This window comes from Etheostoma cragini, chromosome 8 (genome assembly GCF_013103735.1).
Source record: "Etheostoma cragini isolate CJK2018 chromosome 8, CSU_Ecrag_1.0, whole genome shotgun sequence".
NCBI classification, from domain to species: domain Eukaryota; kingdom Metazoa; phylum Chordata; class Actinopteri; order Perciformes; family Percidae; genus Etheostoma; species Etheostoma cragini.
The window spans coordinates 16,784,627-16,856,715 of NC_048414.1; the positions used below are offsets into that span (position 1 = coordinate 16,784,627).

The 72,089-nt window shown below is 38.8% G+C and overlaps 3 protein-coding genes and 1 long non-coding RNA gene across 17 annotated transcripts in view; 1 reads left to right on the plus strand and 3 right to left on the minus strand.

Moving 5' to 3' along the window:
• Nucleotides 1–30,286: 30,286 nt before the first annotated feature.
• Nucleotides 30,287–58,008, plus strand: si:ch211-272n13.3 (ankyrin repeat domain-containing protein 26). Of its 14 annotated transcripts, XR_004657574.1 has the most exons (47): nt 30,288–30,467; nt 31,595–31,883; nt 32,303–32,417; nt 32,552–32,725; nt 33,035–33,141; nt 33,249–33,386; nt 33,599–33,759; nt 33,889–33,915; nt 34,170–34,206; nt 34,296–34,365; nt 34,444–34,495; nt 34,589–34,785; nt 37,269–37,446; nt 38,251–38,312; nt 38,397–38,496; nt 38,759–38,863; nt 39,310–39,380; nt 39,455–39,524; nt 39,634–39,678; nt 39,942–39,953; nt 40,184–40,450; nt 40,562–40,663; nt 40,744–40,814; nt 41,454–42,341; nt 43,556–43,710; nt 43,944–44,159; nt 44,765–44,795; nt 44,897–45,035; nt 45,485–45,698; nt 45,814–45,997; nt 46,303–46,449; nt 47,024–47,486; nt 47,824–48,329; nt 48,469–48,621; nt 48,858–49,033; nt 49,345–49,438; nt 49,636–49,677; nt 50,111–50,188; nt 50,802–50,936; nt 51,066–51,178; nt 51,870–52,017; nt 52,173–52,463; nt 53,547–53,782; nt 54,870–55,113; nt 55,575–55,632; nt 57,628–57,673; nt 57,779–58,008. XR_004657574.1 is itself a non-coding variant. In XM_034878740.1 (46 exons), exons 2-46 carry the CDS (start codon nt 31,684–31,686, stop codon nt 57,907–57,909), a joined length of 7,191 nt encoding a protein of 2,396 aa, XP_034734631.1. In that variant the 5' UTR covers nt 30,288–30,467; nt 31,595–31,683; the 3' UTR covers nt 57,910–58,008. The 14 variants fall into 14 exon arrangements, 13 of the variants coding, with proteins under 13 accessions (XP_034734642.1, XP_034734631.1, XP_034734634.1 ...); XM_034878740.1 differs by lacking the exon at nt 55,575–55,632; XM_034878743.1 differs by lacking the exon at nt 55,575–55,632 and having other exon boundaries at nt 49,636–49,662.
• On the minus strand, nt 39,355–58,602 carry LOC117948848. The gene is made up of 3 exons (XR_004657575.1): nt 58,479–58,602; nt 44,307–44,313; nt 39,355–39,366 (listed from the first exon to the last, which is right to left on the minus strand). It is a non-coding gene; the product is annotated as an uncharacterized LOC117948848 (long non-coding RNA).
• Nucleotides 58,603–62,978: 4,376 nt separating this feature from the next.
• On the minus strand, nt 62,979–63,800 carry LOC117949072 (myoD family inhibitor-like). Its single transcript, XM_034879086.1, has 2 exons — nt 63,797–63,800; nt 62,979–63,337 (listed from the first exon to the last, which is right to left on the minus strand). The coding sequence occupies exons 1-2, from the start codon at nt 63,798–63,800 to the stop codon at nt 63,066–63,068; spliced, it is 276 nt and encodes a 91-aa protein (XP_034734977.1). The 3' UTR covers nt 62,979–63,065.
• Nucleotides 63,801–68,009: 4,209 nt separating this feature from the next.
• Nucleotides 68,010–72,089, minus strand: part of LOC117948847 (forkhead box protein P2-like) — an 8,905-nt gene continuing 4,825 nt past the window's right edge. The window contains exons 7-15 of the mRNA XM_034878753.1: nt 71,898–72,046; nt 71,640–71,646; nt 71,009–71,147; nt 70,843–70,913; nt 70,022–70,123; nt 69,797–69,918; nt 69,320–69,389; nt 69,123–69,235; nt 68,010–69,027 (exon numbers count right to left, since the gene is read on the minus strand). Of these exons, the coding sequence (XP_034734644.1) occupies nt 68,898–69,027; nt 69,123–69,235; nt 69,320–69,389; nt 69,797–69,918; nt 70,022–70,123; nt 70,843–70,913; nt 71,009–71,147; nt 71,640–71,646; nt 71,898–72,046 (903 nt within the window). The 3' untranslated portion in view covers nt 68,010–68,897. The remainder of the gene's footprint in view (nt 69,028–69,122; nt 69,236–69,319; nt 69,390–69,796; nt 69,919–70,021; nt 70,124–70,842; nt 70,914–71,008; nt 71,148–71,639; nt 71,647–71,897; nt 72,047–72,089) is intronic.

Here is a 72,089-nt window from a genome sequence, read left to right on the forward strand (position 1 = left end):
ACACTGACCCTCTCTTAGTCTGGGAGGAACATAAATAGAAGGAGGCAGTGAGACAGTGGCCTCTGACTGAATGTCTGCAGTTCAGGTGAATTCACTGACTCCATTATCTAAATATAAGACAGAGGGGTGAAAGAGGTTTCCATTGCAGTCCAGTCCTGAGATCAGTTGCATTGTTTTTTTTAACCAGCACAGCGGTTTTCAGATTACATTATGTTTAAATAAGGGTTCTCCAATGCTTTCTCAGTTATTTAAAAAAAAAATGATGTCAGATTGGTAAACAATGTGCCTTTGGAAAATTGGAATTGGAACGGCTGCTGATTATGGTCAATGTAGATATTGCTGTAAACATCAGCCACCCACTCAGATCAGTTGGAATTCTGTCTATAATGGAGTGGAATGGAAATTTGTAAGTTACCCCCTAGGTACTTTCCTGTTATCTTGACCCCACCATATAAACTTTTGCCAAAATCACTGTTTTCAACTCCCGCCTAATTAGCAGTATTTTTTGTAAGTATTATTCATCCCCAACTACCAACTAGCCATTCAACATCATGATGAATTTTTGGAGCCTGCCGAACAATGAAGAGGACGCCATCAAATTTCTGCAAGAATGAGGACTTCCTCCGGCGGAGCAAAGATGCCAGAACAACCTCCAGATGCAGCTCTACACCTCCAACGAGAACTGCTGGAGATGCAACTTACGGACGTGCCGCCAGAAGATCAGGATTCGCTCTGGCAATTGGTTTGCGTTCTCCTCTCCATTTGTGACTGTGGTGCGCTTCATCTACCTCTGGGCCTGGGAGATGACTTCTGGAAAGCTATGTCAGCGGGAACTCGGGATGAACAATAACACTACCGTGAACTGGAACAACTACATGCGGCAAGCAAGTGTAGAGGCTCTTCTGGCGCGGAACCAAGGCAAGATCGGAGGGCCAGGCAGGATCGTGGAAATTGACAAATCTTATGTTGCTTTGTTGGTTGCTTATTGGATGAATGGGGAATAAACTGTTGCATAAAATTCAATTTTACTGTTTTTTGAGGTGGGGTCCGGATAACAGGAAAGTACCCTCCAAACATTTTACGTGTAGTGTATACATCCATACCTTGCCATCCACAAGGTCACTCTCTGCCATCTGTGCTTACTAATTGACTGAAATGCACTGAAGTCACTTTTTTCCAATTTTATGGCGGGTGCCAACCAGCGACAAGAAGGACTAAGACTGAGGCCGCAGATCTGCTGTGTAGCGTTTAAGGAAACCCATTAATGGAAAAAAGGAAACCTTGTGAAAGTTCTGATGTTTGCAGGTTCTTCCGTCATCTCATTTAGGAAAATGTTCTCTACAACTACAAAGAAAACGTGTTTCAGTCATTGTTTGAATTAGTAAGACAGAGAAAAAATCATATATACACATTGTTAAAGGTGTATTATGTGTCCCCTGATCACATGGAAGAGTGTAGGGCTATGTGCCGGGGTTGAGTCCCAGACAATGCCGGCACATCGGAGTGCTAATGTGTTTGAGTGTTTATCTGATGAGCAGGTGGCACCTTGTATGGCAGCCTCGGCCACGGTGTATGAATGTGTGTGAATGGTGAATGTTTTGACAACAGTATGAGGAAGTTGGAAAAATAAGCACTGCTCTGTTGGGAGTTTTGTGAAGGGCATGTTCATTATTGTCTTGTGCCAATGGCTTTATAACATGGGTGTGGTTGGTACTGTGACTGTACCTTTATTAAAAATTATTAACCAAATGTGTCACCCTCCCCTTCCATCACCAACCCTGTCTGCATGGTTGGTGATGGTCCGACCTGTCTTGGATTGCATATTCTTAAAATACATTTTAAGTTTTATAATCTACTTAGGTGCCTGATGTAGTATTGGCTTCACAATGGTGATAGTTTGCTTTCTGGCTGCCTGCCTACATCATTCTGCTTGCATTGTATGTATAGATCATCAATATATGATTTATTATCACTTATTTTACTATTTTATCACTAATGTAACTTGGGTTAATACACGTAACTCGAGTCATTATTAGCGTGTGGACGGCCGTGAAACTTGTAATGTCAAAAACATACCTGCTACAAAACCCAAGCAGTGATCTTTGGTGACTATGTGAAAAGTGGTGAATTTTGACATAAATAATTTCTTATAACATAATTTCTTACAACAAAGAAAGACTACATATTATAGAAATATAGAAAATATAGAAATAACTATAAATCATATCAGATATTGCCACAGATGCAACATCTGTTAATTATCTAGAAAAATCCATTTAAATATAATTCATTTCATGATCAGGTTGGAACATGTAGGCTACTTCAACATTTGTGTGTTTGTGTGTGTGTGTGTGTGTGTGTGTGTGTGTGTGTGTGTGTGTGTGTGTGTGTGTGTGTGTGTGTGTGTGTGTGTGTGTGAAGGAATGACACTTTAGGAGCACTGAGATAACCCCTGGCCGTGTTGTGTAGTAGTTAATCAATTCTGTTGATGTGTTATTTAAAATTGATGATCATGGGCCATTTTTCTGTGGTGGATGAGTTAAACTGGGCTTGTTAAATGGCTGTACGTTGACCAAAAATAGCTGCAGATTTAGCTTCATGATTCACACACTCCAATCCCAGTTGTGACTACAGAAGTGACTCAATAAAGATCAGTGAGCAAGGTCTGTGTCAATGACCTAGGGCCTTTTTAATATCTTTAAAAACCGAGGGGAATTTCATTCATCAAAACCACCTTTCTTTCCCAGCTGATATTAAAGTACAATTCAGAGGGTAGAAAATCAACCAGGGCCATCTCTCATCTGACTTTTGTTCACAAATTAGGTTCTCCAAATCATTAAATGAAGACACAAACAGAAAATATTAAAGTTCTTGGCCTCAGGGGTGTTTCGACTGCTTTCATGCAGACTGGTAACCAGTTTTAATCTTTTTTTGTGACATAACTGAATAAGTCTCTTGAGGCAAAGAGAAAAGCAGCTCTAACAATGTAACGCAGCTGTAATCTAGACCAACATCAGCTGCTCACTGGATGCGCAGGAAGGGCACTCAGCAGAATGACAGGATGATGAACGCAACAACAACCTATCAACCCATCAGGAAGAACCCTTCAATAAAAAAACTGCATTTTATATATCTGGACCTTTTAAGCAACATTTACAACTGCAGATTTGCTTGCTTTTAACTTACAGTATTATAAAGCAATAGCAAATATTTGATTAACTGTTACCAAAGCCATTGGTTACTAGCTATAAATCATGATAAAGAATGTCTCATGGGACAGTGGTATTATTCTTTTTTATTTTCCATATACGCAAAATTGTGAACCTTTGTGGAGCTTAGAAACGGAGTCATTCACTAACAAGACAGTTCACATATTACATCTGCAGAGCTGATTAAGCATGATCTTTCTCCATGAACCTTCTAGGTTTACATTTTGAGCAAACTAAACCTAAAACCTGTAGTAAACATTGCCAAAGAGTCACACTCAAGCAATATTTCTACTAGCATGAGCATGTAAATCCCAGGCCCCACAGTGCATAAACAATTTTTCATGCTGATTTTTTTTACTTTGGCTATTTATTAGTTGTGACAGATATAGGACAGGTAGATGGGTAACGAGAAGATGGAAGAGGCAGTGGAACATTATGAGTCTGGGTTTATGTCTGCGTCTTCTGGTTTAGGAATTTCATATTACAGCGTCTGTAATTTATAGCCAGGATAAAAATATGTAGTTTGTCCCAGTTTCTGTTGTAGCCACATCTACCTGCTGAACATGAATTTGCATGGATGCTCTGGTGTTTTTGTATTTGTTTTTGTACCAACTGAGACTAAATTAATCATCTTTTCATACTTTGCAGGGATTAGTTACCTGGCCAGCTTGTTGTCATAATTAGTAGAGTATACTATCATGATGGCTTTTGTGTCTGTTTGTAGAAGTATAGCCCATGGGGATTTTAAAATGCTTGTGTGCATGCAAGCATGACTGAGCACTGAAATATCTGTTCCCCCATTTTTTGTGTTTGCATCTAAGTGTGGCAATGGCAATCTGTTGGTCTGTCTGTCCACCTCTTTGGTCCAGGCTTAAAAAATCTCAACAACTAATATGTAGATTGCCATAAAATTTGTATTAGCATTGTGAACCCTTTATATTTGCATAACCCAAAGCATTGATACGCCTTAGCACAACCTTACAAAGCCACATGGCCATAGACTCTCAGTCTTGTTTAAGACATACTGTTTAAGGGGGAAATAACCACAATATACTGTACACACGAGAAGAAGATTTTGTGATATGCCACAAAAGCTTTAGAAATTATTTACATCATATATTGCTGTTTTTTTGTAGACGTGTAAGCATAACAAGTGCATTTTGATGGCAACAGAAACAAATTGAGTGTTTGCCTTAACCATCACAATTGGGATAAATATTTAATTTAGTTTGCAATAATCACAAACAGTTTGAGTGTTTACACGTGAAATGTCTTGTTATCAGCATGTCAGTCGTCTATTAAGCACTTTAAATTGCACTGTACGAAAGATGCTACACAAATAAAGATTGATTGCTTGTTTTAAGCTTTTGTAATAAAGGTTTTCAAGTCAAAAGTGTTCAAATGATAAGTCAGGGGTGCTTGAGAGAGAGAGGGGTTGAAATCTTCAAATGTATGCAGGATTCTAATGTCAGGCCCTCACATAGAGTTAATGAAAATGATGAAATTAGTTAAGGTGATGGTACTTTCTTTCAATATGCAGCTAAACAGAATACAACGAGGTCTTACCCAACTGGGTCATCAGAAATAAGTTTTGTGTGTACGCAAGCTGATACGACTGCATTATCATATCCAATCCCTTGACAAACACGCCATATAATCACAGCTAATGTTTGGCCTTAGACTGAGTGTAGTCATTCACTTTGCCCTGATAATGGAGTTTATGTAATACTATTTATTGATTTAATGTATAAAAAATACATGTTAAAAAATGGGCCCATGAGGAGTTAGGGGTCACTTAGAAATTTCAATAGTAAAAGACTACCAGCTGAGACCAGTTGCATTGTTTTTTTAACCAGGGTAGCAGTGTTCAGATTACATAATGTGCTAACATAATTGCAAAAGGGTTCTCCAATGTTTTTCTAGTATATACATATGGCAAATATAGATAAATAGATAGATAGATAGAAGATGGATAGATAGAAGATAGAATGCCTTTATTTTCATTATACACAAGTACACAGTACTTGTGCAACAAGATTAAAGCAATCCCTTTACAGCGTTGACACAAAAAAATATAAGAATATAAGATAACAATATAAAATATCAAAAATATAAAGTCAAAGATATAACGTGTAGGTAGTGCAGAGAAAAAAAAAGAGATGGGCAAAAAGAGCAGTAAAAGACAGCAAAGGAACCTCATAGATTAAGATTTTCTGAAGAAGCAGTGGCAAGTCCTTAAAGATCGGGGAGGGGCTTTTTGCTAGACAGCTGGATATTTATGTTTTTACTGCATGTCTGGATCTTGCACAATGTAAGAAATATGTTTGGCGTTTTCAGCAGCCCTACAATTTCCAGGAAGTCTTAACAAAAAACAAAAAGATAAAAGAAGCATAGGGAAGCAAAGAGATCTTTATGACTGATTGTAAGTATTTAAATAAATTTCCATTGCAACATTAGTGCAAGGACCAACTTTCCATTCTGTACAAGTGTTGATGCATCAATCATTTAGACTTGAAACAAAGTTCACCTCTGTTTTTGTTGGATCATATGTGTGATCGCCAATCTGCCAAATAGGGATACAAGTGTGCTGCCATTTATTTTCTAAAATCAGTACACTTACTAAATCTAATTACCTAGTTTAATATTGACAAGTAAACTAAGGGTTTCTGTGATGTAATAGTGGAAGCCAGACATAGAAGCTAATGAAATCAGCAAATCAGAAGCTAATGAACGCTTCTGATTTGTGTTAACTCAGTGTTCATATTTGTTCGTTGGTTTATATCCTGTGCAAATGCATTATGGCAATCTATGTTGACACTGGGAATACAAGACAGGGAGGGCATTATTTGCCCAGTTTAAAAATAGGTCAGCTTGCAGCAGACAAGGTCCACAGCACAGACAGGTGGTCTTTAAAGAATTTAATGAAGTTATGTGTTATAGCACCAAAAGCAGTTTCTGCTCCATGGCAATACATAATTTGTTTTTACAATATTGATTAAAGGAAGGACAATGACACAAATGTTACTAAAATACCATAAAGAAAATTATGGATGAGCGGTATGGATATTTACTTAATATTTTCCATTACCTACATACTTTACCATAACTCTAAACTTGAGCAAAAGTCTATAACATGACCTTTACGTAAACTACTTGTGTGACAATTTCTCATAATGAATACTATGTAAATCCAATTCCACTATTTTCACAAAGGCACAGTGTGAGGGACCAAGCGGGCAGGCATGAGGAGTTGTTAAGTAGGTTTTCAAAAAATTGGATTTTTTATTTACAAAACAAAAAAACAACCAATTTACAGAAAACAGAAATTTCTGGGCCCATGAAAGAGTTGAACTAAACAGAACTTAACTCAGGTAACATAACCTTAACCTAAACTGGACCAAACAGACCTAGACAAACTAAACAGACCTCACAAGACTGAGACATGGGGGAAACTTGAATAGTGGCTGATCAGGCTATTTTGAAATGAAGGGGGTAGACAAACACATTATGTAGACAAGCCACAATAACTAAAACCCATGTCAAACCAACGCTACCTAATATGAACTAAGGATAAATCAATCAAATAATCACGAAAAAGTTAAACTTGCAAAGAAAAGAACTGCACTCAAAAATTGAGTACTCTGCCGCCCACATAATGTGGGGAAAACATGGCACAATTATCCATTCCCGATTTAAACCGCTTAGAGTCAATTGGAGGTCCTTTTGTCTGTCAGCCAACGTTCTTCTTGTTTCCATGTGTGGCTGCTAGTGCGGCCATCACACAGAGTCCATCATTGAGAAATATTATATTTACATACAAAGTAAATAAGTAAAACAGGTAACATTAGTGTTTTGAATTTAAAATGATTAAATTAACACCAATGAAAAATTCTCAAAGACATTTCGTTATTCTGTGATTTGTAACATTGGATATAATGCTGGGTTTACTTAAAAATTAATTAACTTCTACAGTATAACACTGTTGGATAGACAAAAGACAGTTGAAAAAAAAACATTGGATGCAGCATAATATCGCCTATTATATTCAGCACATTCTTTGAACTGGTGCCTACATTACCCAAAATCCAACTCAACCACTGAGAGCATGGTCAGAGATTCAGATGTGTTGTGCTAGAAGTGGTGTCACAATGTCTGCCTCGGTCAATTTCTTTTCACTCGGTTGGCTCCTCTGTCCCTGTCTCCAGCTACATCTCACCTACCCCAAGCCCGTACATTTCCTCTGAACTCTCTGGACTTTCCATTACCAATACTTTCAATAAATGCCCTCATACTTTCCCACCAGTCACAACTACCTGACTTATTCACCTGTTCACCTGTTTCCAGCTCTGCAATTTAGAGCTAACACATTCCCCGCCCAGATTTTCTTCATTGTCAAACCTGTGGTCTTCATCCCCAACCAAGTGACATCACGTGAGGCAATTTATTATATTCATCAGCTCCCTCTGGAGAAACGAAGCGCTTTTCCAAATAGTTTTTCACTTGTGAGAACTCCCCAAGATCTGCAAACAGACTTTGATGTGTAAAATAGTTTAAGTAGTAGCTGCTGTGTTCTTGTTTTTCGTCTTGTGGTTATTTCTTTAAGACATTTTTTTACTTGCTACCATTTCTGGTTTGGGAATCAGCACAGCAGTGCTTACTGGAAACTGGCTCTGTGATAATGAGAAGCTGTTGACAAATCTAATCTCAGGCAAACCACTAGACACCACTGTGTCAAATGTTACATCTCCAGAGGTTTCCTCCATTTACTTAATAGTTCCAAGATTTAGTTTTAGTTTTTCCTCGTGGTCTTCTGAGAAAGCTTGGGCTGACTCAGGAAGCCATGCTGTTTATGGGCCTGTACAGTCCTATGAGACATAAGTGAGCTTAAGGCCTCCAGATAGACTTGACATGACCTAAATGATGCCTGATCTCAATCACTAAAAGCATTATAAAACCATCTATTGAAGGATTGAAAGGCTGAGGCACTTATTTTTTGCACCTGTAGGATATTTATTGAAACATTTATTAAATATGTAGTTTTACCAAAATTCACTACAGTGTACTCAAGAAATTGTTAGTATTTTCAAATTCAAAGCTAGAGGATGTTCAACCTGTAGCCTTTTGACATTTGCATATGTTCTACTGCAATCACATTAGACTTATGCGGTATATACAATCAATACTGTGTATTCAAGTGATTCTGTCAACATTTATTTAAATGTCACAATTTAATTATCAGTTTGAGACCTCTCAACCTTGATATCTTACAGACATGCATCACATCAGAGTGTGCAGCAGACATCTGCACAGCTTTATTTATTTTCTCTGTTGCCGCAAACATCACGCTTCAAACGTCTTGAAGTTTAATTAAATGGAATCCAACTAACTATACCTCCAACATTCAGAAATACGTCCAGCAGTGATTCTTACAATTGATTGATACACAGTGCCATAGAAAATTGTACATCCTGATTGGCATGTAATAAAATGGAATGTCTTAGTCTTAATCCTCTATATTGGTTTCTCTTAAAAGTCTCATTTCAAGTCCAAATAATAAAAATATATATAAATAAAATAAATTGTACCCCTTAGTGACTCATGTTGGTTTATTAAACAAGAGTGCTGATATAACCTCCTTAATATAAATTAACGAAAAACATACATAAAAGTGCTCTGAACAGCTGTGACTATAAGAATAACACAACTGTCTAGATTTCCAGTATCATATATAGTTGTTGACCACATCCATCTGGTCTTGTTTTTAAATGTATTGGCATCTCATGCAAAGTGCATGTCTGTAGTGTTTGTATTGAAGCATTAATCTATAACCACCTTTGCTTACACTTTGCTTGTCACATGTTGAAATGCACCAGCCTCTAAAATTTCAGATATGTAAACTTAGCCAGGGTGAACTCAATGTTGAATGGTAACATGACATAACTTTGGAATTTGGATGTGGTCCAGATCCCCAAATCTGCCCATGAAAGTTGCTGAGTAAACTCCATCCTATTGGTTCTGTCAAGTTCATGAAATAACATGAATGCACCACACACATTCATCTCTCTGGGCTCTCAGCTAAGTGGATAGAAAAATATTTATGTAAATCAGTTCCTCAAAAAAGACTGAAGGGCAACAGCCAAGCGTGACATGCGCTACTGTTTAAGAGATTTTCACAGCCAACACATACATACACTGGTTTTCTGTCTATAAAGTGTACAAAACAATGTTTTCTATAAATTCTTAGAAATCAATTATTGTGAGACCGTAGAATATGTACAGCATTAGTGTTTAGGCTCTGACCTCATCATGATGATAGATGCCCCTCCTAGGGGAAGGTAGACTCAAAGCCTACAGGTGGATGTGGTACTTGCTACATCAGAGAGGGAGATTGTATTAGGTGAGCGGTGTGGCAGCAGGCATGCAGCAAAAGAATGAGTAAAACACTGACTGGGAAAATTAACACTGTCATGATTAAAAGGGTGTGATGGATATGTTTAGTGTGAGCGGCACAGGCCATGTGAAAATGTGGTTTTGCTCAGTAAGACAAATCTGCTGAGTGTCAGGTAAGGAGATGTGATTTTTTTGTGCAAGGTGGCAAAATCTAAATAATGTACCATAATACAAAATACAATATATATTAAAGAAAGGCCCTCAATTTATGACACAATTTATTAACTAGTTTATTACCCCTTTTCTGGCCTCTTTGCACTGGCTGCCTGTAAAGTTCAGGATCCAGTTCAAGATTCTTGTAATTACATACACAGCATTCAATAGTCAGCCACCGGCCTATACTGGGGACCTGCTGCCCCCTTATGTTGTCAGCAGATCTTTAAGGTACTAAGATCAGGGCTTATTGACTGTTTCCCGTACTAAAGGTGACAGAATTTTTTTTTTTTCAGACCTTGACACCGTAAGGTTGACAGCTCTGTTGAAATCTTTAAAAGCAGCTAAAGACGCATCTTTGTAGGCAGGAGTTTGAGTGAGTGAATTGTCTTGGCGTATTGTAGGCCTTTGTTTACGGCCTACCTGTTGTGTCGTTATAAGCAAGGCACTTACACTGGCTTTAATGATAGCATGAGGCTGCTGCTGAGAAGAAACTCCAGTGCAAGCCGTATGTTTGTCACTTTTGGGGTACCTACCTGCTCTGCTGTTTTAGGTAATCTGATGCATAGACAAATGTGTAGAATATCTGAGTCATAAAATGTTACTCTGTCAGATTTTCTTCCAGACTGTGGAAACATTGGCAAACATGTCTGTATGTTAGACACTGAACAATGTGGAAGTCTTTGTATTTCTATGTTTTACTCTGTGTATTATTTTGGTGGTATGGTTCCTCCTAGGTCTGAAATAAAGTTTATACTGGTGAGTGAGTGACTTGTGAGGAAGTGACTGGTGACTGACTAGTGAGTGACTGTTGTTCGCCGACACAAAAGGGTAAGTTAAGTTTCCTGGTAACGTTAGCTAACATTTGCATGTGTTCAGCGTCGCAGTCAGTATTTACTATGCGCTATATAAAGTAGATGAACTTTAGCAACCATGATTACACACCAACATGTTTGCTGTGTACTGTTTGTGTTTCAGAGCATTCACGCTCTGCAAAACCGCCGCCGCAGACCGTCTGGTGTGTGACGTCCGACCGGTGAAATCTCTGGCTCTGACCTGCTGGTCTTCGTATAATCTTTATGAGAGTCACCAACAGGCTTATGACAACGACTGGGATGCATCTGGGCCAGCAGAGCCGGGGGGACACTGTCACGGGGTGCAGAGGAAGAAGACAGGGAAGTTTGGGAGGGTTTGATGCACTACTTGAAAAGCTAAATAAAAACTTTTGTTATATATTTTGTCTTATTTTTTGAAGTAACAGTGTGCAATATTGGAAACGACATGAAGCCGCTAGTAGCCCGAACCGTTGAAAAGTGAGAATAGTGCAGAAAGTGGATAATCTGTCGGTGTCCGGCTTGATTTGTTTTAAATGTCCCGTTTGTTCTGAAAACACACTCCACACTCTTGTTTGCTAAAAACGCAGTCATAAGTGACGACCAACCAGTAGTCTGCAGGTTTCCACGTCACCTTTTGGGCTCGCCTCGGCTCGCTTGGAACCTCGACTGAGGTAGTACTAAAAAAAGTACCTGGTAGCAGGTCCCAGGGACTTTTTTTCGTAATGGAAAACCAAAAAAAGCGAGTAGACCCGAGGCGAGTCGAGTAGATACCACGCAGTGGAAAACCGCCATAAGTGACTTAGTTAGTGAGTGAATTAGTTAGAGAGTGACTTGGTGAGTGCTTTAGTTAGTTGGTTAGATAGTGAGTGACTTACTTAGAGACTTAGTTAGCAACTTAGTTAGTGAGTGACTTAGTGAGTTACTTAGTTAGTGAGTTACTTAGTTAGATACTTGCTTACTTACTTACTTACTTAGTTACGTACTTACTCAATACACTGTAGTACAACTACAGAGCATTGCAACACAAGAAGCCACGCAAACAATACTGCCCCCTGACCCATGGCAGAGCAATTTCATACATATTAGGTGGTGATCACACAAATTACTGCAATTTCATCCATCAAAACATTATGCAAAAACACACCATCCAGCCTTTGGAACAGACAGGGAAAGAGTACCAAATCGACTTAACTTTACAACTTTGTTAAATATGTGTTTGTTTATTTAGCTTAAAATGTAGCATAGTTTGACAAATGATCTTTGTGTCTTACGGCGTCTCCTCTTTGTGTGCATGAAGTACTGTTTGCCGCGATTGTCGGATTTAAATGACACTATGACCTCCGGGGCAACAGGAAGTGACCAGTAGCTTAACTAAATAATTTATTAGCTGTTAACATATCTTGTGACTTAGTCGAATTTTAGACTACATTAGATAAATAATATTCTGTAAATTTCTAGCTTGATAGATACAGTATATTAATTTTGGCTGTATTAAGCTTCTTTGTCTACTCACCTGAACCACCCCTTGTATTGTATTTTAATGCTGGTACGTTTTAATTCCAGTGGCATGCTTCAGGCCTGTGTAGACCAACAGTTTCATTTGCTCAGGACAGCTAGAGGAAGGAGGACGTAAATATGCTCTCAAAGTAATGATGAATAGTCCATTTGTAAACAGCTGTACATAATTTAATAATTTGACTAATACTTTTTGACTACCACGTCAATTTATTTTCCTTACTTGAAAGTATTTTTTTTCTTTCCTTTTGTTAAGTTTTATATTATTTTTCTCACCCCATTGGCCTTAACTCGGGTAAATAAAATTGATCCATCAGTTTTCATTAAACTTCCAATGTGAGTGCTTTGGAGGCACTCACGTTGAATTTTAAAATTGTGGCTAAGGTGTAGTTAAGTTGGCTTTACTTGTCCTGTGCTGGATCATTTGTCCCCATACATGGGAAACTGTAAGATAGCAGTGTACTTAGCCTGGTTTTCATGCAGAAATGTTGAAGAGTACAGTTTTGGCATTAGTGATAATTAAAGTCTAACCACATTCTTAAAGACATTTTTTCTTTTAATCATCAGTGAAAAGGCAGCAGGTTGATCTAGACCAGTGGTTCCCAAATTGATTATGACTTCTTGAAGATCTCTTAGAAAATGAACAGCAGAGTGATTTTCACCTAGAGACATGGTTTCTTTTTGTTTCAATTCAATTGACCTTTTGCAAAGCCCTCCTGCCCCTCACATAACTAGGGGTGGCAGTGGCTCAGTCCGTAGGGTGTTGTCTCCCTAATTTAAGTCCCCGTACAGAGTAGTGTGGATTGGTAGTTGGAGAGATGCCAGTTCCCCTCATCGGCACTGCCAAGGAACAGGCTAAGTACCAGGGCCAGAGTGGGGCCACTTTTCAACCTGGGAGTTTCATTCCCGAGACCGGACCCATTTTTCCGTGGTGGGGAAATTGGATAAAAGAACAGTTCAGCATTTACTATCCTGTAGATTTATTAATACCATGGTTCAACAAATAATGGAAAGGTTAAATAATAATTCACTTAAGCTGAGAAGTTAACAGAAGTACTCCACAATTCCACAATAATAGGTTGATAACTTGTTAACAAAAGCAGAAAGAATGAAAGAAATAACCACTCTTGCACATAGAGGCATAATGAACTGCTACAGCTCCATTCACAGTACAGTTACAGTCACATTGCGAGCACCTACACCCTCCACAGCATCAGTAGCTGCCTATGTAATGGTTTCATCATGTACTGCTCTTTCTTACATTAAATAACTTTAATTCATATTGTCTACTCTGGTATTCTTTCTACCTGTCCCTGCAGTCATGACCTCCTCGTTACAAAGTTCAGTTTCATCATTTTCAGCGGGGGAATGGCTTATCTGCTGCTCAAAAGCACAAAAAAAATGATTAAGAGTTCATTTTGTTGCATACACAGATCAAAGTTGAGTTTTGTTGTTGATATTTGTATGATACTTGCAAAGTCTATGAATCGCCATGTATTGGGTGATACAAAAAAGGCTAATATTTTAATTCAATTTAATATTTTGCTTGCAAATAGTTTTACAACGCTACAATGATGTTAGCCGAATAATTACATTGCTAATGCTTATCATCAGGCCCAGGCTATAGCTGTCTTTACCAGTTGCCATTTGTGTTTGTCTTCTTGAAAATAAATCGGTGAGCCTGGCACATTTGGCAGCGTCCTCCTCCAATGCTTTTTTTTTCAACCTGGCTTTGTCACCCCCACCTAGCCTCTTCCTCCCATCCATCCTCCTTGACGCGTGTTGCGTAAGGCCTGGCCCAGCTATCGGCAGCCTTTCTGAGAAAACATTTTGAAAAAGACGGGCTATGGACTCACCCAAATCCGTCTGTTTGGGAGGGGAGAGCTCCCTGGTACAACCCATGCAGCGGCTGTGGTGTCAGGCTGCGGTGTCAGAATGTGGAATGTGTGTAGCCCACTTTTAGAGAAGATAGCGTGACAAATGTAGAATAGAAAAAAAGGAGAAAAAAACAACCTTTCAGTACACACTAAAACCCTCAAGACAGTTTCATCAAACAACACAATGACTTATTGGTTTATCGTAAGTGCCACCATGTGATGCACCCGAAATAAAATCTTTTGAAAAGTCATCAAGTGATCCATAACTTTTATTGACCTCTGCATTGCAATAAAATCAACACGTGTCTGTCACAACCAGTTTTCAATACAAATACCAATGCCACATGAAATACTGGACAGCAAATGGACTGTATTTATATGTATAGTCTTTCGAGTGTAACTACTCAAATCACTTTTATATAGTACAGGAACCATACACATCTGTACTGAATGAACATTTACAACTTGGGGGCAACTCGTGTTTGAGTGTCTAGCCAAAAGACACTTCGACATGGGACTGCAGGGCCAGGGATTGGACCACCAACCTATCGATTGGCTAGCAACCGCTCTACCACTGATCCACAGCTGCCCAGCAGAGACCTGTCAGGAAATCAGACATGATGCATGAAAAAATGCTTATTTGGCTTGAGAACACATGCATGAGCGTGCCCATTCCAAGCAAAGTGAGATAGACACACACAAGTTTCAGCCTCTGGCAAAACAATCATTCATTGTTATTCATCAGTGACAAACAACAACCCTGTTAAAACCCTTGCCAGTCTACTATAGTCTGCTCTAATGAGGAAATAATGATTTGTTGCTGCTTCCAGCTTAGCCTAAACAGCCGAAAACACATGTTTTTTTTAGAACCGCGTTTGAATTTCATGCACGCTTTGACAAAAAATGATCAAAAATTGGCACCTGATATTTTTTGCAAACCTCTGTAAAAAAAGATATTGTTCAGGCTCTGTTTGACAGATTTACTATATCATGGAACTTTTGACCTGCAACGTTGAAGTATATTAGCTGCCAAACTGCTGATGAAGTAAAGTCTTCATCAAAACCAGATTTTTTCTTCCGTTTTTTTCATCAGTCTTCACGCAAGTTCTGTTACTAATCAGAAACAAAAAGTACAAAGAAAACGACAGATTTACCAAAGTTTGTTTTCAAGTATTTTCTAAATAGACTAAACTAAATGTCTAATCCTTTCACAACTTCAAGCAATTAGAGAACTTTAAATGTTTAATTAGGGGGACTTCAACAGGAATGCTGTTGAACAGTAGTACCAATGATCAGAGTAACACAACTGACCGTTCACTAAAGCTCTCACTCAAACAGAGATTATCAAATCATAGCCTTTGCAACCGTTACTATGCACATCAAGTCCGTTCAACTTTTGATTTCTACACATGTTAAGTTGGTATGTATGGGGCTCTTGTAAGATTTAATGAGTGTGCGCGGCAATCTTTTGCAGGCCTTCTTGTAAAGTAAGGAAGTTAAGTGTAAACATAAAGCAACACACAGTTCCATGAATCAAACAGTCGTGATTTTTAGTAGTTATATATTTAGTTTATATAGTCGTATATTCATAAGTATTACGTTTTATTACTTATTACATTCTTTTCAGGTCCTAAACTTATCTGTTCTACAGTTGCAGTATTGATAAAAACGGAGGAAGAAAATCTTTTTTTACCTTTTTCAAAAACTGTACAAAATGATCACAAAGTTATTATTTCCTAATATCACTATTTTTCCACTATCATTTTTGTTTTTGCCAGTACAATATTAAAAGAGCCCGAGCACAAAAGTGAGAGTCCTGATTTTGCCTTTCTACAACATATATACTGTATATGTACAGTATTATTCTACCACGGTCTGGAAGAGGTTTATGTCAATATATATACGGTCTATGGTTGCAGTAGATTTGGAAATCGGAACTGTTTTGTACACGGTTTTGCAATGACAGTATGCAGGACTGTCAACATGTGATGCTGCATGTGCACACATCCCTCTGTCGAATTTGGGTGTGGATAGACAAATGATCAGCAGTGCATTCCACGTATTTTGCTGTCAGATAAAGGGCCAAGATAAATGAAAATATGCCTCATATGATGACAACAACCTGGCATTCCATCCTCTTTACACATAATCCCCCTTAATCTCAGCCTACTCCGGTCAAGCATCACTCCAAATGAGCTGTCTAAAGGAGACAGCAGCTGTCTTCGGTGTGACAATGTGGCAACAAGCAAGCACAGAAAGCAGTTTGGGTTTCAAGGTAATTTCTTATTAGGAGGATTTTATGCCCCTCACCTTCCTGTGTCTACCACACAGTGTCGATTTGCCCTCAATTTATATTATAATTGAACACAGGTTTTGCCAAATTCACTAGTGGAACAAGCAACGTAGACATTTAATACGCTTATAGCGGGATTTGAAACAGACTTTTCTTAGGCTTCACTTCCCCTCCACTGAGTGGCTTAGGCTAACAGGCGTTATAAATGTATGATATTGTCAGTTTGTTGAATGAATCCTGGACCCTGTCTTGCCATTGCTCAACTCGGGTTGAAAAACATGCCCCAGCCATGCAGAGAGGCCAAGAAAAAAGGTCACCACAGGGTTGGCATTGATCATAACTTAGTTCAGCATGAGGTAATAACACATAATGCAAGTTACCTGACCTGCTGCTTTAAACTTTGATTCTGGCCTACACTCAGACCAAGCAGAGTCCCTAAGAAGAATCATAAAGAATATATTCGAATGACGTTTCTGTGCAGATTCTTTTCGCTTTTTTTCTCTGGAAGTTGTAAACCGATACCAGAAAAGGGGAGGCTTTCACATTCACAGCTGCAATAAACAACGTGTTCGCCAAGTTCCTGGTGTCAAACTTTGATCTTGAGTATTTAGCAATGTTTTGCAAGAACTAAAATCATCATGTATTATTTTTGGGTTCCTGCCAAGTTTTGATCTCTTTATCACACTGATCTGCAGAGTAAATAATTAGTTGATGGCAGAGATGAAAAGTAACAAAGTAATTAAAGAAAGGGATCTGTATATACTACTCATGGAATACTGCATATACTACTCAAGAGTGTACACAGTAGTTTAATCAGGGTTAGCTCCACCAAGATCAGCTATGAAAATGCTCCTTACACATTTAACATTAAAGAAGGATTCTGGTCAATTTAAACACATAGCTCTGTTTTTTGCAAATTAGATTATTCAGATGGCATCTATTGACTGCAGTAGATGCCGTCTCCACACTGGAACTAAACAGAGCTGAATGTGCATAACCTTTATGCATTTATTTCACATCTACTGCAGTCAGATTCGCTGTGTTCACTTGGAAGAAATCCCTTCACATGTGTAAGCACACAAACTGTAGCAGGAGGATAACACGGTGTAGGCAACACTGATTGTTTCTTTTTTTTCTCGCTAGTGACAGCACTCACAATTTAAAAACAGAGCCATGCATTAAACTTAACCGGAATTCTCCTTTAATGAACCAATAATGATTCTAGAAAATCCCTTCTGGCTAATGAGCTAAGCACAGTGCAGTCAAAAAGTATTAGGACTGTTTTTCAATGTTTTGGCTCTCTACTCAAGCACAATGGATTTTAAATTAAACAAAACGTCAACTTTAAGGGTAATCTTAGGGTGTTTTATCCATATAGGTGAAAGTGAAAAGATTCATAAACAATTATACAAATTGCCCTCAAATTGTTGGACAATGATCCTAAATATTGACAGGGAAAGAATGGAATTTCTATGAAACAATTCCTATGTCCTCTGTCAAACTGACCGTGTGTTTAACTTGCCACACTGAGTGAAAAGAGCCATTCAAACAAGCATGAGGACATCTGCAGAACAGGCCTGGTAAAGCATCATCTTATTTGGGCTGCAGTGGCTGCCTGCACATTGACTTTATGGTTGAGTCTCATTGTTCTCAGCAATTTCCCCATTAAAAAACATAGGTTTATTTCCATTCAACCCAGATCAAAAAACTAAACTATTAACATAGGAGGTAGTACCTGTTCAGATTGTCTGTCTAGGTTTTCCTGGGCTGGTTACTGGCTCTTGTTCACCAGCAAATCACATGTGCCATTTAAAAAACCTGTTGTTGGGATATTGTTCAGAACAAAAGTTGTAGTAATTAGTTTTTGTCAACTATTTTTGCCACACTAGCTACTAAATCTGTGTTGGTACACACATTCATGTTCCCCTTTGAAAGAATTGTAATAACTTTGTGTACCAAATGCTGACACACTAAACTGAGATGGTGAACATGGTAAGCATTACCTCCTGAACATCGGATATTTTTTGATAATTGTGGATGCAACCATGTTGGCTAAAATCATGTTTGTCCATCTCCTATCTATTAAAATTAAAAAAATGTCATCCAATGGTAAAGGACATTGGAAATTTAAAGCAATCAATACAAAAATCATGACCAGCTTTTTTATTTTATGTAATATTGGTTAATGTGGCAAACTGAAGCACACAATTTAACACATGCACTTTAAGGTCCACAGTGTCATCATCTCAGTGTTTCCTGTAAATAGCTGAAGGGATTACATCAACATGCTGGACATTAACACCAGCTGTTAAGGCAGCTGAGGAGATGAAAGGGATGTTGGTGTGGGGGCAAGAATAAGTCCCAATGGGGTCTGAAAACGGCAAGCCAATGCGAGCTATTGACATTCTGCTCAGGGGTCAAATTGATTACATTTGTCTGTGATTACTGAAGCCCAACTTTGTGTACATTTTGCATGTGGTCCTAGGAAACTGGGTCAAACAATGCAATACGTATCTGAAATCTGCTCTGCTCTGTTGTCACCATTTCATAGATTATTGCATATCTGACACATTTTTGTTGTCTCCTTAATAGTTTCAGGCTCTGACGAAATTAGGATTACTCACTTGTTCCATTGAACAATTCCATGTATTCTTTCCAGCTCGATGAGTGGGCCAACTACACTTTCCTAAAACACAAATTCAAGCAGCCTCACTCTAATGTGTCAATTCACAGCGGTGTTCTGCTGGAGCTCCTACTCTGTGAACAACAGACCAATGTGTTTTGAAAGTGGTAGATATTTGTAATTCATCCTAATATGTAAATAGCATTATAGACCGATTTCCAAGTTTCCCAAAACAACATGTAAGCCAATTGAAAAGACGATATACACATATGGCCAAAAGTACGTGCGCATCTCTTTCCACCTATAGTACATGGAGTCTTATGCAATTTAGGCCCAAATATTGTCCAATTACCTCTATTAAATCTGGATAATTAATGTACATTTTACAAGAAAATTAGTGTCAGGCGCCATGCCAAACACATTTGTCTTGTATAACACTGCAGACTTAAATGAATGATGCTGATGATTTGGGTGAAACCTTCTCCAAGTCAAACATGCTATTACCTCAGTGTGCCTGAGAATATTTATTCAAGTACAAAGCAACATACCAAACTATCTTTGTTACTTAATAATGTATGGATATTCTCTTTTAAACGATGAATATCAAAGCAAATTCAAACTTCACTAAAGTCATTGTTCTCTTAAACAAAAGAAAGAAAAAGAAAATAAATTAAGAATGGCCTGTTTGAGAATATTTAGAGATGTATATCCATGATAACATGCTTGGATTCTCAGCAGTCTAATAAGGTTAAACCATTCAGCATTTACTCTAGCCACACAAATACAATTAAGTGTTGTCAGAATGATCACTTTTACAATAGAAATCCCATTCTCATTCTTTTACCAATTAACCCTACAGCAACCTACTTCAGGAGAAACCAGATGACTGAAATGATCTCTTTGATCCACATTGTCACTTCTTTCCTTTGCTCATATTCACCTCTCTCCTATTTCCCAGAACAGTATTTTTTTGCCACAACAGCTGCCGTGGACATGGGGTATAATTCTTATGTTTATTTTTCCAGAGGCATTATATTCCAGAGATTATACTGTGTTCTTCTTGCTGATATCATGGAAATCAAAAAGAAAATAGAAAGATTGCTCTAATACTATGGATTTTTCAGGTCAGGAAGGACCAGTGAATTTCCTCTGAGGAAACCGCTCATGTTAATGAAGTTTGACAAGGAGGCTGAACATCTGAAAAAGGGAATTCACTTTATTAATGGAAGCATTTGAGTGTGTTATTCACGGCTACACTGCGTGTGTGGTTGACAATAGGGTTAGGGTTAGCCCCTGTCAATCAAAACTTGAACAAATGTATGTCTTACTTGTTCATTCAATTTATAATATGACAAGTTCCAGTACGGTCTCACAATCACATTTTTTTCATATATATCTGTGCAGTTTCATGTATTTGTACGTGTAGGTACTGAGTCCCTTTCCTCACATAGAGAGAGCTGGGAAATTCTCACTTCAAGAAAAAGAAGAGGAAAAGTGAAGTTCTTTTTTTCCAGGTTTGTGGACCCAGTATTACATTCTGATGATTTTCTCCTGGCACTGTGTTAACCACAAAAACAGCCTTCGTACTGTACATGATGGTAAGGTCAGTAAAATGGTGAAATTGAATTGTGGTAAGAGATGTAGTAGGTGAAGCAGACCACAAGTAATCATACGTGTGCCTCAGACTTTCCTGATTGCCAAAAAAATCGTTTGTATGACCTCAAGCAAACATTGCACATAGTTATTTTCGAATGAGGTAAATGAGACTGGCTCTTTTTTACTGCATGATTCAGCTTGACTCAACTCACTTTTGGAACCAGTTTCTTTTCTCTAATTCGCTTTTCACTGCAGATAGTACCCCTTAAGTGTAGGCAGGATTCTCAACTGATTGCCATTGTGGGATGCCATTTTTTTTTTTTTTCATTATCTGGGTCGGGTAAATGATTTGGGCAGAACATTCTTTGTCACGCAAGCGACGATTCCAGTGATGCCACTCCGACCAATCAGTAGTCTGCAGTGTTTTAACTCCACCTTCTACTCAGCTCACTTGGATCCTCGACAAAGGTTTCACCAAAAAAGTGCCAGGTACTATCTGCAACCTTTGCCTAATGGAAAACCAAACAAAAACGAGTCAAGATGAGTAGGGCGGTACTTTGCAATGGAAATGCAACTTGAAATTACACAAAAAGCACAGAAATATAGCTTCTATACCTTAAAAATAACAGCACAGTGAACCAGGTATGTCAATCCCATCTCAAAGGACATAAACAAATATGCAGTGAATTTGCACATAACGATTTTTTCACTGGAAACATTTAGTTCCACAGCAGGAAGTAGTGTGGCACTCATACAGCAAAAGAAAAGTAAGAATGAAGGCCTTGATTTTTATCCCATTGCATCCTTTAAGTTTACTTTTCCTAGATATTTAACCAAGACCACAATCATTTTCCTAAACTCCAAGGAATAATACAGCAAACGTTCTCTGAGTATCAAATACTCACTGTCTTTTGCCTCAAAGTTTGCTCTGAAAAGTTTGCACCTTGCTCTTTCCTGAAGGACAACAGCTGTAATCTGCTTGAAGTAACTACTGCAATAGGTTGCTAAATATGTTAATTATGTGTTATTGTTTGGAACATACGGACAAATGGATCAATGAGCCTAAACAAATTACTCTGAAACCGTACAGACCCACTTCCTACAATTCCTTGTTACCACCCTGCCACTAGAATCTTCAAAACCTGGGAAGACAGTCCAGGCAGCTTCAGATTTTGTGTGTGTTTGTTGTTGACACTTTTTAGGTAACCCCATGTGCGCCCATATCACATAGCGTCACATTCACTCATTTTACAAACATACAGCACTGCTCGTGTTGGGCTTTGTTTTGCCAAAGATCTTCCAAATTATATGGGAATAAAATGCAAAACGAGTTTTTGAGTGTAAGGTTTATGCTTAAACAGAGTGGGATAATCATGATCAAACGTCAGTTTGTACTCAATGTGGATACTGCAAGTATAAAACCATTGCGCAACTCAACTCAGCCTCAGGTCTCATCTCGGAAATTCTGTACTTACCTCCACCATTTGTAAACAAACCTGATACCAATCTGATGAAATGATCAATTGAACTTTAAATGATGATAACTCACACATGTTGATGAAACAAAGGCAACATTTTTAATATGGTTGTTTTACCATTTTAAATGTTTCCCTGTTTTAAGTGCAGACTGAATCCAAGTGTGATAGTGTGTTCGTCCTTTCTCTCTACTGTGCTTCATAAAATTGCATAATACAATTTGTTAGCAGAGTTGTTGTCTTCTTCCACATGTTATGCTTTTAGCTAATTAATGTCAGACACACACAAACTGGCCTCCAATGAAAAAATGTGTGGATGAATAGCTTCTATACTGATCCAGGATCCTCATAATGATGATTCCCTGAACACTGCACGACAGGTGGAAACAGTTGGACTTTATCAAATTTTATGTTGTGAGGATTGGAAGTATGTTTTGGTTGCTAGGGATTAACTATGTTTGATTCTTTTTCTTCCATTAATCAGTAAGTCATGTGAGGGTTTGTTTTGAAAATGGTTGGAACATGGACGTACAAAATGTGTTATTTGCTTGCCGATTTGGAAATTATGTGGTTTCATTTTGCAACACAGAAACATACACACACACTCACACACACACACTCACAAACACATGTACACGCACATAGTTTCCATCTATACCCTTATTGGTATGAACTGGTTGGCAACATTTTTGAAACACCTCTCACTACAGTACAGCACGACTAATTACAGCCTAATAAAAAAAAATGATTTAATCAACATCTCTTTAAAACAATTTTAACAAGAACTAAACATTTTAATATTATACGTACATTTAGGTTTTACTTCAGTTCTGTAGTATAGATGACATAAGCTGTAGGGACTGGCAACTGATGATGCAATACTGTGTAATTAGACTACATCTCGACAACTCTAACTATAGAGAGACCCTGCTGCTCTGTTGTCTTTGGTAAAGTTTTCTCATGGTTGGTGTTGAGTCTTTAAATATTAATCGTTCCATTGAGTAATTTCCCTCCATACACTGCCTCCCAGCTGATGTGACTTGGGCTAATGCTGTGCTTTCCTGACAGCAAGCCAGAGTTCCCAGCCAAGCAGACGATGAGAAACAAAATCCCTTCCAGATGTTCCCACCAACAACCCTCATTTATCAATGAAAAAACAGGGTTGATTTCCTTTCATTCTTCAGCAGCAGGACTCTTTCCTGGTGTCCCCGATTGGGGGTGAAAATATACTGCTATGTTTTTGGCCTCATGCACTGAGCCCCCACGAATTACTTATGTATTGAAATAACACAAACACTTCAATGTATGGCTCTTGAATTTATTTGACCATTTAAACAATGTTTAAATGTTAAAGAAGGGAACAAAAAAAGCACTTCCAATGCATGAAAGGACATTGTTTCAAACAATAAAGAAGCCTACTTCGTTTTGTAGAAAAATTAACCATAGACTGTGTGGCTGGTGCTCATGTAGTTTCAAGCGTCTGCTCCCAAATCCGTAGCTATCTTTGCTCGTGTTGCTATTTCCTGCCTTTTACTACCTCACTGATGCTGGCCACCTTGTTTCTGCCAGGCAAATGTGCATACTGTTCTCTTAAAATGAATAAGATCATGTTGCTGCTTTTAATGTGGTTAAAACTGGGAATCAAAGATAAATAAAAAACAAGCAGTTTTCCATTCCAAACATGATATTTTCCCCCAATGCTTATTGGCAAAGATGACTAAACTGCTAAGTGCAAGCTGCAGTTGCCTGCTACAATGTAGTGAGTAATGGTTAAGGTGTGTTTGTGTGTGTGTGTGTGTGTGTGTGTGTGTGTGTGTGTGTGTGTGTGTGTGTGTTCATACGTGCGTGTGCGCATGTGTATGTATGATTGTTACTGCATTTTCCGGCCAGTCCCAGGTCCACTGCTTGTCAGTGAGTCTTGATGTATTTATTAGTTACACATTCGTTTTTCCCCCACTTAACTACAATATCAACTAAGGCGGCTGGGCCCTCCATTAACTCATGATGTGCCCTTCCTCGTAGAAAGCTCTGTCTCAGTATCTAAGACTGTGTTGTTCCCACCACAAGGTACATCTACCCTGTAGCTGTTTTGGAGCTTTCTATGATGTCTTCATCTGCAGATGGAGCATGCCTAATTGTCATGGAGTTATCTGTGTGTTAAAAGTTCAAGTTCCTTCTTGACCTCCATTTCTTATTTTAGTCTATTTGGCACTCACTTCGTGCATATTCTAAAATAAAGTTGTGTTTAATCACACTATCTGACACACAATAATATTGATAACAGGTAGTATTATTGCAGCATAGGAGTACTGGTTGGCCTTTGGTTTACAAATATAATGAAGCTGGTATTCACGGTCCTCTGTGTGCACTGTACTTTACTTAATAAAATTTTGAATGCAACCGGGCACATGCATAGTGCACTTGGACAACAGTTTGGGGTTGCATGTGCTGGGCCAATAGGTGCATAACAGCAAATGTTTGCTCTGGTGCGACCTAGCTGCTTAACCTGGCTATGTCTGCAATGCAATTCAAACAAAATTTCTCATGAACGAGTGCACACATGTTGATTTAAGGGTAGTCCAAGAAAACAGACTCCTGTTTGGGTCAGGATGATCCAGAAAGGAATTGCATGGAAGAAGTTAAAAGTGCCTGAATGCATCTCCTAATTCCTGCAGCCCAACACTACTGCTGCTGTTTCATCATCACTCTTTTGGATAGTTTTCTCAAACTCAGTGAGCAAAACATATTGTATATACCATCAGTCATTTCTGCATGACACCTTTTAGCTCAGCCAGCACAACCTTTAGTCAGCATTTCACTTAATCAGTGTTACTCAACAGCACATCTATCATGTGTTTACTGATTAGTTTACTATTAGTCAAAGCGTTTCATCTCATCGCATGTTATTATCATCCATGAGTAGACAAAGCTGTTTGAGTCAGAATTTGCTACAACTGGTTATTTAGGCAAGTCATAAAAACAAGCACAGTGGTCATATTTTCACTGATTATCAAAGAGTGAATATTTACAAGTTTACATGTCATGGACTGTGACATAGAAAAAATGGTCTTACTGACAAAATACAGAATGACGAATGCTATTCTTTTTTCGCTTTTGGAGCAGCTATAACTTTAATTCCTTACTTTTGTATTAAAGCAACAGTGACCATAACACATTTTACCCTAAATGTCTTGTCATGAGTATGTGTGAGTGAATTTAGAGGGAAGACTACCTGGTGAATCAGATGATTTTTCCAAATTGGTATTGGTTATTGCTGCTATAAAATTGGGCTATTTTGGTTTGTAAAGCTCAAACAGCATTTAAGTCTCATAGTTTTCTAACGTCTTCTTTTGTACATCTCAGATCATCATCACAGACTCAACTTCTGTTTACTGCTTTTATTTAGCTTTGGAAGATAGCTTTTACTGTTGTGATATATTGATTCAACCATATCAAATAACTTGAGGAACACAACAGTTTCTAAATTCCTCAGTAAACTCCTAATATCACATTTACAGTTTGTGAATACTCTCCGGGAAAGTTGTTCTGGCCACATTTCAGCTTCATTATTAGTATGTAAAATATGTAGATTCATTCCACATTGTTATCATATCTTGTTTTGGTTCCAGGACAAATTGTCTGTTTGCAGTGATAATTGATTTGTTCAGAAAATGAACCATGTCGTGTTTGGACTTATCTTGGGAATGCAGCAAGCGTTTGCAGGTTGAATGAAAGAAATACACCTCAGCATGAAGAGATAACTCTGCTGACACCTGCGTCAGTAATCAAAGCACGTTCGACCTAATTTACTAAATTAAACGCAGCTCATATTTATTCTTCTAAATGACATCTTAAAGGGAAACATGAGCTTTAAATCATTTGTTAACAATTATTTGCAGCAGAATGTTTGTGGAGTATGACAAGTGAACAAGCATGGAGGTGGTTGTTATGATCCCAGAAATGTTTGCTCTAGTTATATAGAGCAATTCCCCGAACTTACAGCCATATACACCCATTCTTTTAGACCTCCATTGTATTATGCATTGGATTTTTCTAATCCTCAAATTTTCCACTGACCCAGATAAACCTTTAAGATCATAAATACCATATGGGCATCAACTACCCAATGTTAAGGTTGTGATTTTGCAAACTTAATTTGACTTAATTTAACAAATGGAACAAGACAGACTCAGGAGAGTTCAGAGAGCCAACAATATCCCAAACTTTGCCCTGATGCTGGGGCCGCTGGGAATAAGTGATGGCACTGGAGAAAAAGTCATAGCTTTCTTAAGTAAGCCAGTTTGTGTCAGTTACAGGTCAGGTGGTATGTTTATTTTAAGATAGAAGTTTAATGTCGGTGCCATAAGAGAGCTCATATAGCCAAAAATCTTTAGGCTTTTTCCTGTTGGGATTCTCAATATGCCCAACAAAGTTAATGTCAATGTGAGAATTAACTTCTAAAATGTGTTAGTAACAGTAGACAAACAAGAAATTACATGTAAGTAATGACATAACCTCTAATTGGTTGTGAACATTAAATAAATAAACACTGTTAAATAATAGTAAACTAGAATATTATTTTTTTTCAAATTCCAAATGAAGCACTGAAAGGAAATACAGTTGTAGCTGAATTTGAAGCACTAAAAGAAGTAAGTCATGTGCTTCAAGCATCAAGTGAAATTCAAGCTTCCGATGAAATGTCAAGACAGAGTTTAAACACTGAATGGAATTGAAATATCAATATCAGTTCCCAGTGAAGCAATAGAAAAAAAACAAAGTGTAAGTTTTTGAGCTGCAAAGCTCAGTTCAAGCATCAGTTGAAGTGCATGCATTAATCGGATGAAGTTAAAGATTTAACCTGATTTAGTCATGATTAGATGATGATTAAAAAAAGGGTATTATCACCTCTTCTTGGACCTCTTTTGATCCAACATCCCTACATCTGATGGGCTGTATGCCTGGCTGATTGCATTGATCCAACCAGGTTCCTTTGCTAAAGACAAAATTAGCACCAAAAAGAGCATTTTAGTGTTTCCCTGGAAAAGAATTGCTGTACCTTTTTTCTTTTTTTGCAGCACTGCTTTAATATTGCGTAAATGTTGTATACATGAGAATTTATATTATTTCCTTCCAAGTATACTTGAGGCCAGATGGGAGCTGGGTGATGGGATGGGAATAGGAGACAATTTGTGGAAGGGAACAGTTCTACAAGCACTTCCTGAATGCTTGCCCCATCCGGAGCTAAAAATAAGTGACCTTAACTCTAAAGCCACTTTTAATTAATCCATACCACAAATGCCTTTATCATAAATTACAGCAGCTCATGGCTAAAAAACATCAATTGGTGCAGATAAGAAACATCAGTGACTTCCTGCTTTAAACCCAACTGCCTCAGAGCAAAATGCAACTCCATGGGAACGTAGTGCCCTCGTTCAGTTCCCCAAATTCCAGTTTAATGTCACTTACTCACACTCTGTATAGCTTTAAATAAACATTTAGCATGTAGTCTAGTCACTGGCTGCTAAATTGCAATAAAGATCATGTGTTTAAAGGGAAACTTGAGAATCAGTGTCCCTATGAGCTAATATAGTATATTGAATATGGCTTATGCATACTCAGTCCTTAGTTTTGAAATGCATTTATAGATAATCAGCCACTAAGGCAGGCAAAAGCAATCTCCAAGACTTCATATCCTGTATTTTTGTCTTTTATGTCATGAACTTTTTTCTTGACTGTTGAAATTTTAAAATATAACTGTACTGTCTTTTAGAAAAAGCAATCTAAAAATATTTTTGGGCTAAAACTGTAGTTTAGGACCAAATGTCTATAAATTTTGCCAAACGTTAGCATGCTCACATGCTAACATTGAGCATATACCTGCTATTATGTTAGTATCATGCTTGTGAGCAGGTTAGCATGCTGACATTGGCATTTAGCTCAAAGCAATGCTGTGCTAAAGCCTCACAGACATGTGAACGTGTATAATACAAGATATTCTTTGGGGTTATGGGGGATGAGAGCCATTCTCCACAAACTCATATTGTGGAGTGACATATTGAACTTCCAGGCTGAAGCTTAAAGATCATGTGTAAATTGACAACCAGAATTTTCTCGTTTTTAAACTTTTTATTAAAAACCTCTTAACCTTGAGCAAAAGATTTTCGGTTCAGACAGTTTGGATTTGAGGATTGTACCTTCAAATCACACCTTATGTAGACCAGACACAAAATGGCATCTGGGGGAGAAGGCTGGCTGATGGGCTTGAAACTAATTTGAGAACATAGTGAATACAGATTAATTATTATTATGGAAGAGTGAAAATATGGTTGAGGCATCTGCAGTTAAAAGTTCCGTTACAGAGGGGAGACAACACACCCAGATTTGTTATAAATTGAATGTGTGTTTTTGTAAAAATACCTGCAAAGAACATGAAAAATTCTTGAGAAATTACTATAGTGTCAGCTCTTGCTCATTATATAAAGATTAGATAATATTGTTTTGTCGCTTGGAATTTTCCCTCAGTACTTCCTACAAGATTATCATTAAAAAAAGATAGGATTACTATGTAACTGACTTTACATGAATTAAATTTTAAATGAACAGATGATTGATGGAGTAAGGTAACGTCTAAGAATGCAAGCTTTCAAGTGGAGGTGGTTGTCTTATTTATAGCCTATGAGTCAATACTTGATGGTGCTCTCCAACAAAACCACTATGATTTATTGACCATAGGATTTGGGGGGATTTACTGTAGCATGGAACCTGTGTCTGTTACGTTACAAATAAATTGTTGTGACGTAAGAGGCCTCAATGACTTCCAATATTTGCCTGTCGGTTGCATGAATTAGAGGATAATGATAGGGCCAGCACATCTGGTAAACAGAACTGAAGACTTTAAAGTATGGGATTTAATAATTAGCAGCAATTACCAAGATCATTTTGATTTGATAAATATTTAACAAAAGCAGTGTTAGAGAACTTGATAATGTGTTAAGTAAATTTTAATTTACATGTGACTCATACTCATTGATCCCTGGCCCAAAAATATCTAATATTTCAGCGCTGATGACATCACAAGCATGGATTGTTCACTTCGGATATTTCCTCTCATAACAGGGCAGTTGATCAAAAGGGGGCTACAGTGCACAATTCAAGCGTCCCTCAACAGTTAGTGCACTATAAGGTATACAAGTACGACATTCATTACATTGGATTTTCTAAATGTATTAGGTGTGTGTTTATTATAAAGCTTTATTTTAAAATAGGAATTTACTATATTGTTATTACAGTGCTTCTTAAGTGGAAAAGAAATTAATTTATAAATGTATTTTTACATAGGTAATTTTATTACAACAGTCTCTTCTTTTACAATATATCTTATTACATATAAATACTACTGTAGTATTGGAGCGTGAAAGCGTGTAGATGGTGGTACTGGTAACTTTTTCCAGAGCTTTTAAACAGATCTCACGTCAAGTTACCTTGTTAAACAACTAGGCTATTCATTTAACTAATGTATTATTTTTACTCTGAAAGTGACAAATACTTTTACATAATTTTTGTCAATGACAAATTTCTTATCATCACAAACTGTGGGTGGAACTTGTCTAATCAAAATCTTTGAATCTCATCAAGGTGTAACCAACAACATTAAGTCCTCCCTTGTGACAATGCAATATTCTTTTACCATACCAATAAATGCATTTCTGCAACATATTTGTCTGCAGCACAAAGCAATTTTGAGCAGCTGTGCTATGGTGCAAATTAAATACTTTTGTGCCTATTTACAGAGGGGGGTATTATTGTCCTGCTATAGTCAGACACTTGTTTCACATGTTTTGAAGGTGGACATCATGTATGGCAGTCACATTGCTATCTTGCTGTGTATCCATTCTCTCAGGGCTGTAACTGTGTCACTGCTGGACTCAGACGTTTAAATATCTTACTAATGACATAATTCTCAGTTAGTAGGCTACCTACATCATTTGGTATCCAAAGTACGTGCATGGGAATGCATAAGGAATTATCAGTATGTCACATATCTCATTCTGTAAATAGCACATAATAACACATAATTAAAGTAATACGAATCAAATGTGTGGTGAATGGGAGATTCAAGAATATTCTACTGTATTCCCATGACTGAAAACACCTCCTGGACAGTTTTGATTTATAACACCCTATTAGCGCTTTCAAACAATTGATTTCAAGCCAACGTCACCATCAAGTGGTATATTTTTGTCATTACACAACAAGCCTTCTTTGCCTCCATGGCTTGTAAACCAACCTTGTAGCGTTCCATATACCGAAGCCGCCTATTGGTCAGTAAAACTAAAAAACTAATTTCGGATTGGTTCGTTGAGAACCCAACAGCCAGCATTTTTTTCATGCTAGATAGCTGTAGCTAAGCCCTCTGTGGTCTGACTCTGACAATCAACAGGTTAGTGTTTGAGTTAATGTACTGCAAGTTGGTAAGCATTAATTACACAAATACGTGCGTGAAATAGCCGTGAACACAGCTCACACAGCTTCTTTGTATTTGTCTTTAAGTTATTGTCCCAACTGTCTGCTAGCTACCCATCTGGGCTTTGATTTTAGCGTTTGCTAATTAGCATTGAGTTAGCAGGGTTAAGTATGTTTCACCTAGGTTAGCAGTAGCTAACAACTCCACGCGTGTTGGAAACACAGCACAAGTGTCCTTGAACCAAACCGAGTCTTGCAAATTGAGTTAAGTTAGTTGTAGCAACAATCCCCGCCGTGCTCGTCTCTGCTAGAAATCCAGTTTAAATGTGGCGGTTTGCATTTATGAAGTCACGACGTTGGAGGCGCAGCACTGAGCCAACTGAGGCTAGGTTGCTAGGCAACAAATCTAGAAAATAAGTATAACATTGTATACACTAAAATCAATCTTAACTCAATTTAAGTATATGCAGCGGTGTGTATTACACTATAGCACTAAATCAGTGAGGTTACAGAATTCTTAATATAAGCAAATGGGTTATCATCTGGTAGCTACCTTAACGTTACGTTAGCATAACATTACCATGTACAGTCAGTTACCATAGTAACAATCCACAAGATATAGCTAATGCTAGCGAAATCTAAATAGCTAGCTAGCGTTAAACAACACGGATAACGTACGGGCATGTTCGGTTCAGTGCATTGTCAAAATCTTACTAATGAAACGCTAACACGCTTTGGTGCTAAATAACTTAGAGGACGTCCTGCTTTAAGGTATGGCCAAGAAAATGAGGTCAACGTTACAAGTATCTTTTGCTTATCTTTTGCGTTTACAATTGCTGCCGTAATAGCATGACATCCATGTTTTACCGTCAACTAACGCTTCATTGAAGTAATTCGATACTTTGCTAACGTTATGCGAAGTCTCCCTAAGCTCCCCATACTGTATGCAGATGATTGCAATGCCTTATGCGCTTAAGATAGGCTACCTTGCTTTATAAAATTGCGAGTAACATAATATGCGGTACAGCATTTATGAAGTAATCACGCTGTGTTGTCACCGCGGTTTTATAGGCTTCTAATCCGCTTGGTATGTCTTATTTTTAGAAATGGGAGAGCCGCCTGTGGTTATCCTCCAGCACCTGGTGAGTGGCAGGTAGTGACGGTGCAAAAGCAATGTTGTGCTCTCCTGTACAATGAAGAAGATATTCAGCTTTACTAAGAAAAAGAAACACCCATCTGGTACTCCTGACAATGGGAGTGTGCTTTCTGTTGGCTATGAACTGAAAGAAAAGGACCTCGGGAAGGTTCACAAGGCTGCCTCAGTGGGAGATTTGGCAAAGCTGAAACAGCTTGCTAAAAAGAATGATATCAATCAACTTGACAAGGAGAACAGGTAAGTAGAATAACAGCATTTGTTGTCATGTCCTTCCAATCCTTCTAAACAGCAAAATGTCAGCTGTTTTAAGCACTAAGTAAAAATGTAGATGACACCGCAATTGTTTCTTTTCTACTAATGTTTCAAGCTAAAATCTAGTTACCATTCACAAGTAGTGTCCCAGAATCAACTGAGTGATGTAATATAGTACAATTTACAGAATAGCTTCATAATAAATTCTTATCATAAAGTATGTCAGGCTCTTCAACTAAGTAATGAAACATTTATAACATAAGTTGCTTAGCTGGAAGAACTAGCAAAGAAAGGCCAAGCTAGATTTAAATGGCTGTACACATCCTTGTAAAGTTCAGTGGAAGTTTTTTTTAGTAATAACAAGAATGCTTGCCTATGAGAATCTATCTCCTTTCATATTACAGAACAGCACTTCATATTGCCTGTGCCAGTGGACATGTTGAGGTGGTGCAATTCCTTGTTGAGAGCAAAGCCAAGCTTAACCTATGTGACAATCAAAATAGATCTGCCTTAATGAAGGTAATCCTGGAAGAATGATTCTTCTTTATTTAATTTTAAACATATTGTGATAATCATAGTTGCCTACTTCCCTAATATGTTATTTTAAGCCATGTCCAGGCCTTTGCATTCATGTGAATTCTCCACTCTATCAGGCAGTGCAATGCCAGCATGAGCACTGTGTGAGCATACTGGTGGAGAATCATGCCGACCCTAACCTGGTGGATATCAATGGCAATACAGCCCTACATTTAGCAGCAAATATCCCTTCCATTTCCACTACTGTCCTGTTGCTGGAGCATGGGGCTGACATCAATGCTCAAAATAAGGTGATTTTGTCTTTTTTTCTACCCCAGTACAAACATCAAGGCAATCTTTCGTTAATACTGACCTAGTGTCATGATGTTACCAGACATATTTAAACTGAGTAGATCCAGTAAAGACGCTAGGGTTTGGACAATATTTGGCTTTACCCTGTTTATCATAAGATAATGTATTGCAATAAATAAATATACTCAAATAAAATATCAAAATGTTTTGTAATCTTTAATATTTGAGATTTGGCGTACAATGAGAAACTGCTTTTCTGATGACACCTGTCCAATGAATGAGATTGCTGACTCTTATCAAATTTTTAGGAGGGATTCACACCCCTGACTGTGTCAGTCCGTGAGGACCATATTGACATGGCTGAATTTCTCCTAAAGGAGGGTGCTAGTGTGAATTTTATGGACCAAGGCCAAAGGTCAGTGCTAAACAATCACACATTTGTAATACATGTCCAATAATCTGAATGTTGCTGAATTTATTGTTTACAGTTGGTCATGTTGCTATCATTGATTTTACTTACAGGTCCCCGTTAATGATAGCTGCTGGAAACGGACAAATCAGTATGTTGCGGCTGCTCTTGCGGTTTGACGCGGATATCACACTAAAGGATACCAAAGGATGGTCAGCTGATGACTACGCAGTGATGAATGGGCATCATCCGTAAGCTGTGCTTTTCTTTCTTTGCACATATGTTCCTACAATGGCATCTTCTGCAATCTATGCATTTGTGTCTTGTGAGTGGAAGACAGAACTGAAACAAACAACCAAAGCCCACAAATGGTTCATTTTATGGTTCAAATTTTAAAATGTTCCCTTTGCAGGGTTTAGGCTTACTGCATTATGACACTTTCATTGTCTTGACTCTCTTGTAGTTGTTCTCTCCTGATAATTGAGCACAGTACCCAGAGGAAAGATGGCTCCCCCCTATCACATCAAGGTCAGAGGAAAAAGAAGACAAAACAGCTGTTGGGCAGTCCTTTCCAAGATGTTGAAGCTGGCTTCTCTTTGGGAGGACCAGCCACTGACAAAGATGGTAAGGAGAACATTTCTCACAAAGTAGTGAGAACGAATTAAAGTGGTGTGAGGATATTGTTGTGTCTGTTGATTATTGACTTTGATTATTTGATTCATTCCTCATGCATTACCTCTTGACTGGATCTAGAGCATGGAGCAAATGAAGCAGGGGGAGGTATTGCTTTGCTCAGATTAGCTTCCTTAGCAAAATCAGTCAAAAGCTGTCAGTTTTGTTTAAAGATCACTAACAGTTACTTAGGATGGATACTTAACCTGTGTTGTGCTTTGTACACCATACGCTTTCTGCTTTTTAAGATTTAGGTCCTCTCAATATGCTGCTGTTTGACAGTTTTGATTAAAATAGAACATGTACCTTTCTAAAAATTAATTAAATTCAAAATGAAAATAAGCAATACTGCTTTGTTGCAGATTTTGAAGACAATTCTCAGTCGGAGTCACTAAGTCGGTAAGCACAATTTTCTTCTTGTGATCTGTAGCTTACAATAACAGTTGATTTTGCGGCTCAGTCTCAAAGCATTCTTTTTCCCTCCTTAGGGTTTCAAAAAGTGCTGCAGATGAATGGGCTTCATCAGAAGATGAAAATGAATCAGTTTTAATTGAAAAGGTTGGTGCTGTATTTCTTCTTGTATGGTTTGTTTTTCCCAAATTTGTTCTAGCCTTGATTTGATATGCTGTCTTTCAGAAACCACCGAAGGTAAACCTACGGAAAATGATTGCATCTAAAATGAGAGAAGGTACTGAGAATCTTTTAGCCTTATTCACTTGTCAGTGTCCCTTCATAGTTTGTAGTTTTTAGAAGTAATCTTTTATCCCTGCCTGCCGTGTAGCTTCTGCACTGTCTGACAGATCCTTGAGTGGTACAGAATCTGAGCCAGAGAGTGAGAATAGAGTCCAGACAATTGCATCCCTCCCAAAGGCTTCACCATCCAGCAAAGTTCCACAGCGCCCAGTAGATCCCTCTCCCACTTCCTTCCTTCCTAAAGCACCCCAGATGACTTCTAGCCCTCTTCCAAGCTCCGGAAAGGTAAAATATTTGTGTTGAAGCTTTCCCACTTGCATTTCAATGACATCTTTCTCTCCTTCTATTTTCCCCCCCCAAACACTTAACAAGCAGATGAGCAGGAGAAAATCCAACAATCAAAGCAGCCTTCAAGTAGTAAAGCAAGATCAGACTCTCAAGAGGGAAGCCCAGAAGCTGAGGACTCTGAGGAGGAAGCTGGAGAGGAAGAAGAAGAAGAGGAGGAAGAAGAGGAGGAAGAAGAAGAAGATGATGATGAAGAAGAAGAAGAAGAAGAAGAGGAGGAGGAGGAGGACGACGATGACGATGATGATGAGCAAAGTGAAGAGGAGGATGGGGAAGAGGATGAAAGTGAAGCAGAGGATGGGGAAGAAGAGGAAAATGAAGAGGAGGACGATGACAAATGTCTGGCTCCTGTCAAGGCCAACCCTACTGAATTTGAAGATGTACAAAAACCCTCTGTTACTGGTGCCCTTAAGATTATTGACCGTGCCGATGCTCAAAACACACCTGGTACTGACATCTCTTACAACAATGAAACTAGTCCTGGAATTGTTCCTGAGAATGCAGGTGCCTCAGAGGAAGATGCCAATACTGAGACGAAAAAAGATGAGACCATTTGCCCAGCTGGAACAGCAAGTTATGCAATTCCAGCAACATTAGATGTAGAGGATGATTGTGTTGTGTCAGCCATTAGAGTAGAATCAAAGTTTTCTGATGAAGATGACAGCCTTGGGAAGGAATGCATACTGTCATTAGACCTGGGTTCAACAGGAGTTCCCCCACCATCCAGACATCACACAGAAACTTGTTCACCTACTGCAGTTAAGGAGGAAGAGTTTGAAAGAGAGATTGAAAAGGATGACGATGACTCCTGGATTAATAAACAAAACTGCGGTGTTGCAGTGAGTGATGGCAGTGGTGATGATAAAGAGAATAATAGAACCAGAGGATTTGGTTGTAACACCGTACTGGCTAATCAAAGTAATGTGGTGCCTGAGGATGGATTGGAAAATACAGACCGTTCTTCTAATGCTGAAGATTATGCTGGGTTAAACAAAGATGCTTTCAAACGCAGATCCTCATGGGGCTCTTCATTAGAGGACAGTGACACTGACCTACCCAGAGAATATGGGGTAAACAAGGAGACGCTTGATCTGAAAAGTAACGTTCAAGCATCCGAGTTACAACCAGAAGCAGCAACACCGCATTCAAAATGCTCATTACCTCATCCAAATGAAGACCACCTGGATACCTCATGGGATTCGTCATCACCAGCAGTACCATCTCCAAAATGTGTCTCCCCTCAGCCAGTGATAAATGCGTCTACATCCTTATTTGGATTATGTTCAACAGGCACCCCTGAGTCCAAAAACAGAACATCAAAAGCAACAGTAGATGAATCAGAGTGGGATTCTTCCTCTGTAAATAATGACCATAATGATAATGGCTCCTTCGCTAAAGGTGATTTGCAGTCACCAATTTCTAAAACAGATATTGTAACAGCAAACCAGACTGGAGAGCAGCAGTTTTCTGATGGCTGGGAAGACGAAGATAAAGAAAATATTGAAAAAGAATCAAATGCCCCCTCCCCTGCAGCAGTGTCACCGGTACCCGGTCTTTCTACCCCAACCAAGTCGAGGCCCACAAGTGCAATAGACAAGAAGTTGAAGGGCAATGAAGACAACGAGAAGGCCCCCCAATCTATCATTGATGGAAAGGATGAGTTTTCAGAGGATAACAGACTGGAGGAGGAAACGTTGGTGGGGGAGAAAGACAATCACAGCAAAGACGATGAGACTAGTGAGGGGGAGAAAGACAATCCCAGCAAAGACGATGAGACTAGTGAGGGGGAGAAAGACGATCCCAGCAAAGACGATGAGACTAGTGAGGGGGAGAAAGACGATCCCAGCAAAGACGATGAGACTAGTGAGGACTCCGACAGCCAGGACCAAAAGCTGCAGTATGATGTTGCCAGTGCCACAGTCAAAGTGTCTGACGGCGACCATGAACACATGGCTCAATTAACTGCCTATGTTCCAGTGGAAAATAGTGGAAAAAGTGGCATTGTTCCACAGACCAGAATGTCATCAGATGACCCCAATGAAGAAGTTTTTTCAAGCCCTCCCACTGCTGGTCAGCATCATGATTCGGACAGGAACACAATGTCTGATGAAGCGTTACCTCAGACTGACATTGACGATGTAGATCTAGACTCCCCTGATGAGGCAGAGAGCATAGGCATGAGAAGTCAAGAGTTCAGAAACATTGAAGAGCCTGTTGTTAAGGTAAAACAGAAATATTACAGGTAGTTTTTAGTTGTAGTGTAGCTGAGATGTGGTGTGGCCTCTTCAAGCACTCTGCCAATACTTTCATTACACTTGTTTTTTATTCCCAGTTACCTTCTTCTTTCGTCAGAGATACCGCTTGTAGACACATGCAATAGTAGATGTAGGTTTTGAAGTAAAAAACAGTTTTTGTTTCCACAGAAAGAAGATTCCACTCAGGATGAGGATGATGATAATGACCAAGAGGAGGAGAGGGATGAGGAGACAAAAGAAGAAGACAGCGTCTCGGATGAAAATGATCAACCTGAAGATAGTGGAGAGTCCCTAGACGCCACCTTACCTGTTCCTGAGACAGATGTCTCTAAAGATAAGAAAAGAGGTAAGAAGCTCGTAATTTATAATAGATGTTCTGAACATGCTATGAACAACTGCATTAACAATGCTACAAGCTCAACGTGTAGCGTCCATAGGGAGTCTGTTCTTTAGTTTACAACACGATCACCCGTTCACCCCCTTAGTTACCGTGGCTACCTTGAACAACTTCCTGACAACAACAGATGGCAAGCCACTTTACTCCTTTATGTTGTTTGATTCAAATCATTACTATCCAAAACGTTTGCAATTGTTTCCTCTGTATGAAAACAATCTCACCAAATGTGGAAATTATATTATCATTAATATTTATCAGTAATTTTAATTTAATGAACTTTAGTAACTATGTTTTTATAAACGGGGTCAGTGTCAATCAATCAATCAACAAACATTTATTTATATAGCACTTTACAACAACCAACAGGTATCCAAAGTGCTTCACATCTGAAACTTAGAATAATACAACATATACAATAAAAAGAATGAAACGTAGGAAACAGTAAAATCAGAAAAGTTTTGGTTTAGCATTGCCACGCACGACGCAGCAGGCCCAGGTTCAACGCCGACCCTTTGCTGCATGTTATTGCCCATCTCTCTCCGACATTTCATATGTTCAGTTGTCCTGTCAACTAGAAACCTAGAAAATGACCCCAAAAAAGAATGTTTTGCACCATGAAATTAAATCCAATAGTGGGAGAACCAAATAGTTTACAGTATCTCCTGCACCTATCCAAGACATCCTGTATTGATCTGCAACTACCATTGCTTTTTCTGTCATATCATTGTAATGAATCGACATCCATTGAAATAGATTTCCTGTCTGAGCTGGGTCTTGAGAAGGGAGAGGAGGAGCAGGATTCTTGGGACTCTGAGGTACAGTAAAGACGCATTTTGAAATATGATGGAGGATCAGATGTTTGTCACACATATTCTCAAAGACTGATTTTTCTCTTTCAGTCCCACTCTGAAAACCTCAATATGACACATAAAGAGAAACAAAGCTTGCACACTCAGGATCAAGAAGAGATGGCCACTGTTGAAGAAGAGATTAAAGAAAGTAAGTCTGTTTTATTTATTCATTTTCTTTTTTCCCCCCCAAAGCAATCAAATCATTCCAGGCACCATTTCATGCTGCAGAAACAGCGTGACTCTATTTAATTATAGAAAACTGTGCTTTAATGCTTGCATTATATTATATTAAATACGTTTGTAAGTAATGCCTCCTGTTTTCATTCTAAATATAGTGTAAAATTTGCAATGCAGTATAATTTCCATCAATCCAAAATCCTTTCCAACAATATGTTACATTTCTTTTGTAGACTTGTTTTATATTCCCTCTTTTTTAAGAGGGGATGGAGGCAATAGGATGGCAGTCCTAGAGCCTTGGACAAGTGTAGGCAGGCCAAGAGGCAACCAGGGAGAGGGTATGAATGTCTTGACTCATAGGTCTGAAGAACAGCATGTTAACACCACCAGAGGCCTGACCGTCACCTCATGATCACCATAAGAGAATGCATGTAGCATACTGTCCTTCACCCTGCCTGTTACCCATGAATCCCGTTTTCCCACATCTGGGGCCACAGGTTCTTTTGAGCTTGCTTGGTTTCTTGTTTTGGCTCAAATGATATTAATACGTGATTGCAGCACTCATCAGCATTCTTGGCTCACACTGAACTTGTGTCCCAATAAACCAGAAAAGGAGTGTAAATGCCTAACCATGTATCTTCATTCTAAGTAACCATGAGCTCATTTGCACGGGAATGCTTTTTACATTGTTCTGGCAAACTCATCCAGCTTCATCAGAACTTTGTTGGGCACATTAGTAAGAAATTCATTGTGTCTCATACATGACATGACATGTCTCATGCAGTTGAAAACGACGACAATGGTGATGATAAAGGAGGCGAACATGCTGATGAAGATGATACTATACAGAAAAAGGTAGGTACAGCAACTAAATGCCAAAGAAGGTTTAAGACATTGGGATCTGTAGCAATGTTTTTCATTTCTTCCAGACTGAGAAGGCAAAATGGAAACCACTTCGTGTTTTGAGCAAACTTGAAGGAGATAACGAACAAAAGACCGGTAGGTAGAACAACGTGGAGCATCGTGGATCCTGTTGGTTTGAAATTTTAAGAATTTATTTAAAGATAACTTTTTGTATTTAACATGGTGCTTTGTTTCTCTTTCACAGACTTAATGGAAGAGCTGGGTCTGGGTGATGTTGATGATCTTGAAGGTAAGATAAAACAATGAATTATTCAATTTGTTGATTATCTAATAACTCCATCTGCTCCTATACATAATTTACATGCATCATTTACATGGTCACTGGTGATATCTACAGAGTAGCACCCAATATCCATGTTATGAAAGGTTGGCATTCAAATATTAAGAGACTGCTACTGTCTTTTTTCAACCTTTTTGTTTATAATGGTATATCTGCATGCAACACTTGCTTTACTACCCTTTTGTATTTTTCTGTCATCACACTTTTTGAAGCCCAAAAAGCAGGTCAGTAAACATAAATAAGCTGATTAGACAGGATAAACAGTATACACTGGTAGCTGTAGTTTTCTTTTTCTCAGTTTGATGGAGTGCAATAGCATTACAGCCCATCCACCTAATCTTTTCCATTGACTGGTGTTGTCAGGTGTTGTGGTTATCCCAATGTAAACTGACCTCCTACCCTCAGCAGCATCAATGTCATACTTGGTTCATTTACCTACAACATACTGACACAGATGCATCAGACTGGGACTCAGCCAGCACTACCAGTAAGAGAACCTTGCCCAGCCGCAGAATGCCCTCCCCTGGAATTGAGGAGTTCCCAGAATGCTCCTCTCCATCTGTCAAAGAGCAGGATGAAGTCATTGCTCCAGCAGCCCCCCTGACACCTCAGAGGAGCATTAACTCCAACAAGACATTGCCCAGCACACCCCATCAACCTGCGCCGCAACCACAGCCTCGAGCAAGGAAGATGGTGCTTCAGAAATCAGAGAGTGAAGAAGGTAAGGCACATTGAGCCATTTTGCAATTTTGCAAACACACACATTATATAATATACAAAGGATACGATTGCAGAATTTTTCTCTTTCTTTCTATAACTTTCTCTGATTCAGAATCAGATTGGGAACCAGACAATGTGGCGTCCACTTGCAACACAGCCAAGATTGACAATCAGCTGCAAAACATAGCTGAGCTTCAGGCAGTGGTTACACCAGGCAAGGCTCACTGGTCTTTGTACCTATAGATGTCTGAACATTTGCCCTGACCTCTGTATTAAGACTCTCTGTTTCCTTAGGTTCCCCTGAGCTCTCACCAATGGCAAGAGACAGTAAAAGTAATCTAGAGCCTGTAAAGCAGCAACAAAAGGTGAGAAATTACCCAGACTATACCATCTTTACCACAATCCTTTGTTTGTTTTTTTGTTCTTGGCGTTTTCGTCCAAGTCACAACGTCACCATTCATGCTTTCCCAGTCACAGGGAAATTAAAATACATTGTCATACCTATTCGTATATATAGTATACGGTATTTACATATTTCAAAGTGGAGTTATATTAAAACGTGGGTCAAGTGAAACAAATGTGAAAATGCAGTATTTCAGTACCTCTAGGCAAGATCTAAGACTCCCCAATTTGGTTAGTTGTAAGTAACGCGGGTGATCCATCTGTCATCCCAAACATTAGGGGAAAAAATGGGTCTAACATTTAAATGGGCATTTGCCAATTTCTGTTAGCATGACAGCCACATCTGTTGTTCTGGCCTTTGGCAACTTGTTTAGACCAAATCTTTACTGTGCCAGAAATCAAAGGTTCTGTTTCAAGGTGTTACAAATATATGCTAACCTATCCAAAATAACATTATTTGAATAATTTCTTAACATTATAAAAATGCACTGTTGAAATGCCTTCATATTTAATTCAATATTGTCTTTTTCATTTAATGTCCAAACTTGGTTTTTGTATTTTTGTCTATTCTGTGTTTTTCTTTTCCACCCATGCCATCAAAGGAGATAGATGAGGCAGTAGATACATGCCAGTTAGATCTGAACCCATGTCCATCTGACCATGTGGACTCTGACGGTGGAGAAAAGGATAATGACTTTGTATATGAGCGCAGTCCTGCAGAAAGAAGTAAAGGGGGTTATGTACCGTGGGAGAATCGCTACGAGAAGCTCTGGGTTGAGGTGGAGAAAAGGGAGGTCAAATCCACTTTCAAGAATGTTGCTGGTGAATTAAAAGAGAAGTTTGGAGAACTGCTCAAATCAAGACATTCTACAGAAGAAGAACAGGCCACGGCTGACTTTACTGCTACAGAAGAAGAGTCAAGTGATGAAGATGAAGAAGGGGAAGTCATTGTGCGCCCCATGGCCAGAGCGAGGAATACCGTCCTTCTCACTATACCTGAGCAGAGGGAGTCTGGACTAGAAGACTCTGTGACGGAGTCAACTGACAACTCCTTATGCGAGAACTTGATACAGGTCTGTGAGCCCCTGGCTAGTGAGAGCATCATGTGTCCAGAGCCATATCTACTACCTGATGATATTTTGGAGGAGTCTCTTTCACCTCAACTCGCCACAGCACAAAAAGACAGCAGCTTATCACCTGTTACCACAACATTTACTGATAATCACACCGTACCCACGTTGGATGGAGACCTGAGCACATTCTTAAAAGATGTGGCCAAACTAGGGCCATTCCACAAACCACATCTGGACCCCATCTGGAAGGACAACAATGCTAATGGTGATGAAGCTGAGAAAAACAACAGGAGCTCAGAAGAGGATCCTGAAGAACTTATCACGTCTCATCCCCCCTCACTAAGCAGACGTTCAGCATCTATCCAAGGTGTTTCTGATGAGGAGCTGGAAGAAGACATGGAAAGATTTAAACTTGAGGTAGGGATGCTGAAGGTTGTCTTCCTGGATTTGGAGAAAGAAAAGACCCAACTCCAGAAAGAGGTAGAGGATGGCCTCAAATCCTTTTAGTTCGTTCTTGATCGCCTCTCTTTCTCTTTGTTTAATCCATGTACTGTGCTTAATTTTATTTCTTTTAATTAGCTGTTTTTAAGGGCCCACACTAGCCATACATCATTACCTCATCTTAATTCCTTCTATTATATGTTTATTTTCAATGTCTTGATATTTATATTCTTTAGGTTTGGTTTTAAGTAGAATAGTACATCTTGCATGTTTCTCCTTACATTTATAGTTTTTTGTGTTCACATGTAGAATTGAACTACCTTTTGTTGAAGGCCATTTGCACTTGCATTCAAATAACATTTGGTACTGTCTTGCAGTTACAAAAAATGTTTGTCATTCTTAATTGTACTCGAAAACCAAACAAAGTTCAGTCTTATGTGTTCTTTAGCAATGACTTGTCCTTCATCATGCATGGTCCCTGCATGTATCTTTATGTTGAATAGGTTCTGTTGTATGAACTCTCTTTCTAGGTGATGTGGTGTGAAGATTGTACATATAATCTCCTTCTTTGCCCTAAAAAGTGCTGTTGTGGTGAATTGGCAATTGATAGATTTGTTTTTCCTTTTTTCAATGCATGCTGTGTTTAAAAGTCTAAGAAGACTGATCTCCAGGGGATGAATATGAATATTTTTGGCCAGCCTTTTGTTGAGTGTTTTGATATCTGTGGAAAGAAAGCATAGAAGAAAGTGTACAGTGTTATGCTACATTGTTTGGTGTTTGAATTCACAGAAAGGAAATCAAATAATATCTGTGATAGTCAGTGGGATGGCAATGTAAATAACAAAATAAATGGCTAGAGATAATTCTCAGAGTAATACTGGAGTGTTGAGCGTATTTGGAATAAGTCAAGAACCTTTTGAATTCGATGAGACTGCAAAAAAACGATTTATCTCCATTCAGATATGCCACAGCAAGCAATGTAATATATGGAATTGTGATTCCTTGAACATACCATGTCAAATAGAGTAACCACACTAAGGTGTTAAGTCTCCGAAGGGAGGGGTGACACTAAATTATGAATGACAAAGTGTACAAGTCCCTGCTCCAAAACACATCTTGAAAGGCTGGCCCCAACTTGTTTCAGTTTAGAATATTCTCTAGCTATCAAATATTTACCCTTCTCTTTTCAGGTTGGCAGGGAGACAACAAGGACTGCTATGCGAGTGCACAAATTAAGTACTTCCTGGGATACTGGTGGAACACCATTGGAAGAAGTGAGTCCTGGGAAACCTGAGACCAGAGCAAGAGCAATTTACCAGGAACAGCAACCTGTGGCCACCAAGAGGTATGCATTATTTTGCACATTTGGACGTGTTTAGGTCCTGACAGTTATCACTAGCAGATGCAAACTGTTGCTCCACAATTTAGAAGTCATGTATTATGAACAAGTATTACCAGCCAATTCTAAACTTTATTTTATTGATTCCATACAATGAGGTTTTCTTGAGTTATACCTCCAAGGGCCCACAAGTATAGATGTCACAACTTATTGACTATCAGGTTTATTGCTCTCCATAGCACCAACGGGGCACCAGTGCAATTGCATCTCCCACTCCAGCAGAGCTGCAATAGCAACAGACAGGAGGGCCAAGCTGTAGAGGAGACCTTACAGCTGGAGCTGGTCAGAGGGGCCCGGCGCAGCGGAGCCCCTCAGACCAACACTCATGTCAATGGAGATCCTCTCTCTGTGTTTGATGATAGCACTTTAAGTGAAGTGTCGGACGATGAAGGAAGGTATAAATGCAGTATGCCACTCTTCTGTATAAATTTCGATAACTCGTAAGGTGTGTTCAGACTGAATGGAAAGTGAATTATACAGGCAGGGAGACTGAGTACAGTCAGTGAGTTAATGGAAAGTAGTTAGTAGATGTGAACAGTCACATATTTGCTTAAGGGAGATCAAATTAATGTCTCTGTAAAATAAAAAATGGATCAAATCAAAGACAAAAAATCATGTTTTTCCAAAACCTGTAGTACTTCACTTGATGAACATACGAAGGTAAAAAAAAACAGGAGAAATATATTGGAATTGTCTGTAAGTTTAGATCATGTTTGTGCATTAGTAAATAAACCAAGATAGAAATAGACTTTGCATTCAGTCTGATCAAACCTTTACGATATTGGGGGTGGGTGTAAGATGCAATTCCTCTTGATTTTAATTATTTTCCTCCCTACATAGTTGCATGACTAACCACTGATTTTTCAAACTTTGAATAGTATACTGCATTATACCATTACACTTCCAACAACTATTCAATGTAGCTCTCCTATCTTGAGAACAAACACATCAGTTTTCCAAATAACCCCTGTTCTTCTTCCCTGCACTTGTTGGGGCTTAGGTTTCCAACCAGTGGGAAACAGAAAACTGAGGTAAAACACAAATTATGTTAGTAGCTGGATGGAAGTTTAAGTAGATGATAAACAATCAGTAACTGAATAATATTAACACCCCAGTTTGTTACCATATTCAGAACACTGAAGTTGAGATGGCAGAAGACTTTGATGAACTCACTCAGTCATCCGACACAGCCACAGATGACATTGACTCTCCCACTTCAGGCTATCGTCACGCATCCCTCCTCATTCAGAAGCTGGACTCAGCCACTTTGGGTATGGATTTATGAATTTTTGTAATCATTATTTCAGATTTGTAGGACTTTGCAACTTAATCAGTTTTTTTCATCTAATTTTCAAAATAACATGAACATAATCCACCTTTTAAAGCAAGATCTGGTATATGCATTTTAAATGCTTGTACAACACTCCACTCTGCTGTCTTTGGACAATAAGTCACCCCATCAGATCGAAAATGTTGTCAAGACACTTTTAAGAACAATCTGAGCCTGTCAGTAGCACAAAACAAATCACTGTTTGTGGGCGAAAATCGGATGTGCCAATTTCCCCATCAGTTCGATTTGTGCCAGTCCATCAATGCAATCTTGCCCAATACTGGACCAATTTCAAAGATTTTTGACAGATAACAATGCATGTGGAAATAAGGTTGAAAAAACCTGAAATTACCCTTTAAGGGGTGACAGCTGCTATGTTATATCTCACAGACTCGAGAAGCATGGTGAAACTGCAGAACATTTTCCATGAATATGAGCGCTCCATCCAAAAGGCAAGGAGTCGCCATGGGTACCTGGCAGACAAGGTGAGCCATTTGGAGATGGAGAGGGCGGAGTTGAAGACTTCTTTGGAGGAAGTTAAAGATGTTAAATCTGCCTTGGAGCGCAACCAGCTGGAACTGCAGACTGAAGTCACAAACCTCAAGTGAGACCTACTTCTCTTATTTTTGTGCCTCACATCAGATTTTTATGTAGTTTTATTTATTTATTTATTTATTTTGATTCAACAACTTGAAATGTCTGTCTGAAACTATGTATAGATTTCAGCTGAAACAAGAGCAGGAAAATAGCCGCAATGCCACCATGATGTACAACACAACCCGAGATAAGCTCAGGAGGATGGAGGAGCAGCATCAGCTGGAGGTTCAGGAGAGACAAAAGGTGGAGCTCACCCTCAGGAATCTGGAGCTGGAGATGAGAACACTGGTCAGCAACGTTAAACAGGTACACCCTTTGAAACTTTTTTTTTTTTTTTTAAGCGTGCAGGGATTTTGTTATGCTGATTTCATTGTGTTTATGTTGGCTAATGTTTTATACATAATGTAATATGACTGTTTTGATATTAACTTTGCTTTAATGTTTAGATCATTTTTGCATACAGCGCATATTTTTTACGATAGGTTAATATGGCATTTATTTGGAATCTATGGTGAGGATTGGCTTTTGAGTATTTGATCAGTGTCTGGCTTGTCCAGTTGTTGTTTGGTGTATATATGATTGTAACAGTGGGTTATATGTGAACAACTCAGCTTGAAGAGGACCACAGTGAAAGCCAGAGACTGCTGGCCCAGGAGCGCAGTGCTCGGACGCTGCAGGAGAATCTGCTCAACAGCCATCTCCGTAAACAGCAAGAGATAGAGGACGAGAACAAAAGAAACATGAGCAAAAGCAATGAGGTAATTCTCACAATGTGGTATTCACCATTTTAGAACACATCAGTTTGCATTATGGTTTAGATGTTGTTCTTACAGTTTGCACCCATTGATGTTGGTGTTGCTAACAGAAGGTTACTATTTTGGGTATGAATATTCCATTTTGAATCAAATCTGTAACGAAAACTCGCTGATTCAAGGCAATCTTAACTTAACATTAGCCGGGCGATAAGGAGAAAATCAAATATCACGATATCTTGGACCAAACACCTTGATATCGATAGTGTAGGGTTGACTTTTGGTGCTTTCACAAAATATTTACAGAATGAGATTTTTGACAAATGATCATCCGTAATTTGGATGTAATGACTAAGTGGGTAAAGGCAAATAATAAAACAGCTAGAACAGTCTGGTAAATTCAGAAAATTTCATCAATTTACTCTAATGCAGCCTATAAAAACAGGAAAAGAAAACAGTAATGCCATATTACGATATGATATCCAAAATCTATGACAATATCTAATGTTTTATCACGATATTGATATAATATTGATATATTTTCCAGCCCTACTTTACATGTTTTTTTTCCTGATTATAGGCTTTGTCCCAGCTCACTGAAGCCAGTGACAGGGAGAGGGAGTTGCTCCAGCAGACTGCTACCTTGCAGGAGCAACTGACCAGCCTGAGAACAGACCTTGAACATTTGCAGGCCAACAGCAGTCTTAAAGAGAGCCATCTTTTGGAAGAGAACGAGGCCCTCAAGGAACAGCTAGAAGACGCTCGTCGAGATCTCAAACTCAACAGTGAAGCCCTGACCCAAACTGTCTTCAACTGCAATAACCAGGTGACCACCCTGAAGTCTGAGTTAGCTATGACAACAACCCGGTTGGAAAATGAGCGGCAGACTCGCGAAGCACTGGATGCAGAGGTGGAGTCCACTCGTACCCGCCTGGCTGGAGCCATTAAGGAAGCCGAGCTTTGCCGGGCAGCTAACACAGACACAGAGAGAACTCTGCTCCGGGAGAAAGATGAACACCAGCGTCTTAAAGACAGATTCACAGGTTAGTGGTGGTAGTGATGGATGGATAAGCTCACCCATGCCCAACCAGGTTTTTTTTTGTTTTGTGCTGAGTTTCAGACACATTTCATGTATAGAGACATGAAAGTAAGTTATCTAAAAATCAATTAAATAACACTATTTGGATTCTAGCTACACAGAACCAGTATCAATGTTTACCGTTATACTGTGGGGCTGTTTGACTGGTTGCTTTGTCTGGGCCAGAAATGCTCTGGTCTGTGCTGGCTTATATTTAATTGTATAACCAGTCTTTTCTTATGTGCAACTTCATGCCCTGCAATCGTTTTTTTGCTTCTAACTCTAATGTTTTTTTTCTGCAGGTGAAGCAGCCAGTCAACGCGAGCAAGTCAGCAGCCTGTCACAGAAGCTTGCCAAGGCAGAGACTCGTGCAAACAGCATGGAAAATGAAGTTTATAGGGCGACACTTCAGTTGACGGAGAAGGGCCTGCTGCTGGAGGTCCTGCAGAGAGAGAAGGACCAGGCAGCTTTACGCGTCAAAGAGTTAGAAGCGGCTCTGCAGGCCGAGAGAGAGCTGGTCAGCCGTGCCGGAGCACGCCAAGAGGCCGTGCAGGAGCGACTTGCCCAAACCCAGAGTGAGTGCATGCTACTGCGGCAACAGCTAGAGGAGGCCCAAAACAAAGGTGTTGCAAAGGATCATGCTGTTACAGATGCCCAAGAGCGCTTCAGTGACATTCTGTCCAAGCTGCACTCTGACAGCGAAGAGAGAGTACATCTAGTGGAGGAGAGAAATAAAGAGCTTGCCAGTAAGGCTGCTGATCTTCGAGATCAGATCTACAAGTTAGAGGAAGAGAAGAGCGAAAGAGAGGTGAGATTGGGACTCTGCAAGATAAGAGGATTGCCTAACCTCTCCAGACCCACTTTTAGCCTTTCTTCCACATGTCCGTTAAGTATCTCTTTTTGTATAAAATCAAACCTTGCTTTCTTTGCATTTTGTCTGAGTACAGACAAGTGTAAGGCAGCTGCAGCAGGAGCTAGCCGACTCACTCAAGAAGCTGTCAATGAGTGAAGCTTCTCTGGAGGTCAACACACGCTATCGCAATGACCTGGAAGAGGAGAAGGCTCGGCTCTTTAAAGACTTGGACAGGCTCAAAGGAAAGGTAACATCATAGAACAGTGCCACCTTATGGCAGCATAATTGAACCACATTTTTGATTCTAGCTGTGTTAACAAATAATTATGGCACAAACACTTTAAGCCGCACTAAAATTAGATTGCTCATTATCACAATTCTTATAGAGCAGCAAAAACTGTTCCCTCTGCATGTGCACTGTACTGACAGTTTACTTCACTGTTGCATTGCTGATGAGATGGATGCTTGTACTCTGTCTCCTAGCTGGAGGAAAGCGAAGACCAGTATATGCAAGCTGAGAGACGTATTAACAGTCTAAAGAGCTGTCTGGAGGAAAGGGAGAAGCAACTCACCACTGCTGCTCAGAAACAGCAGGAGGTGCTGTCCGCCTCAGCAGCTGCTGACACCACCATCAAACAGCTGGAGGAAGCTATGCAAAGGTATGTACAAACACATGCTGTCCACTCACACACTTGGGACTGAAAGCTTGATGATTTTATTTTATTACAGTAGATTATACATATACCAAAAAATTGTGTGAAATGAATCATGTAAAATAAAAATAGAAATATAAGCTAACTCCAAAACACAGAAATAATTATTCATATTGTTTACAGTTATTAATTATATACACTAACGTGTTAAACATTTTGTCAGCCTTGAGTCTAGATCTAGTGTCTAGTGTTTTTTTGTGTGCAGTATATGAGTATATAAATATTTATGATGTAGTGTCAATGTAATGTCACATTAGGCTCGAGATAGAGAACGCCCGGCTAGAAGCTGCTGCAAAGCAACAATCCAACAAAATTGATGCACTTCAGAAAGGGGCTCAGGAATCTGCCATGGTGAGTGCTGCAAACTTATCCAATTACCCACACACACACACCGTGTACACTGGATCTTGGGGGCACCATATTATTTTTCTGTGACTCAAAAGGCAAAATACAATATGTCTGTATTGTGATAGTTGGATAACTCTCTTGTGACATCAAATGGCCGGCTTTACATTATGAAGTCATTAAGCTATCCAATCTTTTTCCAGCTATCTGATCGCTCGCCTGGAGGAGGGGTTGGTATTGTGGATGTAGGCTTAGTTTCTCTGTGTGGGATTACTAGTATCTGTTTTTTTATGTTTTTATAAATAGACAGAAACCCTTATATTGTATTGCTACAAAATGAAATGCATTTGGCCTTTGTAGCCTTTTTGCACAAGCTGCTAGAGCAGAAATCCAAACCTACATAGAAATTAAGAGCTTTGTGTCGGTTTGGGTTTTTCTTGGTGATGTCAACGTGTGTTTTCTCCTTGTTGCCAGCGCTCGGTATGTGGGTTCTTTCTCTCCTCTTTGTCTCAATCTGCATGACACACATTACTTTCTTTAATCTAAAGTGTCCTCTCAACTTTCTGAAATAATAAACAAATACTCTCTTTAATTTAATGTAAAATATATATATATATATATATATATATATATATATATATATATACATACATATAATATTTTTTCTTATTTCTGTAGGTCAGAGGTCATCTGGAGGACTTGGTCACAAACCTCCAAAGCAGTAAGATGACTTTGGAAGACCAACTCAGTCGAGAGGTTAGGAGATATTTTGTTTTGTACCTGAGAAAACTTTCCGCTTAGATTTCTAATTCCTTACTGGAATCATCATTTCTACCTTTCACCTAAGCCCAGTCTGAGTGGGGAGTTCCTACATTTTTGAGCAGCCAGCCAAATGAGGAAAGTAGCCATCTGCTAAAGAAAGAATAAGACCTTTTTAAAGCATGTTTTTTAGGAAAACAAGGCAATTAGAAAACCAAACAATTTTGAATTCACACATTTAACAGAGAAGTAGCCCTATTTGAAAAAGGGAAACATTGAACAAACTATTTTAATTTTGAATGGTTTTTGAAGCAGTGCACTGTACAATAATAATAATAATAATAATAATTAGTTGACCAAAACTAAACTATTAAAGCGAATAGTTTCTTTTTCTGAAAAAGAAGAACTGAGTGCACGTGTTAGTCTTTTCAGACATTCTCCTACCTATAAATTCTAAAGAAAAAAATGTATCAGGTTGAGAAACGAGAAGTAGGCCATATTTGTACAAAATCTTACAGGTGAGATGAACAGTTGACTGTTTAGTCAACTGTCTGAAATTTGATTTTTGTAACAAGCTTACAGAAACCTTTCCTTATTGTATAATTCTTAGGTCCAGAAGCAAAGCATGCTGTCTCACACAGCCCAGGACTCGCAGGCCTTGTGGGAGGAGGAACTGAAGAGCCGCTCTAAGTTAGGATTGCGCCTGGCAGAGCTTGAAAAGGAAAAAGGAGACCTGAGCACCCAGGTCATGATTGTGATGCGTTGCTATGTAGAATAATGTTGTATATGATGAATTTAGTATCCATCCATACAAACAATATACTATGGTTTGTGTCTCAAGAGTTATCGGCCTGTTGCGTTGCCTGTGTTCCAGATGGAAATAGAAAAGAAGAAAGCCAAGAAAATAGCAGAGCAGAAAAAGGCTGTGGACACCCGGCTGGATCAAGAGATGAAGAGAAACACAGAGCTCCAAAAAGAAATGTACAGGTGACTCCTAGCCTCCTCCTCTTCGTGCCCTCCTCACCCGCAGTACTTCTTCCTTCCATTTAGACACAACTAAGATCCAGTAGAGCCCCTTTTCCTGACTTAAGTGGCTGTGGTGCACCAATGTGTAAGGGTTTCAGTTTTTTATAACTCCACTTCTGTGTGTTTATTTAATGCTTTTGTTTTTTGTGTGCTCAGTTAATTGTGACAGGTTATGTGTTTCTTACTCTTTTCAAACCTTATACTGTTCCGGATTTTTGTGTTTGCCTTTAGTAAGAGGTTGTTTGTGTGTTGTTTTGAATCTTTCAAAGAGTCAAAACAGGTTGTAACTTTGGGTAGTATATGAACATTAAAACTTTTTGGAATAGGAAAAGCAAATAACTTTGCATATGATCATTCAAACTGATACAATGGTGCGCATAAGTTTATGAACCCTAAATAAAGTTGAATAAAAAGAGAAAAAAAAAAAAAAATCAATTCAATTTGTAGGGAAGGGACAATATGCTTTTGTCCCAATTAAATTCTTTCACTATAAATGGTGCCAATTTGATTTGTTTTGAGTTTTTAATTTATTGCAACTCTAGAACTATTGCAATGTTCTAGATTTTTTTTTCAAGACAATTTTTTTCACCCATATCAATATGTATGGTTTATTCATATGTTTACTTTTAATATTTGTGCATATTTGTTTAAGGTTGCGTACTGTATTGAAGACTGCAAAGAAGAAATTGCGGGATCAGGACACTGGTGCAGCAGAATTCGGCTTTCCCATGAACAGTCTACGGGAGGACACAGGCAGACACAGCCAAGCAGAGGGTGCCCTTGCACGATTGAAAGAAAAGGTTTGTCTGTCTGGTAGAGTATGATTTCAGTATACACCCCCATATAATAAACTAATAACAGTTATTACAGTTTAAAATTTGGTCTTTAGCAACTTGAGTGTCCTAAATGCAGGGTTATACTTCAAATATTTCCTCTGTCTTTCTTACATTAACAGGTCGATGATCTACAGATGCAACTGGAGAAGGAAGGGTCCCGTCGCAGCCAGCTAGAGAAGGTGAACGGAGACCTTAAGGATCAGCTGTCTTCCCTAAAGAGCTTGAGCCGCAGTAACGAGCACCTGGAGAGGGGAAAGAGGCAGCTTGAGGAGGAAGTGCTGGACCTGAGACGCCGAATGGAGGCTGTTCAGATGGAGCAGAGCCAGGTGGAACAGTACCGCCATGATGCAGAGGAGCGGGCCCGTCAGGAGATTCAACAGAAACTGGAGCAGGTCAACATCTTCCTGCAGGTAAAGGATCTGTATTGATTAATAATTAACAAAGTTGCCTTATCCCACATCACTGAGCAAAACTTTGATTACACAGCAGTCTATTAGACAACTGATTGCATAATGGAAAGTTAAAGAAATAATAAGCTGGACGGTGTGGAAACATTTGATCACAAGGAAGGATTGTGGAAAAGGTGCATTGTGCCTTCTTTGGTGTGTGTGTGTAGTGTTCTTTTAATGTAAATTGTCACCTAGAATTGCACATCAGAACAAGTCTTTTGTAACTTGTATCAGAACAAGAGTGTTGAAAAAAGACTATTAGCCAATGTGCTTACTTTATTGCATTGTGTTATTCAAACTCAGACACCATGATTTATTTTGATACCATAAACTTACGTTTCAGATATTCACACTTATACACCTTTATACCAACATGAAAAAAACATTAATTTACAGGAGAAGTTCTTTGTGGAATCAAATCCCAAGTAACATTTGTTCTATCACAGGAAAAGTACATTTAGTAAGTAAATTAAAAGTAAATTATTTATCCTGATGTTTTTGATTGTGTGGTGAAAAGTTGTCAATGTGATCTACCTTAATGGTTTCCATGTAATATACTGTAATATGCTTTGTTTTCAAGATACTTCTCTATTTGCTTGGTTTGCTATTGTTTTTATTTAATTTTAGTAGTATTGTTTTTCTTTTCTTTTGTGATTTAGCTTTGTAAGCATATATTGACTTTTCTGTAAATGTTATGTAATGCTTTAATATTGTATGATTAAATGTTGTTTTGGACCCCAGGAAGACTAGCTGGTCGTCTAGGCGTTAGCTAATGGGGATCCCAATAATAAATACAAATACAAATATAAATACAACTCTAGACCAATGTTTTGCACTTTTGCTTATTTATTTAAATTTAAAAAAAATGAGATCACAAAAAATTGCAAGATGGACTATAATAAATAAGAGATAAGATAATAAAAACGTACTAAAACAGGTTATTGTGTAAATATGTACATAGTTGATTTAGTATCTTAGGGTTAGGCACATAACTAAACATCACTAAGTCTGATTTAATGTGATTGTATCTTGTTTGTCTTTCAGTCGCAGGCAGCATCCCAGGAAGCATTAGATCAGATTAAAGCGGCCAATGAGACCAGCCTGCGTTCTCAGCTGGAGCAGAAGATCCGGGAGCTGGAGGGTGAACTGGGCCGGGCCCGCGCCACCCATCATGACAGCCTCAGTCAAAAAGAATCCACACGCACGGAGCTAGAGAGATACCGCCAGCTCTACACAGAGGAGCTGCGCAGCCGCAAGTCCCTGACTGCCAAACTAGAGAGGTGAGACCAGCTTGTTCTTCAGTTTATTGCCAGGTTTTCTAGAGCGGATACTCTGATCAGTGTTTTAACGCCTGATTTCTAAGGTGTAATCAGACATAGAAAGTTATGATGGTGACAGACCCGTAGTAAAGGGTTGGGCAGTAATACGGTATACCACGGGGTCTTAAAAATAGCAACAGTGTCAGCTTCAATTGTGTCATTAAGGAGAATTACGGCCATTTTTTACATTAATCTCATAAATTTGCGTGTACTTTCATTGAAAAAAAAAAACTGACCAGAATTGGTGAAGGCAACACTGAGTAGCTGCAGCTACGTGTATTAGCGTCCACTTAACTGAAATGGCAGTTTTAGAGAGCCTTTGTGCCTCTTAACAGACATAAAATGCAATTACATGTCTGTGCAATATGAACAGGGCCCTTACGTGACAACAGGATGCGTTTTCAAATCAGACATTGTCAAAATTCACCTACCCTGGTCCATGTCTCGGTCCTGCCAGTAACTGGTAGCTTGTAGATGCTGTCCAGTGAGTGTGTTCATCCGGGCTTCTGTGATAATCATCCCGACAACAATCCACGGAGCGGCGTTGCTCTGGCTATGTCCTCCAGGAGACCGGTCATGTCTCGTTTTGTAGTTTTTTCCCTCCTAAAAAAACAATAGCGCGGAGCGATGTGCACACTGTTTCTCTTTTCCTGCTACTACGGGACTTCAGTTTTCATGACCATGACCTGTCTTCTGGAGGACATTGCCACCCCACCGCCACTCCGTGGATTGGGGGGGTGGCAAGTCATGCACCAAGTGACCTGATCTCTCAGAAGTTTGGCAGCATTTTGGGTTCCAACCTAATGACAAGGGAAAGGCGTCTCAGTATTAGTGCTTTATAAAACGTTGGAGGCCGTTCAGAAATTCAGTTTCTGAACAGCATAGGCACAAGCCAACAGCTTGTTGAAGCCGTCTGAGCCTGACGGCATAATTTTTAATTAGTCATGTAATACCGAATACCGCGTTAAAATAGGGACGAGGTTTGACGGTATCAAAATTTGGATTCCGCCCAACTCTACTGTAATATATCATTGACTTTTCCTCCCAGGGCCAACAGTCGTCTAGCGGAAGCCAATTCTAAGTTGCTCAATGAGCGCAGCAGGTCTCTGATCACCAGCAGCATCGCAAACGGTAGCCTTGGAGGGCCCTCGCTGGACCTGGGCTCTTTGGGTTCCCCAGCACAATATGGGACCACACTGGGACCCCTCAACAGGAGCCTAGGCCTGGGATTCTCCCTCCTCAGCCCTGTTACTGAGGGGCAGAACAGCCGGGTGGAGGACTACCTTGCCAAGGTCTGTACAGTCATTAATTGAAACATGGTGATTATAGTGTATTATTATTTATGAAGATGAGTTTATTTACTTTGAACCATTTTCATTTCCATAGTGTCATCGTTGTCAGCATTGTGATTGTGTAACTGATCTTGTTTTGTTCAAAGATGTTCTACACAGGTTAGTGTGTTTCTAACAATGCCATAATTGCCGAGAGGTAATAATCTGAGATTTTTAAAGCATTACAAATCAAATACTACAGATTGTGGTAAAACTTCCTTAAAATAAATATGGTTATAACTACTGATCTAATGGCTTTCTAAATTCGCTTTACACATGTCTTCACTCTACAAGAACACCTTCAAAACATCCCCTGACTGTCTTTTCTTCTTCTTGCACATTGTTTCTTCCTCGCTGGATCTCGGGCCTTTATAGTAGTGGGACTTTACTTCTAACCTGTCTTCTATTTCTCACTCTTTTAGCTTCTAGCTCAAAAGTCTATCTCTCACCTCTCTTCTCTTCAGCCAGACCCATAACCAGGTGTGTAGATGTGTTTAGCTCCGTGTCTGATTGGCTGCTGTTCCCTTCCCCCTGCTGGTGGGCCGACATGTATGGCCCTGTTCACATGCAAACCACAATGTTAAGGGTTCACGCATTGAAAACGTAGTTGTTGTTTTGGTTACATGAAATGTATATATTTTCTGAGCATTCCCAATACTGCATTCAGAGGAATGTATTTCTCGTTATGAAACTGAAAGTATGAAAATTGTAATTAAGTAATCAAATCAGTTATTTAATTGGAAATGACAGTTAAAACTGTATTTTATGAAAAGAACCTTTTTCGTCTTGATCTTTCAGGAACAACATACAGTGGTGTGAAAAGTGTTTGTCCCCTTCCTCATTTCCTGTTCCTTTGCATGTTTGTCACACTTAAGTGTTTCGGAACATCAAACCAATTTAAACAATAGTCAAGGACAACACAAGTAAACACAAAATGCAATTTGTAAATGAAGGTGTTCATTATTAAAGGTGAAAAAAAATACAAACCATCATTTACAAATTGCATTTTGTGTTTACTTGTGTTCTCCTTGACTATTGTTTAAATTGGTTTGATGTTCCGAAACACTTCAGTGTGACAAACATGCAAAGGAACAGGAAATGAGGAAGGGGGCAAACACTTTTTCACACCACTGTACTTAATGGATTCACACAGTTGGCACAACAACTGTAATACATTTTCTAAAGTGATACAACAAATGTTCATAACTTAAAAGTGTAATGGCAAAAACTACAAGAAGAACTTGAGGTGACATGTTAATGGTACTTTCAAGAAGTCAAGAATAACAGAGTTGTTACAGGTAAAATGTGCAGGAACCCTGGGTTTTGCATTGTGTCGTTAGAGATTAGCTGAAATCACAGACTCTTTGCCTTGATTTTCTGCTTTGAGTTGACTTTCTCCATGCTCTGACACATCGACTGCTAGAGAAGAGAAGATGTGGCTTTCTGCGTAGAAAAGAGAATACCTGATTCTTATTAATAATCAGTCAGAATAAAATGCAATAATTTGTTGTCTAACACAAGACACCACAGATGGGCAGCACAGCACACAAGGAATAGGATATACATGCATTTTGGAGATGCATGACAAACAACACGTACAACAAAGAAACAGCTCTATTTAACTACAAAATGGACAGATCTCACTTGTTATTTTAGAATTTAAAACAAAGCATTAAAAGCTAAAGTAAAAAAGTAAAGCTGCACAGGAGCTTTGAATAATGTACACATTTTTGACATGTTCAATTAAACAAATACAAAAATATATAATAAGTAGCTGTATCATCTAGAAATGTCCATGTCTTTATATTTGTGTATCTACTATAATAATAATAATAAACCTTTACATATACAGCACTTTTCAAATTAAGGTTAAAAAGTGAACCACATGCATATGTGCGGTATATGTTTGCGTATGTACACATGTACATCTTATTGTGCGTGTGTAGAAAAACACATTCATTTCTGGAATAATAACAGTGTGTGAATTTACATGTTTCACCAAAAAATGTCTATAGTATAAAATCAGATGTCCAACAAAAAGCATCTCATCATTAGTTTAAATCTTGTACCAGCTATTTGCATCATTTGGGGAGAAATCTAAATCAGCTGACGTATTGACTCAGCTGTTGACCCTTGCAGTAAGATTTCAAAGGCAACATCCAACAGCCCGCAGAAACTCTACACTAAAGCAGAGCTTGCATGCTTGGCATGTCCTGCTGTGTTTTACAAAATAGTCCTGATTTTCTTTCATTGTTTTTTTTCCCTATCCAAGTATTTTACAATAATATGTGTTTCCATTTACCATAGTAGCGTGTTTGGTGTTAAAATATCATCCTTGTTTCTTTGTCTGTTTTTCTTAAATGTGTAAATATATATATTTTATGGCCACATTACTTCAGCTTAGGTTATCTGATATTTGCCACAAAAACATCAGATCTCAAATCTAATGACAACTTGGCCTCTCTTTTTTTCCAGATGCAGACTGAGTTGGATAGAAACATATCAAAGGAATTAAACAACGGTGAGTGCACTGACGCTGGAAACATGGCACAGTCTTTCATCATTTCCTATGCTAGCAGGTTGTGAGCGTTACCGATGGTAACTGTGGTCTCTCTCTGGTCTTCAGCCACAGCAGAGCTGGACTCGGCTTCAGCGCGGATGTCCCCGGTGGGCTCTGCCTCCAGGGTGGAGCTGGACCCCGTCAGCAGGGCCACACAGCAGTACTTGGAGGTACTCAAGAAGAACAATATGATCTGAACACACATCACAGCTGCTCGCATTCCTATGTTGGATTTCAGCCAATTAAAATCCTGACTGAACCAAGGCCAAAGCCACTGCCCAGTTATATAACACTAAGAATCCAACTTTGTAGGTATTTATTCTTCCTTCTTTAATGAAAGAAAGCAAACATACCAGTAATGCACGTTGCACTTAACCACTCAGGAGCAAAGGGTCAAGATATATATATATATATATATATATATATATATATATATATATATATATATATATATATATCTATATATATATATATATATATATATATATATATCATTGATTGTACAAGTAGAGAGAACTTGGGAAGTATTCTGTTCAATCTGTAATTGTTTTGTTTCTAGGAGAGAGAGAGAATTGTGATTTGGATTTTTATTTGTGAATATTGGTGTTGCTAAATTGGAATTTGATGTATGCATCATTACTAATTTCGCCAAGATATTACATTAGGTACGTGCCATCAAATGGTAGAATATCTGTCTTGGTCTTACTTTATTACACTCATTGGAGTATTGTGTTTATGATTATTTTATTTATTCATGAATATGTACGATAAGACGAGCTGGAATACTCTCTGGCTACTGAAACAGGGTGACTTCATTTGGACGACTGTCATTTCAGCTTTTGATTGGCTGGATTTTAAGGCCACCAAAGATTAAACAGACTTTTTGTGTTTTGTTAGTTTTTCATTATTCATAAATACTGTAACAGAATACATATAGGAAAACATTTATGACGCCTGTAACTTACAGAAAACTCTAAAGTTGTAAATAAAAAAACTAAACTTGAGTTTGGAATGGAAGTTTTTGTAAATCCATCACAAGGTTTGCTGTTAAGGAGTCTTAAATCTAATGTGATTTGGATTTAATTCATCCTTAACAACATCGTATAACACAGAAAAAAGAGAAGAAAACATGATATATATATATATATATATATATATATATATAAAACAAACACATAAAATTGAAGCATGACATTAAATAGATATTCTAAAAGTGAATATAACTAACTTTCCACAGTGATCCTTACCTGCTCCAAAGAGTCAGAACAAAGACTGTGCCACTGTTACAGTACGGATTTCAATGTTATAACATAAATATTTAATTATTGTAGGCGTTACTTATTATACAAATGTACATATACTTGTATATAGTATTTTCACAGTAGGTCTCCCCTTTTTTCCATTTACTATAACAAAAGGTTTTCACACCTGTTTTTAAAACCTCCAAAAGTATCAGACTCAGTAGTTTAGAACAGGTGATTAACTGAAACTGATATCACAATCGATAGTTCTGAACAGTATTTGCTTATTAAATTCAGTGGAGCTGTGGAAGAAGAGTATATATGTTTAGTACTGATCTCTTCTATTACTCCATACTTTGCAATTATTGTGTGCAGAACTCGCTTTAGATTCCAGGTGTGGTAACTTCAAGAATAAAATGCAGCTTGCTGTCAATATTTCATGCATAGCCATTTCTAACCCAACCCTTATTAGCTATGTTTTGATGTACATCACTTTATATACACACACACACACACACACACACACACACCCTCCTCTCCTCTCACACTCCCAAACACATGGAACTTGATAATATGTGCTGGTTTAGAAACCATTCCCCTCACTTATTAAAATGAGACAATGTGTTGATGATTGCCCCCCTCTGGTGTGTCTCTCTTCCCTTTGATCCGTCCTCTCTGCGTCAGCCTCAAATGTTATATTCAAATCTGGTTACATTTATTTTTGTTTCCTTTTCAGCAGATGGGCACATCTGACAGACTGACTATTAGGTGTTATTATTTCCCCTTTTTTTCAATAGCAGCCACTTCATACACTACACGTAAACCTTGTTTTGATTGAGGAGGTTACAACCATTGTCATAAAGAGTTGGAGGCAGGCGAGAATACAAATAGAAAGATTCGGATAAAAAGTGTTGGAAGGGTTGTTTTGGAAAAGCAGCTCAGGTTTAAAAGACACCGCTCCTCACTGGGTCGTCCTCCATCAGTGATGCCCGGTCTTGTTATCTCAGCCTGCCAGTCCAACAACGAGAAAAAACTAAAAAACAAGGTGTCTGTTTGCAACCTCAAGCTTCCGACACATGACGAGGTTGTCACCCCAACAGACCATTGTATTTTTAAATCTTATTGCCACGATATGAATGTGCAAATGTATCTCTCAAACTTAATTTTCTAGCAATGCTTCAATAAGAGCATTTTCTTTTTATTTTACATTTAATCATTTACAAATTGCACCTAACTGCCCAGATTGATCAGATTGTTCTCTTAGCAGCTATAAGTCTATAAGTCTGAATCTGACTATGGTCTGGATTGCATGATACTTCTGGAATATTAAACCATACATCATGCCAGTCAAGTTCAACCTTCAGTACTGGGCACAGTTCTAACTTAATGGATTTTTTTATTTTTTTTTAGACTTTAACATTTTAGCTACGTCTTCTTTGTGTATTTGCTTTTTTACGATTTACATTTTATAATATTAGTATTTTAATATTAAAAAAACAGAGTTGCAACTAATGGTAATTATACATTATTGAATAGTCTGCCAACTAGTTCTATGTAATTGTTTGGTCTGTAAAATCATAAATTGCCCCTCTCTATTTCTCAAAGCCCAATGTGATGTCTTTGAAATTAAAGATGTATTAAATCAATTTATCAATGCATAAACACTGAAAAGACAAACGTTCTCACAATTGAGAAACAGAACCAGAAAAGATTGTAGTTTTTACTTGAAAAGTAACTTAAATTATTTATCTATTAACTAAACAGTTGCCAATTAATTGTCATTTGGTCGACTTAATTACAAAGCAGAATGTTGTCCGTTTACTGCATCTAATCACACCCAAAACTTTTAGTTTTATTGTTTTGGCCACCATGAAATGAAAAGCTTTCACTAAAAAAAAAAAGCAATTGAAGTGGGGATTTCTAATCAAAACTCAAATGCAAAAATATACATCCATTTTAAAACAATACCGTATATTACTGTGTGTCTGACACATATATAGGGTATGAATTGACTCTGACAATATCAGCTGTTTGTGATTTGTGGAGGCAGACATCGGCAGTGGGTAAAGGGTGTGACAAATTGAGGGGGACAAGTGGAACAAACCTGAGTGTTTATTTGTTGCTGTATGCTCGCCATGCTCTAAATTGGACGTCACCGCTCTTTCTTGTCACTAGCAGAATCCAAATGTGTTATGGGCAAAAAAAGATACTTAAATTCGATTTACTCGCTCTAACATGATTTAAATGAGCCTCTTGGCTCCCTCGGACAGATTGACAGCACTGTCTTTATCGCCGCTTTGTTTTATTTTTGGATGTTTACTCTGCCTCTCTGCTGTCATCTCACACGACGACTTTAAAGGAGCCGGCTTCGATCTTCCAAGATCTGGAGAGAATGAGCATCCTTTTATGTTCTAAGCGCTTTATATGACAAATATGAAAAGGGATTCAAGAGAGAGCTGACAAGTTTTTTGTCGCCCTGTTCCTTCAGCTGCAAAGAGCTGCGCAGGGAGAAGTCAAGCCTGCAATCTTATAACATGAGAACCCTTACAAAACTGAGCAAAGAGGTAGACCTTCTCATTCAGGGTCTTGCTGGGTCAAATCTGTACTTGATGTACAGACAAAAGGCTTTATTTCTGTAGAATAAAGCCTGAATCGGGACTGTTCTGTAGCTTTTACAGGATGCCGTGCAGCAAGTAGGCATCTGTGCTTGTTTATAAAAGATTTAAAAAAAACTGGTTGTGTAGCAATGTGATCAAGCTCCCCACTGGAGCATTAATGAGTCCCACTCTGGCTTCAATTTCATCCACCTTGGCTATCCAAAGAGATTTAACAAGCACAACAAATGACCTCGACACATATCCTTTAATTTTTCAAAAGGACCTTGAATCTCTTTTCCACATAATCAACCAGAAGATAAATAATGCAGCTATTCCTTCCTCTTGTCAGCGTGGTGGCAATAAGATGAGAATGCACAGATGTTAAAGAATTAGTTTGGGAAATACACTCATTTACTCAAGATTGCCACCACACTCATGCCCTTTGGTTCTTGTAGCCTACTAATAAAACCAAATATAATGTTTGATTAGTGAAATTGGGAGGTGATTAGCTTAGTGTAAAAACTGGAAGTGTGCGGAAATAGCTAGTCTGGCTCTGTCCAAACATCTTGTTTAATCAATATGAATAAATGCCCATTTATGATTTAACAAGGAGTAACAGCACATGACTCTTGAGGTTGCCAGTCAATAAGCAGAGACACGGCACCAAAGTGCCGGGTGAGTGAATAAATAATAAAATATTGTCAACTAAAACAAGAACTCCCTCTTAAAACACAAATTGTGGGCGCCCGGGCAGCTCATCTATTGGAGAACGCGCCCATGTGGAGAAGCTAACTCCCTAATTTTCAGGGGATGCGTAACGGCTGGGGATCGGCTCCGTGCTCCACCGCCCGTCAATAACCACCAGGTACGGATGTTACGGAACGACTGACAGCTGAAGTCCCTGGGACCCACAAGATCTCGCAAATTCATGTAGAATAGAACCACATAAACAGTTTGTTTCCATCCAGAGGAGTAGAGGGCAAACAACTCTACAGTGTTAATTTTCAAATAAAATAGATCGTGCTTATCATATTTACCTGCAGTACACCTTGAAAACACAGCACAGAGTTGTTTCCCCCATCTTCCAACCTTTACGCTAAGTTTAGCCAATGAACTCCCGACTTGCTTTGATGGAACATGTGTACAAAAGTGTTTTTAGTTGTGCAACAGAAAACTCAGATTGGACAGATAGTCTAGCTAGCTGTCTGGATTCACCCTGCAGAGATCTGAGGAGCAATTCACCATTAATCAACCGGAGTTAAAAATCCAACACAAAGAAAGCAGAAGGTGACGGACATCCGGCCGAAAAGAGGGAAATCTAGCAGGATTTCTGGCAGCAACAAATCAATACCAGAAGTGGAATGTCATGGATATAAACCATAAACTGTATATATTTCAATACATATACGTATTGCATATTGCAGACCATTGCAGTATTAATGAAACCCACATTGACTTTAATGTCTGTTGTTTTAGTCTCGTCATGTCTTGTATGTTAGCCCTCCTAGCCGCCTCCTAGCTGCGATGGCAGATCTCGCAGCACTCCAGGCAAAACTCCAGACACTGGGTTGGCTCGCAGCATGACTCCACCAGCACCGAGTGGCAGTGGGCGTGGCAGTTGAGCTCCTCCACAGGCACCTCCTGAATGGCCGAACAGCAGCGGGCACAGGCGTGGCAGCAGCAGGAGCAGAGGGTGTGGAGGCAGGAGGAGCAGGCCTCCAGCAGACCCAGGATCAGCACGGAGCACCGGCACGACAGGCACGCCAGCAGCAGGTGAAAACATGAGTCTGTGGGTGAGGAAAATGTCACAGAAGAGCCGATGGATGTTCTAAAAGCCTGTCAGACGCCATCAAAAACGAGGATTAACAATTCCATTAACCCTAAATTAATCTTTTACATGTTTATTTGTCGTGCCAACTAGAAGTTGAAAGAGAAACTACTCTTCCGCAGTGATCAAGTGTGAATGTGTTTACTTAATCACAGAGCTTCGTGCAGTCCTCGGGGAAAATAAAAAAGGCCACCAAGGCTGCCAGTGATGAACAACGAAGAAGAAGCTGTCACAAGATAATTGCACTCCCACCCAAATTAGTTGCAGATGAAATTGCATACATTAACCCCACTTGGTGTGTTACAGTGCATCTCTCGCGATCCTAACCGTTGCATTGTTACTCGGCTAGCGATTTCATCCGTACAAGGACCAGATAGTGAGTGAGCTCATGCAAATTGAGCTGTTTTATCCTGTTTACTCATGGAGGTAAATGAAAAGAAGATGGCAGAATTCCCTGGGGAGTGGGGTTCAGCGCATTCCTGCTTAGCCGCTCAAATAATACACCCCTGCACGTAACTTATGCTAATATCTCTACGTGTGTAGATGAAAAAGGAGCATTATGTATTACCGTATTGATTTAATGCAGAACTTCATAGAGATAACAACATGAACACAAGGATAAACAAGGAGTGGCCCACTGCACGCTTTGATAACACTTGAAGAAAGTCCAGCAGTTTGAAAGTCTTCAAGGGAAACTTTTTGTGGAATAAGATAGATTCTTTGAAGGTTACCATAGACTGTATGTATATTAACAGTCTATGCTGGTACCAAAAAATTATTTGAATGTTTCACATGATACCATATTCATTTCCAGCAATACACAGTGTAAGCAGAAAATGCAGAAAATCCATGTTATGTACTTCTTCACAAATTAAATAAATGCCCGGCTTACTCGCGTTTTTACTTGTTTTCAAGGGGTATTCACCCCTTGATCTTAGCCCTAGCCCTTGTTCAAAAAGAGTAATGAAGGGGTAAGGGGTAGGGGTAAGATAGAGAAATGAGATTTAGCCTAACTGACATGTGACGTGCATTCTTTTTTAGAAAACAATTAGTTTTTAGAAACGTCTCACGATACATTGTCTCTACAACTGTATTTTTCAACTTTTGTTTTTGGTAAAGAAGGTAAAGAAAATTGCAATACTCAATGCTATTGAATCGTCCAGTCCTGTTCAAACAGTATGAAAGTGAGCCTTATTCTTGTGCCTACCAGCAGATGTAGCAGTAGGTAGATGTGAGCCAGCCACTCTGGCCCTGCTGCGTCTCCTGCTGCTCCTGCTGTCCACCGAGGAGCTGGAGCCCTGCAGTCGGCTCAGGAGAGGGGGGAGTCTGTGTTCTGGGACTGTGAGCCCACATCGCGGGCAGGTGGGCTTCTGGAGGTCGGACTGAGGCTTCTTCGACCCCGCTGCCTCCTGTGAAGCCTGTGCTGGTGTGGCTCCAGCAGGCAGAGGCTGAGCTACAGTAAAGATTGTCTTATTGATCATCACAGAACAGGAATAGAATTCCTTAATAATCACATTTTTGGGTGAGCACTAAAAAAATTTGACTGAACATTCTCACTAAACTCATAATGTTGACTCTATTCTCAGAATTCTGAACTCAAATAAAATGTTCACACGTGGCCCAAATCCTCTTCCATACAGGAATGTATCGTTATCTCCAGATGTTTTGGTTGTGGATAGCGCCTCGTCAAGAGTCACAACATTTAAATTAGGTCATTGTGTTGTTTGCTGTAAAGGTCTCACGGTGTCCACTTACTGCTGATGAGGTCAGTGGGGATGGTATTTCCTCTGCTAACAGGCTCACGTGCTGAAGGGATTTCCCGTGGTGACTTTAAAGACGGACTACCTTGAGCCACATCAAAATAAAGTCATGTTAGCTGCAAAGCTATCATAAGATGTCACAGATTCCTCAATAATTTGCTTACATTGTGTCACATACAAACAGTAGACATTTATCAAAGTCATTACCATTTAATATGAATTTTGTAATCCCGCTTTACAGAGTTTCTAACTCTCACATCATAAATTAAGATGGTTAGATGTCCAATGATGTAATCATTGTGTTTAAGGGTTTTTACCACCCTGCCCTGATGTTTTTTGGGTGAAACACTAAAATCTTTTTACATTGTTAGGATAAAAATGACAAACTTTACAGATAAAGAATAGCAGCACAAACTATTGTCCCTTTGTTTATCAGCTGAAGGTTAAAAAAAACATCCAGAGCAGCAGTGTGTTTGTTATTAATGAATATAAGTTATTTCAGGTCGCATCCTGAGTACTTGCCTTTCGTCGGTTTGCTCTGTTCCTTCGTCCCGTCCACAGGTAAATGTTCTCCTGGTGACATGTCTGATGCTCATCACGGCTCAGGATCTCTGTTTCACTTTTTTCAACGATTCAGCTAGTTCATCCTCCTGCTTCTGTCAGCACCAAGAGGTCAGGAAACCTCCAACAACACCCAACATGCCGGCCTGAGTCACCGCTCCGGAGACTGTGAGCTGTACTCTGTGAGCTGTCCTCGGTGTGTGTTTGGTTGTTGATCAGTGACTTAATAACACTCCCCTACCCAGCAGATCCCTGAGTGGCCGCTCTTAACATTCTGATCACAGAACAGCAGCGACAGCAGAGGGCCGGTTGTGTGACTTTAGGTTGCCTTCTCTGTTCTGCTTTTAGTCACCTAACACAATGGAGACACATACCCCACAAGTGTGTTAGCTGAATACGGAGACTGAATGCAGACACACACGCACACACACTTCATGTCAAAGTTGTATTGTATACAAACTGGCATTCTGTATGCAAATGAATGCAATTACTAAATTTGCTCTGTATATAGCTCATGCCTTAGAATTAATAGTGTGTAAGTTTATTTATGTACCATGCCAAACATTTGGCACATCCCACATATTAAAACAACAACACATTTTCATGTTAAACACATACCGTACAGAAAAATTACAAAAAACACCAGTTATAAAATGCCCTTTTTTACTGTATGCTTTCAAATAACATTTGCTAAAATGCATGCAAAATGTCAAATAAATGATCATTAAGGCACACAAATTAGCAGAATTAAAATTGATATTGTTAATTTTTGTTTGGCAAAAAAACATTAATTCAAGGTCCACTTACTAGTTTTTAATAAAATATCATGGTCTTCTTCTGTGGATGGAGTTAGCAAACTCCGTGTTCGTGGGCTAACTATCTAAATGAGTCTAGTCATTTGTTACCTCTGACACCCATTAACATGCAGTAGAATATGAATGTATATTCGTATAGGTAAAACCCTATGGGTCAATTTTAAGTAACTTATTTGAGAGCATAGTATTCTATCAATCACTAGTTCTGAGTTTGTATTTCAACTACAAAATTAATTCATGCATTAATTATAATTATTAGTATATAATGACAGTCAGTGACATTTAAATCTTTGTATGTGGAGATTGTTTTCCCACAGATCTCATGAAGAAATGGGCCACATGGGCGACAGCATCATCATTACATGCTGACGAGAAGATGAACAGAAACCAGCCCTCTCCGACAGGCTGGTGACTTAGTGCTGTCACAAGTGCTGCGTTGAAAAACATGTTGACTTGCCCGCCTTACGGTGAGTATATGGCACATCAAAGCAACACATAAGTGAAGCTGTTGAAGTTGTAAGCACCATGCTAACTTTCAGTCAGTGAACGCAGCGTAGAGAGGCAGTCAGAAGAAAATGTCATCTAATAGGCTGACAGCAAATCAAAGGCAGCCCTGAGAGGCAACAGCAAACTTAAAGCTAACTGGTTATCAGCAAAGACAATTACTGACATTAGTCAAAACAGGAAGCAGAAAAATCCGAGGCCTTTGTTCTGCATTTGGAAGAGAAGTCTACAGTAATCGCTTTACTTCATGGTGTTTGTCAGTGGATAAGACCATTGTTTATCCATGTTATTTTTATTTTAGCATTTTTCATGACAATGTGATAAAAAGGAGGATCAACTAAAAGCTTTTTTATTACAACAAACAACCATATGTATTTACAAAACTTCTTTAAAAAAGATTGTTTTCAAAACTCAATCTGCTGTTTATATGATAATTAGTATTATTATTTTCATAATATTTATTCATGCATAGTTTAAAACACACATTGCTAAATAAACATTTCAAACTTGCCTATTGCAGCTATATTGTGAAGGATTTGGATTGTATTTATTAATATCTACTATGTAAATCGATCTAAAAAGATTATCTAATCTATGTTTACTTTGATTAGATCATTCTAATTTTATATTAGGAATATCCCAAAAACATAAGACCTGAACACGACCCTGCTACTGCTTTTGACATTCAGTGGAAAAAAAGGACGTTTATATTTACTGTATTCTGCTGCTTAAACAGGCATGAGCGTGACATTACAAATGTATTTACCCAAAACAAAACATTTTTTATTTACCAAATTTTAAATTTATTTTCACCCAGGCGTAACCACGCCAGGTTAGCAGCAGCTGCGGTGTCAAGTATACTATTGGGTTAGGCATACATTTTAATTCGGTATGAACGTTCACTTTAATGCCATAAATCACATATGTGAAAATGATAAAATAAACTAACAATTATCAGGTTTACATTTATTTATTATTCCATTGTAATCTGACACTTTCATACAATTACAGACAAACACATTATCTAATGTAAATACTCTCACAATGTTATAAAAGTGGAATGTTGTGTGTGTGTTGTGTGATGTTTCAAATACATAAGTCACACACAGGCAAACAGGTAAACACACAAGACAAATTGACATTGATAAAACCCATTTCAGCAGGCTGATTTGCAAAGACAACAGAGAGAAGCCACAGTACAGACTACACATGTTTTTTAATATTTCAGCAACAGAAAAAGCTCTGTCTTTGCTGTAATGTAGCATTCACTGTGTTCGCAAAAACAGACAAAACATCCCTTCTTTACATCATACTATAACACATAAATGGCCTTTGGATTGTATCATTTACATGAAAGTGTGGGATTATTTAATGGTGAAAAAGACACCATTTACCCCCAACTATCAGATCCCAACTCCTCTTTTTCATTGTGTTCATTCTCCTCTATTTTGATTCTTGTCATGATAGACATTTCTTGGCCAGGTCTCCTATGGAAAAAAAATGATCATACATTCTTTTTTATTATCTGGCTAGTTCAAATGTGACCAACATATTAGCTTTAAACACATTGAATCTCTTATTCAACAGTAATATTTCTTTGTCATTGTATGTACTACAGGTGGCACTATACTGTATTCCCTTTTCTTGTCTTTAAGGTTGAGATATTACAAGAAATAGTGGCCTGCTGCAGACATGTCAACAAAATCCGAACAGTTCTCTTGTGTATGAATATAATATATCTGAACCATATGAAAAACCACAACTCTGAATATCTCCATGTTGATGTGTGTTAGATCAAAAAGTAGTTCAGTAAGAATTTCACACAGCGTTAACATTGTAAGAGGGCTCGCCTTTGTGGAGTGTTTGAACCGTTCTCTTGTCATTCAGGGTCAAACAAATGTTCTTCATACTCTTCAGTCATGCCGTGTGGCAGGGTGGCTGGCTTTACTGTGGGCATCAGAGATTCTTGGTCATTCAGATTCAGCGCTTCGCTTTTAAGGGAAAGAGACCTGAAGGAGGTGCAACACAAAAACATTACAATCAATTATTGCATCACATCAGTAATTTGATGTTTTTTTTGGAGTTTACAATAAATAAAGCTCACTGCTGGAATCGGGGAGAGAAGTTTTGTTTACTGTTGCTTTTTGTTCCTTTGTTCTCCTGTGTGTGACTCATGGAGTTTCTGTTAACACACTCCTTGAATCCTGGCAGTGCCGTCTACAGGACAAAGAAGAAGAAACAGTGACCTCGACCAGATCAATCTCCAGAAACAGGAAGGTGTACTCGATGACGTGCAATCACCTGTAAGCTGGCATTCAGAACTGTCCCAAAATCAAGGCTGGAAGACACATTTTTCATCAGTGATGGACTCCTGCGGAATAACAAAGGTAACAGATTTTCAAATGAACACAATCCATGTCTAATTCATGGCAAGCAAATCAAAACCACGTGGTTATGAGCAATAGTTTGAGGCAAGGTCAGTTATGATGACAAATAGTAATATACAGTTGCATAAACAGTCAAGAAAGAGCCTTGAAACTGTCATCGGGATCATGTGACGATACATCTTGTTTGGCCATAATCCATGTCATGTTTTCCAATCAATTGCTGAAGCAAAGATGGGAAAGATGAGAAGCAAATGTCTTTGCTTCTGTGCTTTTTGCCAATAAATTGTACTTTATTGACTTGGGCAAACTAAAGAAATGTCCTATTTAACTTGAAATCCATGCAGATACCCTGATGCCAGCGCTGTGATAAACAGGAAGCCATCTATCGTACCCTGTTATCTTCTGGGATCTCCTCCTCTGGTATTCCACCTCATCCACTGTCCACACTGCGCCTTTCACATTCTCCACACGCACAAAACACTTGTGCAGGCTCAGGTTGTGGCGCACTGCGTTCTGATCCAGAGAAAATCAGAGTGAAGGAGATATTACTGGATACATGCGGCATAAATCAGGTACACGCTGGGATCACATGGTTAATTATCTGGAGGTGTGATACCTTCCAAGTGGCAGCGTTGCGTCTGAAATAAGCAAATGTCCGTGTGAACCAGTTGTATATCTCGTTGAGTGTTAGTTGCTTGTCTGATGTTTCCATAATAGCCTGTAGATGGAGAGGGAAATAAAAGGAACTGTAGCACATTATAGGATCAAATTAAAGCCCTGACTTTTTCACTTCTCATCCAAGGAAGGAGGAGACAGCCGCACACTCAAAACGCTGTGCAGTCTTTTTATTTTCTAATTCTATGAATCAACCGCCTTTTTTTAAGATAAAAGATCATTAACCATTTCATCGACTCAAGACAAGTTTATTTTATCGATAAAGTGTTTTCCTGATTAATGTCAGGAATGTCATAAGAAAATAGCCCAAAGCCCAAGTTGACCTATTTAAAAAATAAAACTTTTGATAAACACAAAGATATTTAGTTTTCTTTCGTGGGCCACAAGGTGTGCCAGCAAATAATCATATTCAAGCAAATGGAACCAAGGGGTTTTTGCCTTCAAAACTTACATTTTTTATTAACAGAATTAACAGAAATTAGATTTCCGTTAATGTTTTCAGCTGTAGACAGGTAATTCAGGTAACTGAATGAGAATAAATAAGGCAATCAATGCATAGAGAGGTTGTTTATCTCATTATTCACATTCTACGGACCAAAATAGGACAACACAGAGTAAAACAAAGGAGAAAACATCTGGATGCATCTGAATTGCAAATATCAAAAAGTGATTTAAATAATATAACATATTACCTTTGAGTTACCTATAGAATGTGTTAAGTATGGAAAAGAAATCACTTCTTTTCCAATGTATAGACTGTACCTGTCTTATCAGTGTTGCGTAGGTGAAAGGTGGTCTGATATCGGCGTTCTTATAAAGCTCATATTCATTTTCTGTAACAAGACAAAACACAGAAACTGGAGTAGAAAATTTGCTCTGTACTATTTATTGTTAATGGACATTAAAGCGACTACGGTATTTGTTTTACCTGAAGACAGGGAGTAGACCAAAGGGTGATGACGACATCTTATGGCCCCAGTACACTCTTCTTCACTCCCCTGGGATGGAGTGCTGACAGAGGCCAGGGGTTGTGGGGAGTCTGATGGGCTCGTTGAGGCCAGGTGGAGCTGGGAGTGACACAAACAGGTGATCCAAGTTAACAAAGGAGCCAGTGGAATGAAAAGACTGACAGAGAAAGAAAACAGAGAGGGAGATTTTAAACAGAGTGTAACAGAGCGATTTGATTCGCCTCCTCAGAGGTGATTCCACTAATATCGCAAGAAGAAGGAAGCCAATTATTGTTAATTGTAGGGTGAAATTGTTTGGTGAGTGTTGTGATTATGGTGCAATATTTGCAAGATTAACATCTGATTAGCTTCCACATTATGAGAGCATGTCTGATGTCTGGAAACACAATGGCAGCCATCTGGTACCAACAGCTGGGCACTGAAAGGAAAGACAGTGCTCAGAACTCACACCATGCGAGTCACACTCAATAAGGACGGAGAGCTCAATAAGGCAAAAGTGTGAAGTAATCTGAAATGTATGCACATATGATCCGATCTGGCATAATTTTTCTAGGCGGGTTTTAATATGACCTTCATCTCATGCAAGTGTACCCCTAACCTAAACCCTTTTTTTCTAAGAAAATGCCAACATATTTCTGCAACTTATATAAGTGTAAAAGTTCCCCAGGTTGATTTCAGGCTGGCGGTATCTTCATCAGTGCAGCAGAAGATGAAGTTGTAGCCAGACGTGTTATTTTCACTCTTCACCACATATTATAAACATATTTGGAGTTTTGCTCACAGCTCTGAAATGCTGTGCAGTTTACGGCTCATTTGCTTCGTCTCTGTTGTTCTCACAGCTATTACTACACACTATCTACCTGAAGACCGTGTGGGTCAGCAGCCGTATCAGATTGAGGCATTTGTAGACTTGCGGGGGCAGAGATCAACTGAGATTCTAAAGATGGCAGATGCAGGTGAGCCATCATCGCTCGGAGACGCTCCCGTTCTTTGCAGAGCTGTTAAAGGAGATGAAGAGGGAGGAGAAGAAATCAGATGGAT

Excerpts from the sequence above, each read along its gene's own strand:
- si:ch211-272n13.3 (XM_034878740.1), top strand. The coding sequence starts at position 31,684 with ATGAAGAAGATATTCAGCTTTACTAAGAAAAAGAAACACCCATCTGGT. Across the intron at positions 33,916-34,169 it reads AGCAAATGAAGCAGGGGGAG|ATTTTGAAGACAATTCTCAG; the intron begins GTATTGCTTTGC and ends GCTTTGTTGCAG. Across the intron at positions 49,678-50,110 it reads GAGGGGTTGGTATTGTGGAT|GTCAGAGGTCATCTGGAGGA; the intron begins GTAGGCTTAGTT and ends TTATTTCTGTAG.